Consider the following 62,266-nt stretch of genomic DNA (forward strand, 5'->3'; position numbering starts at 1 on the left):
GGGATACGAGAGAGTGCACAAAAATCTTCCACGTAGCGCTTTCGTCCGAGCGTAGCTCGCTCATTAGAAGATTGGGTGGGAGGAGCCTTACAACCACTCATTGTTTTAAGAACAACTATCCTCGCATAAATTCCCGTTTTTAACAGCCGAAATCGGATAGCGACTTCTGAGCTGGACTGTGCTCAATGTTCGACTGGGAATGAGAAGCGTTATGGGGAGAGACAATACCTCTCTTGGGAACATTCGCCGAATCGTCCTCACTTGTCCGAAGATCCATTAAGAATCTCGTTCAGCCGATAATAGAGCAAAACTCTCTTCCTCGGGGGAATCAATGAGCGCGTGACGGAATAGTCCGTCATGATAATATCGATTTGTTGTCACTGTACGGTGACGTTCTTAGGAACGCAGTCGAAGGCTTCCGGATTCCGGACGTGGCAGCCATCGAGACATCGAATAGACTCGGGGCATCGACAGCCCGCTCTCAAGAGGAGTCACGAATATGGGCTCGGAGAGCTTGTTCGTTCCGCTCGCGATGATGTACTTTTTTTCTCAATCAGGAATTCAGTATCACTTGGTACTGTCGACGCGTGGGACTCGGCGAGCAAATAGACAGAAGTCTTCCGCACGATAAACAGCCAATCGTCAACCCCTTGTACCATCGTTTGAAGGACTTGCCAGGAATTCTCAAGCAGGGAAGGAGTTTCGATCCGAAGGCTTACCTAGCCAAAGAGAACGCTAGGGATGATGTGAGTAGCGCTGCCAAGATAGATTATTTCGCTTCCCGATTCGAGCTCTCGCCGATTCTCGTGGTCGGGGGATGAACAGACATATGGTAGACGGATAATCTTCCTCGCGTCGGTCTGGAACAGGCATGAGGGCGCGAAAAAAAAACGCTGCGAAACGAATTATAAGCTTCCGGAAGTTCGTCATGAGTCATGACTGAGCTTGATCGATCAATATATTCCAGGGCGGATGTTTTGGCACCGGACCGGGCAGGATCAACATCTCGACAGGTTTCCTCGAGTGGAGCACTTTATTGTTCTTCAAGCCGAACGAAACCTACGAAGTCCTGGTCCACATCGACAAGGGGGACCGCCCTCCGTCTTGGGGCGCCATTCAAGTAGTCCTGCTGGAACAAGTACCGCCCTCGATCACTGTCAAGTAAGCAGACCTTTCCGGATACGTATACCATCGATGATGACATTCACCTAGATTCGTATATTCTCGACGTTTCGGCGAGACCGAGCCGGATGGATCGGTCGAACGAAAAGATCGATTTGCGACCATAATGGAAGCTTCTCCCATCGACATCGTTTCGTACACGAAAAGCCGGCGGAAAACCGTCGGAGGGATCGGAAGTAAACGGTCGGCATCTGTGTCGGTGTCGTTCCCTCACTCACTTCCCGCTCATAATTGAATTCAGATGTCAAACAGAGAAACTCTGCTATCCGTTCGAGCCGATCGGTCAGAAAATCAACCCGGTCCGTGTTGGTCTCACGGGAGTTTGCTCGGAGAACTGCGACGGCGAGCTCGTTTACACCTGGGAGGTGTTCGGATCTGAGAACGAAACCGAGGTTCCTCTCGAGGACGCTCCGCAATATCTTGTTGGAGCCAACGAACTAAAAATGGCCTTATCCGGTGAGTTATTCCGAATGATTGCTTCGGAATCCGAGCCACGGGATATCGGAGTTTTTGACCGAACACTTTAATCAAAATCCGGCTCTCGGGGCTTTCCCCGAGAAACTCGGACCCTGATGGATATGGAGTAATGCTTCTGGGGAGTGGCTTGTCTTCGCGGAGACGAACAACTTCGCGAGGGGAAAAAAGAACAGGACCGGGTCTCTGGTGCGGCGAAGAAAAAACTACGGGAACTCATTTCCGGTCGCCGGCTCTCCCTTCGCTGGGGTGGATCCATCATCCGCGCTCTCGGCAGAAACACATATGCTATCGCAGGGACGCTGCAGAAAATTCCGCTAATCTAAAGATCTTTGGTTAGCCGATCGATTCGATTCTTTTCGTACGATCCGCGGGGAATCTTCTAATCCATTCCGCAGGAAAACATAGAGGTTTGTCATTCGTTCAGACGTGACGATCCACTGATAGGCGTTCCTTCCAGACGATTTCTTCAAAATCTACTATCCGATGTTCGGTGATTTCATCGCCAAACTGACGGTCGCCAACGAATATGGCGTATCTGGCGTTTCGGATCTTTTCTTGCACATTAACAAACCCCCGCAAGACGGATCGTGCTCATTCAGTCCCCAAGAGGGACGAGCCCTCCTGGACAAATTCACTGCCAGCTGTTCAGGCTGGACTGACCCCGAGGGTTTCGACATCGAGTTCTTTGCCTTCTGGGGTGAGCGACTTTGATTGAAGATTGAACTACGAAGCTCTACGAATGAAAGATCACAGTCCCCGAAGAATTCGCCTTCTCAACTGGTGGTTCTCTTCTCTTTCCGACAGTGCGTAATATGGAAAACGACGTCTTGACCTTCTTGACCTACGGACCCGACCACACCGTGCACTTGATGCTACCTTACGGAGATTTCTTGGTCGGGGCCGACATCAAAGATAAGGAGGGAGCGACGACTCGCTTGAACATGACAAGGATCCAGACGCGGTTGCCCACCAAGACCGAGTTCGAAAACTACTTGAACGACAGAAGTCTGGACAATGCAGACGCAGCCGGAGATCAAGCGAAAATGAATCAGATGTCTCAAGCGATCACTTCGCTCATGAACGTTCGACTCCATGACGATTATGAGAACGAAATCGAATTGGACTACAATAACACAGGTGAGTAGTCAGCATAGAATACACTGCATGTTTTTTTTTTTGACGCGAATCTAACAATTATGCAATGCAACGCAGTCAAGAGCGAAGATGCATGTTTATATTCCGAGTCAACAAGCGGGAACCTCCCATAGAGAGGAAATCTATGACGGCGGGCCTGAGGGAGTCGTAAGAGTATCGGATCCCGTTCGCCTACCACGCCTACGTACCAAGCAGGGAATACTCCTATAATTACTTCCCCCCTCCTCCCCTTGAAAGGGAAAGAAACGGCAAGCGACGGATCGACGGAGGACGTTCGGATATTTTGTGAGTGGTGTACCAGAGTCGAAGGCGACAAAGCGAGCTTGGAACGATAACGTCAAGCGAGCTGTTTGTTCCTCAGGCGGAAAGCCACCTCGTTAGCTCGATCATTCACTTGGACCAAGCCGCGGTTTGTCCGATCGTCGAGTCTCTCGATCCGAATGGAGCTTATACGATTGGACTCTGAGTATACGCAGTCACAGCCGAACGGTGGAGCTGCTGCGCTTGCTCGTTGATCGACCGGCTGATTGTCGACTCAATAGTGTAGGAACGGGCGCCGCGGATGAGTCCTTGGATGCTTTGTGGGGCGCATCGATAAGACGGGATCCCATATATTGGTTTCCCCGTCGAAGAGTGGATGGCTCAATCACAGACGTCACTCGGAATGCGCGTTAAAACTGCGCGGAATCACTTGTTCGATCCGCCGCGCATTCCTGGGGAAATGGGAGCTCTCGAGAGTTTAATCGTCCAGCGGGGGATGTGCGGATCATGCAGGGTCGATTTTCCGAGATGGAGCTTCCGGAGGATGCTCCCGCGGGAATTCCGGGAGAGTTCCCGTGGAGACCCCGATCCAGGCGGAATCATTCGTTTTCTTGATCCGTCGACGCAATGGAGCTTCTCCGCGATACTTCGGACGATCTACGCTCGGAATCGGGGCAGCGTGGTTCGGGAGATTCATGAGATCAGGCGTATCGACGGTTTTTCCTTGAGGATACTTCGGTCGAACATCTCGTTGGCCTATGAGACTCCTGTGGAGTCCATTCTCGCTAATTGGGCCGCAGCTCGTAGAGTCGAAGCATCTCGTCTTGTAGAGCCGCAGCTTGCCGAGTGCAGGTAGGGGGGAACTCGCAGTGAGGGATGAGTATACTCAGTTGACCGGCGCGTTGCGTTCACATTCTGTTGTGAATACCTGTGCCTAATCGTTGGTGAAGTATCCTTCCTCGCATCGAAAATGTCGCCTGACTTCGAGCCCCATCCGAAATCAACGGAACATACAGACGTGTACCTTGGATTGAAGTGCACCTAAACTCACCCCCCCCCCTCCCCGCAGAATTGATGGACAAGGAAATTGAAGAACAGGCGATCCTCCGGTCCAGGATGATTCGATCAGTGTCTTCCATTATGAATGTGGACACCCTCAATTCGATTGAACAAGTCGGTTCAGCGCTGACTGCCATTGCTGGAGACGGGACGGGAGTCGACAACGAAGGAAAGGTATGCTGCGCGCAGAATTTGCATGAAACGTCACAGTCTCCTCGGAGCGTCGTTCGATGCTCTCGACTCATGCAGAGACGAGACTTACTGATAATGTTCACGTCGTCGAATCGACATGCCCAGCTGCTCTGACTGACGAGGCAGAAGGAACACGCGATGGAGTCGATTTTAAATGACTCGACTGATGTTCTCTTCAAGGAACTTATCATAAAACTGCTGAGGAAAACTGTCAAGCTTGCAAAAACCATGAAAGTGGAGGCACCTCAGCAGCTGCTCGACTTCTGTATGTACGCCGTCGGAACCATGGGGGGTATCGTGGCGGTAAGTTTTCCTGCTTTTCTCAGCTCGCCTCTGACGGCGGCTGTGGCGAGGACCCTCTTCTCGATCTGACGCATGTCGGCCGAATAATTTTGGCATTCCTGCAATCGGGGTCTCATCCAGATTCGGGAGGTTCCGTTCCGGGAGCGAGATCCCGCCTCGACCGACTCCGCGCTAATCTTCTTTCGTCGTCGCGGCGCTGAGAGTTCGATTCCGAGAAAAAAAAATTAGAAAGAGGCTCCTCATGAGGCTTCCGGGTCTATTTACAGAGAATGACTCAACAACTTCTAGAAGGAACCGTGATGCCGACGGATCGCGCAAAAGCAATAAATATTGAATATGACACTGAGATCGCTTTGGAAGGCGAAGAAGAAAAAGGTTAGATCTCTCAGTGACTTTGGAACCGTGAGGAGACGAGCGTAGTCTGCGGAGTCAATACCGATGCCGTTTCGCTCGCTCGTCTCGTCGCCGTAGAGGCTACAATCCTTCGGACGGAATGAGGAGACGAGAGAATTCTCTCTCAGAAGTCTGACGGGCTCAAGAGCACCATTCAATCATTTTTCTACTCCATTCCTTCTACTGCTCAGCCCGTCCAGAAGGTTCAGCTTTCTCTAGAGCCGGTCTAGCGACTTCCGAGGATTGGAAAACTCGATAACCCTCTGTTGGAGCGAAACAAGAATAAACAAGTGAAACAAGCTGAAAATATTCCTCCTCTCAACTCCAGAGGCGCTATTCGATGGAACGATGCCAATGGACAAAGCGCTCGAGCGCGCTGTTGTTCTCGAGGAACGCAAAGCTGCCGAAGCTCAAATTACGACCATGATCCAGCTCACTGTCGATATGGTACTCGCCATTCTCAGAAATATCATCGTGGGCGAACGCCCTCTGGAATTCTCGGCGCCATCCGGACTGGCCATGACCATCTCCATGTAAGGCCGAGGCTCATTATCATCCGAATATTCCAATAGATGGACTATATCAGGAATCGATATTTCGAAAGCCGAGTGAGGTTGACGGAGCATCGCGAAATCAAAACAGCAACACGAGTTTTTCGCCTTGAAGGTTCAGCGGCGGCGCTCTGAGCGGCAAAGCGATCCAGCACGGTGATGCCGTTTACGTCTTCCCCGGAGTTTGCGACATGCTCGCAAACCAAGCGAGCTGTGCCGGAAACGAGACACTCGGAATCATGGTGAGCGAGGCAGTGAATTTCTGAGCGCTTCCTCGGTCGGTCAGACACGGAAGATCACTCGTAATAGGATTATTATACCACGTCCCGACTGAGACCCTGTCCGCGATTCAGTTAAGCTCAAATGCGTCGAGCTTGATGTCGTCGTCGAGGGTTGCAAGTGGCTCCTGAAACGATCTCCGGTCGACCTTGAATACGGGCGATTCCCCTGAACTCTCGCTAGGAGCTCGCTCGGTGAAAGATTTAATTTCTCTTGCACCTCCGTTGAAGCTCATGGGAGAATTATTTCTTTCTGTAGGGCCCAGAGCCTCATGAAGATTTAGGGGGATCCGACAAGGGCTAGTCTAAGGGAGCTTAAGCTGCGACTTGATGTTTGTGCAACCGGGGTCGCTCACCTTTCTTATGCCGCTACGGTATGCTTACTTTTCCCGTCTGCGTGGCAAAGCTGCTACTTTCCCCGTCTGCGGAGCAGAACCGCTGCTTTGACGAGCGGCCCAAGCAGCGGTTCACAATAACCGGCCGAAGCTGACGAAAACCGCCGAGAGATGATAACGACGTGGGCGACAGGCCGACCAAACTTTACGGTTTCTATTTTCTGCAGGCTGTCTCCTGGCCGGCCATTCTCCAATCTTATGGAGGGTCCGTCGATGTTTTGTCGAAGGATTCCAAAACTCTCCAACTCATCGTTCTTGACGACTCGCTTACTCCGATCGATATTTCCAACACGACCGATCACTTCACGATCATCGTGCCGCGCAAGAGTTCTGGCGAGAATGGGACGGTAGGAACCTTCTGCCTTCGACTGTGCACATACTGAAGGTCCGAGTTTTTGCGAAGGGCCGAGACTTGTTTCTCGTCACCTGATCGAGTACTTGTCCTTCACAGGGTTTGCCCGAACCGATTCATTTCTCACCGGAGCCGAAGTGGAATGAGCAGATGGTTTACCATCAGTTCCTGGTGCCCAAACCGGATTCGGCGGTGAACATCGAGATTACTCCCGATAGTCCGGATCATTCTCGTTTGCTGGTCTACATCAAACACCGCGAGAAACCGTTGCTCCACAATTTTGACATGGTGTTCAACTTGAGCCAGGCGAGAAACGCTAACGGAACCTACGACATTTTCCTGGACAATTTCGCCATCGACAACAGGTGACAGCTAGAATCATATCCGCCGCTCGAGTAGAACAACGTGGCGCATTCTTTCTCCTTCAGGGCGTTTTCCCACAACGCACGACTCTACTGTTGCTCGCTTGAATTGCATGAGCTCCACGATAGCTCGAGAAATGTCGGCGGATTTTTTTCTCGTATAACGAGACTCGAGGATATATATTGTGGAGGAACAGACACTAGACGGGAGCCTTCCCTCAGCGAGCTGCATCGCTATTCGAAGCCGAACTGATTACGTAGCTATCTGACTGCAACGTTCGAGGTGGTCGCTCAGTCTCGCAGTCCGATTCTGGCTCAGCCGGAAAGTTTCGGAATTTCGAGTCCTTGGCGAAGAGTCACGCCGCCGGCATGGATTCCCGAGCTCACCCGGACTCCGTCAACATGCGACTGGGCAATTTATCTATGTCGGATTCGAGGGAACGCCGGCTGCTCTTCAAGAACTCTATCATGGCCCATCTCACGTTCTAAGTCGGAGACGTGCGGCTCGAAGCTCCCTCGTCGCTCGTCGTCCTGCCCTTGTCTTCATTCATCCCTCGCTCCGGAGTTCCTGGACGGCGCTTTTCAATATTCTCCTGATGGAGACTGAACTCTAATTCCAGGAGAAAATCCCCGTTTTTTGCACCAGTCTCAAAGCTGTCGAAACTTCCGACGTCACCTGCTCCCTTTTGAAATATGACGGCGCCTTGTTTGGCTCCCAGTGCAGGACTAGACTGTATGCGCATAGACGCGTGCTCCGTCGTCCCCGTATTGCGTTGAGCTTCTCGATGCTGCACCTCTTTTGTTCACCCTATGCTAAGCTACGCGTCGGGTGCCGGAGTAATTTGAATTTGCTCCACGGTCATTGCATCCCAAGTGATTGCAGAGAAGATGCCGCAGTTGAGTCAGAGAAAGGCTGGGTGGAGAAATTGAGGGGAGGGCAGGAAGCTCTGGAAGACGGGCTGAAAAATATCTGACTCGGCTTGATGGAACTGCACGGACTGGAGTTGACTTGAGGAGAGACTTGGACAGAACTTCGCATTTTCTCCCCGTCGGGACGGGAAAAGCGAAGGAAGGCGAGCAATTCAGAAGGATCCCCTCGAGTTTCCGTTCTGAGAAATAATATCGCATCCCGAAACTTGTAATTGCACGCACCCGTTCATTCGTTCAAGCTGTGCACAACTGGAATGGCCCGTTCACGCACCAGATCATTACAGTCCCGTCCTACTTTTCGGCGCAGCTGGCGAGTGGACCGATGTTTTGCGTGGCCATATCCTCTCTTCCCGAGATTGCCCTCGAGATCGACTGGACAGAGGAGCCATCCTCCCTAGGCCCATAGAACAAGCGAACTCTCTCTTTTCCCTGCTGTATTTGTGTCCCCGTCGCTCGTCCACGACGACGTCTCGGGCTTATCCGCTGCGGCTTCAACAAGTCTCGCGATCTAGATTCGCAGTTCGAAAAGGCTGAGATCATTCCGGAACGAACCCGTTACACCGTACGGGATTCCGGCCAGCATTTTATCGGGACACAATCGGATTACGTTGCTTTCCGGAAACGATTCCCGAGAAACTCCGGATCGGACGCGGGACCACTCCGATGGAGCTGTGGGAGTTCTGAGCCCGGGACTGTTGCGAGTTCTCTGTGGGGAACAGCAGGGGCGTGAGATGAGTGATCGGTGCTGTCCAAGCGAGATCGAATTGTTCCAAGTCTTCATCAATGAGCATCGCTTTTCCAGGACTGGTTTCTTCTACATCGGCATCACGGAAACTAACGTCACAGTTCCCGTCACGGAAACGACTGTGAACGGGAGCGCTTACTTCAATTTGACCGAAAGCGAAGTTGTACGTCAACTCTCTACGGATTACTCTATCCGAATCTACACTTCGGGATGTTATTTCTTCAACAAAAAATCCAAAACTTGGTCCGGCGAGGGCTGCTTCGTGAGTATTTGGAGTTCAGATCCATGTTCATCTCCTCGAGAAGGTCCCCGCTTCGAGGGTACCCGCTTGAGAATCGGAGCTTCTTCTCGGACGGCGGAAAAACTTTCCTCGCCGTCAGACACGAAGATTAGAGAACCCGTTTCGAGAGAAATGAAAAGAGTTCAGAACACTACGAGAGCGCCGAAAACTTTTATTCCGCCTTTCGGATCTTTCATGAAATGTCATGATCCGACTGTTAGGCTCAAAACACGTCGGTGTGCGCACCACTACACATGGCAGCAGCTACTAATGAACTCAGATCTGCATAAAGTTCCAACTCCGTGCAGTCAAGCACTCCGCTGATGAATTTTCGCCCCCAGGTGGACAATGCCAACTATCTGGCAACGTACTGCAAGTGTGACCATCTCACTAGTTTCGGCTCCGGATTCTTCGTAGTTCCGAACACAATTGACTTTGCGTACGTATTCGCCAACGCCGGATTCGCGGACAACGTCACCATCTACATGTGTGTCATCCTCACGATGCTCATATATCTGATGCTGCTCATCTGGGCGAGACGAGAAGATCTAAGAGACAACGAGAAGGTGAGAAAAGAAAGCGCAGCAGTCAAGTCATGGGAATCGTCGAGGTCATTGTGGGAGATGATTCCGATGAAGGGGGAAATAAGCGGCGTATGAGAGAGCGCCAAATAAATCGAGTAGTCTTCCGGCGCTTGGGTCGTGCCAGCATCCGTTTTGTCGACTGTCGATTGGTTCCGCAGGCCGAAGACACGATCATGAATCTTTTCGTTCCTCTCTGCGGATCGGGGCTCGCACGGAGCATTCGAGGGGGAGAGCCTGCGGTCTGCGAACACTACGACTCTCTGTTCTTGTCATCGCTGTTCGATGAACCCTGATTCTGAGCCCTCTGACCCGTCAGAAACGTATTTACAGCTATCCGAGCGCCCAAGCTAAAGTTTTCTCGCAGCGACAAAGAAACTCAATCAATACGAGAGTGTTTTGAGATCTGTTTGAATGCTGCGTACCTCGTCGCAGAAACATCGGATTCCCATATCCGTTTGGTGATACACAGTCCTTGCTCGATTTCCCCTATTTCGGTCGATCGACAAAGAGATCAAACGATCGAGTGAGGCGAGCTCCACGACACGAAGGCTTCGCTGCACTGAAACATGACGATGACTGTTCGAACGAGGCAACTTTACGAGCAATCTCAGCCTCACGATCCTCGCATGGGCGGTCACCCTCCTTGGGCAATAACAGTACCAAACCTCGATTTCCAGCGGGTGGTGCGGGGAAAACATGTTTTTGCGCGATGATAACTAAGTAGCGGACACGGCGGCGATCTTCGCAGCCGTTATCATGAGCTTATAATATAAAATACTTCCGGAAGGAGGGATCGTGCTTATCGTGGCCGTCCGGAGCTGGATAGAAGAAAAGCTTTCCGCTCTCCTCCTTCCTACCGAAGATTATCTCTCCATAATGTGATTCTCTTTGTCGGGGCATGACGCGTTTCCGTGTGTCCATCCGATAATTTATTTCTCCCTATATCTCATTTCAGCTTTGTGCTCATCCTCTGCCGGACAACGATCATCGCGACAACTACCTGTACGAACTGACCGTTTTCACCGGCGATAAAGACGGAGCCGCAACGGATTCGAGGATTTTCTTCATCCTCAGTGGGGATGACGACGAGACGGATGCGAGGTCTTTCGGCGACTCAAAGAGCAAACTCTTCCGAAGGGGAGGCCAAGACACATTCGTAATGGCCTGCCCGAAACCTCTCGGGAGACTGAATTATATGCGGATCTGGCACGACAATTCCGGCAAAGGGAAATTCCGGTGAGTACCACCGTCGCGGTCAGGAGAGTTTGGCCGCTCAGCTGGATGAGGGCCCTCGAGGGGACGAGTGTTCGGCAGCGAGTACCGAGGGAAACTCTTCATTCCGATCTTTTGAACTACGAGGGTGTCCCTTCTTCGACCAACAACGTTTCTGTCGGTGAACAAGAATCTCCTGCAACGAGTCATGTGCGCGCCCAATGTTGTGGAATTGATCCGAGGCTGTTTCGTTTCCATTCGAGCGTCCCTCACTTCTGCGGAACAAATCTCCCGAGCGGCGTTCTCATTCCTGGTGGTGCTCGTACCGCTGTGAAGTTGTCATAGAACTTGCCATCGCGCCGCTTTCCTCTACCCGGATTGCTTTCTTCGGAAAACCCGTTTTTTTAGAAGGTTCGAGTTCCGAGTTCCGTTGGTCTCTGCCGCGGGAAGTCCTTCAGCCGCAAAGCCCCCTTAGTTTGCTGTTTTCTCGAGCTTCTCTTGAAGCGGTTAACTGACATAGAAAACGACATGTGCACTATCCATCGGAGCTCTAACTGGGAGCCCTTTTCCACCATCGAAAAATTCTCCGGACCCGACGAGCCACTCGATGTCATTCCGAATGACGACCGCTGCCATTCCGTGAAACAAAAGTACTCCGAATCGAGAAATGCTCCTCGATATTTTATCCTTGTCGCTGAGCGCGAAAATAATCGAGCAGGTCACGCCTCTCGAAGCCGTCTCCGTCCTACAATGAAGAAGGATAGTGCACGCCGCCACGGGCTCTCCGAAGAATCTCCGGACTCGAAAATTAAACACTGCAATCGGGCTAACGTTCTATGAGGGATATTTCCCGCGGTCGACGCGGAATAATCAATTCTTTTCCCCCTTCCCAGATCGTGGTATCTGAAATTCATCTCGATACGCGACGTCCAGACGAACGCGCGCTACGACTTTATTGCGAACCGTTGGTTTGCAGTGGAGAAGGATGACGGTCAGGTCGATCGTCTACTGCCTGTTGCGGGTGAGTTCGAATACTCGAGGCGTTGGAAGCGCCGCATGCAAATGACCCGAAGTTCGACATGCAATGAAAGCTCGACAACCGACCGCGGTCCTCAGGGACTCGATATCGTCATTGTGGGGAGCGCTCCTTTTTCCATCAAGCGGTGACTTCCGGAGATAAGTCCGGGCTCATTCCGTCAGAGACTTTTGCCCTCAAAAGAGTCCGATCCGAGAGTGGTCACGACCGAGCCCTCAAGTCGCTGTCGCAAAACTTCGGCACACTTGCATCGGCAACTTCTGACGTCTGTCGGTCATTCAGTTGCGGACCTCTTTGTCGCAACTCAATTGGATTCGGGAGCGAATTCTCATTCCCGAGGGAATCTTTTCGCAGGCAAGGAAGAAGCCACCGAGTTCAATCATCTCTTCCAACTCAAAAGTCAGAAAAATCTCGCCGACGGCCATCTGTGGTTTTCGGTATTCCTCCGACCTCCGAAGAGCCGCTTCACGCGGTGTCAACGAGTATCCTGCTGTATCGCTCTTCTATACCTCTCAATGCTGGTCAATGCGATGTGGTACGGCCGGGTTCCATCGAAACCATCAGGTGAGAACATCATGAGGGAAACGCACCGGGCGGAAGAAAGATGCAGAACGACTCGCCCGACGAAATGGCGCCACAGGACCCTACAGACAGACACCATTCGCCTCACGGCTGCTCGTTCCATATCGTCCTCGCATACGTCTCTCGACCCGATTCTCGTGCCGATTCAGATCCTCGAGAGGACGCTTTCTTTTGAGGATTGTCAGCGACGTTTCCGCTATCGAAATTCTCACCTGAGTGCGTTTCCGTTCCTCAGCATCCGCTCTAAATATCGGACCTTTCGCACTCTCGCCCGAACAAGTTGGCGTTGGGGTTTTGGCCAACCTTATCGTGTTCCCTCCGACCTTCTTGATGATTACACTGTTCCGCAAGGCGCGTCTGCGCAGGAAGCGTCCGAACCGAATCGTTGAGGCGCTCAAAAAACAGCGCAAAAACTCGCTCATAGTCGGCAGGGGCTCGAGCAACAAAGCCACGGACTCGACAACTGGTGAGTGGGTCCTGGAACCCTGGGCTGTCCGCCTCGCCGCCTCAGAAAGCTGTCATGCCTCAGCTCTTTGCTGTCCCGGCTCGTGATGTATGGCGACATTTAGAATTTAGCTCCACTGTTGGAATGCTTGTGACAACAAAAACATCATCAGATCCCGTGCGAATTCCCCGGGCACAGAGCCCGTGTCGCGGATGCCGAGATTTTGCAGGCAGATTGTTTGACTTCACTTTTCACAGATCTCATGCAAGCGAAGGACGGTAGCGAGACCGATATCAACATGGTGACAATGAAAAAGGATAGAAAGAAGAAAGCTTCAAAGAAAAAGACGCTCCCATACTGGTGTCGGTGAGAAACTCAATCCTTTCTCAGGTCCCTTGTCTCGAACTCTTATTTCTCCGAGATACGATTCCCGCAGACTGTCCGGACTGGCACCGATACCTTTTTAGTGGACAATTGTCGATTCTCTCGTTTGCTCCGGCTTGATGTCGCCCCTACAATTACGATCATCGATTTTCAGATACGTCGCCTGGTCCGTGTGTCTCTTGTCGATTTTCACATCAGTGTTCTTCATCTGGGCTTACGGGGTGCAATTTGGCGACGAAAAAACTCGAAAATGGATCACTTCACTCCTTGTCTCGTTCTTCACTTCGGTGCTCATCACTCAGCCTATTAAGGTGAGCTTATGGGTGGGGCTTGCGCATATTCCGTGCAGGGGGAATCTCCCCGTGCTTTGGATCCCGCTCAGATACAAAGATGTTCTAAATCCGGCCATCAAGTTTGATGTGCAGCAGGGCAGCCCACGCGGAGAAAAAGCTACCAGGGAGAGGTTTTTCCATTTTCGATAAGACGCCCATAAGAACGCTTCTGGAATCTACATTTACAAATAGTCTCGACGCGTGTACGAATGACTGAGGAGGGTCAGTCTGCCCATCGGAATGGAAAGGCGATGACCGAGGGGTATCGCACGACGGTCGAGAGACACGTGGAGTCCGAGGGGAGGAATTCCCGGATCCACGCGTCGATTCGATAGTAGACTCTGTCCATTCCTCTTTCGCTCAGTTCCGAGCCCAGTCTGACCTCCGTCTTTCCCCACCCCTCCGCATGGTTGAGTGGAGCTCTTGTATGAATTAGAGCGCGAGGACCGGCATAAAACAGTAGAATCCGGGGAAAAGAGCCGGCTTGTCGAGATCTCTAAGGAATTTTGACTCCTGTGGTCACGAGAGGGGGAAGCGATCATATATGACAGACTGTGTACCCGGCAGCTGGCTAGCAGAATTCTCTAGCCGATCAGACCGAGAAAGCGCACCGCGAATCGCGAGTCTCTCATGAAGGCACAGCCAACCGAGGCAGCTTGTCCCAGGACAGCCTGTTGGATGTAACGGGAAGCCCCAGCAGGAAAGAGGGCTCCTCGTAATGAGGACGTCCATTCCCAAGACTCTATTCCGTAAATGAAGGAACATTTGATTTTTTAGGTGTTCATGACAGCGATAATCCTCTCAGCGCTGTTCAAATCCCCCGAGAAGGACGAAGATGACGACGACGAGGAAGAAGCCTTCAGTGGCGCAGCTGGACTCTACCACTGTAAGACACTTCCTTGAAACATTTTAGATACACTCGACGCTTCAAGGCAACATTGTCTTCCGGACCGCAGAGGTCTCGGTCGCATGGATATAACTAGCGACTTATTTCGGTCATGAACGTGTTTGTACAATCGATTATTGCAAGCATCACTGGAGCGAGCAGACCTCCAGCGTAGAGTAGTCACGATCCGAAGCGCCACGTGAAGCAAGATCAGAGAGCTCAGGCTCGAGGCACATTCGACCCTTGGGACCCGGTGAGAAGCGGCGGGTTCGCTTACGCCGAGGGTCCCTTGGCAAAACAACGGGCTTGATGCAGGACGATGTCTGTCCCGATCTCACACGTGACATGTTATGCTCCCGCGTGCGCCATGCTCGAAAAGTCTTAGGGAGTGATTGGATTTGAGGAGCTAGTCTGATACTTTCCATCTTGGACTCGCCTCTGAATTTTTTTCCGTGAATGGTCCCATCCCCATGAAATGATCGCGAACAAGATCGATAGCGGAATCTAAGTCGAGCGTGTTGCCTGCTTTGCGTGACTGCCTATTCTATCGATCTCCTGTGAAGGTTTGGAGCAGCGTGCTAGAATAGGCGCAAACGAAGTCATTAGCAAAGAGCATGCTGGAGATACGCACGTCCACTAACGAGATCCAGAATCGGTATCAGAAGAGCTTTGCGGGTGCTCGCATCGTCTCCGAACATCTTTTTGGCTGTCGCAGCGACGGTTCGTTCCCCACATAGTTCCAATTGGAACCAGAGCTCGTTACCATCCGACGGCAGAAGTCGGTGGAATCTGAGATGCTGCCCCTAGGCTGTTTCTCGTCTTACAAACAAGCACATCGGAATGATCGGAGTCCGATCGAGTAGAGGACCGTGTCGGAGCAAGTCGGGAGGGGAAGAGCGCGAAACGAATCGTTTCATTATTCCGAGAGACCGGCAAGGAAAGAGCATTGAGACCAAAAAAAATGCGGGATCAGCGCAATCCCTCTTACCCGGAGACGTTTTTCTGCGGGTTCTCCGCTTAGCCGCAAGCGTTTTACACCGTCATTATCTCGAAACCGCTTTGGATATAAAGATTCGCTCACTAATTCGAGGGCGATCCATTTTACAGCCGGGACCTCTGCCACGAGTGCTCGCCGACGGAATTATAAGCCTCCACAGAGGGGCGAGTTGGATCACGTACGCGAGGAAAGGATGAAAGAACTGAAAATGTCGGAGATACTCAGAGAGATATTCTCTTACCTGCTGTTTCTCTGGCTCCTGACGGTACTCTCGTACGGGAATCGCGATCCCAACGCCTACTATATGCAGATGAACCTCAAGAACGAATTCATCAACAATCCGAAATTTATGGAGGTGAGAGCGAAGTTTCTTGCGCGAGTCTGCTCTTACTCGCTCATCCATCCAATTTTCCCAATGACATGACGTTGAGATATCGGAGGGAGAGGACGGTGCACTCTGCAATTATGATACTGAAGGGATTTCAAAATTCTCAGATTTCATCGACCGATGGTTTCTACAATTACCTCCGGGAAACGGTGGTGCCGCAACTTAAAATCGGCGATTGGTATAATGGACAACAGCCTTTCGGTCTGCGCGGTTTCATCAACGACAGAGTGAATCGAATCATGGGCTACGGAGTTCTGCGACAGATCCGAGCCAGACCTAGTGAGTTCTAATTTCTCCCGGACCCCTCGGACCTGTTGAATTATTCAGGAACGCTCGCTCCATCCTCCCGAATTTATTTCGAGATGAGCGATTGGATGTCGAGCTCCTCTCGAATGTTCCCCATTCCCTCCCCAGACTCCTGCAAGGTTGAGAAACTGATGCGCAACGTTGTGAGCCAGTGTCGTGGACAATCGTCTCTTATCAAGGAAGATAAGAAACTTTACGAGCCTAAATGGGTGGCGCTGCCCAAAAACAAAACCGTACTTCTGGACCCTAAAAACCTCACTGATGAAGAATGGAGACATAAGAAAGCCAAGGAGCTGCATGGACTTCCTTTCTGGGGGAAACTAGACGTCTACGGAGGTGAGTCCGAAGGAGCAGATCACTCTGAGGTGACGTGAGTCGACTATCGTCGTGTACGAAGCGGCAAGGAGAGGTAGTTTATTCGAGTCTCTCGCGCACAGGCGGTGGATACGTCATGCGTTTGCGAGGAACCCGGGAGAACATTATCAAGCGAATAAATGAGCTGGAGGTTTCCGATTGGATCGACGGCGGAACTCGTGCAGTTTTCGTCGAGTTCTCGGTCTACAACGCTCAAGTAAGTGCCAGAATGTGGGAGAGAGGACTTCTGGGACTTATTCGAATCATCCCAGGAATGGATCCTTCCAGCGCTGACCAATAAAACGGCTGACATCCCTGCTGTTGACAATGCTCTGGTGTGAGAGCAATATCCCCCGTTCCCCGAGACTGGGAGGGAAGGCGTCGGATGCTAGTTCGGAATCGGAAGTCTACAACGATCGTTGACGGCGGTTTCTCGATTCAGGTGAACTTGTTCGGTGTGGTTACAATCATCGCCGAATACCATCCGGGAGGAGGCGTCGTTCCGAACTACCGCATCGACGCCATACGTCTGATGCGGTACCATCAAGGTTTCGGATTGTTCGTGCTCCTGTGCGAGATCTCATTCATTGGATTCATCGTCTACTTCACCGTGCGCGAAGTAAAAAGTTTCCGAGCTCTCCGACTCGATTACATGCGAAGCTACTGGAACATCGCGGAACTCGTTGTTCTCGGTCTAAGCTATTCGTGCATGTTCTTCTACATCTCGCGTATGGCGATGACACGAAAGATATTGAAGGTGTTCGAACGCTCGTCCGGCAACGCCTACGTAAAACTTCAACGTGTGGCTGCCGTCGACGAAGTGTTCAGCTATCTGATGAGTTTCTTGATTTTCATCTCGATTCTCAAGTTCACGAAATTGTTGCGCTTCAACAAACGCATCGGAGTGCTCTATTCGACATTGTCCCAATGCTCCAAAGACCTATCGTCGTTCTTCGTTGTGTTCTGGGTGATATTCCTCGCGTTCACCCAAGTGTTCTACGTAATCCTGGGAACGAAAATGAAGGAATTCTCCAGCTTCGTCACTTCGGCGGAGACCTGTTTCGATATGGCGCGAGGTCATTTCAAGTTTGACGAAATCTCCATGGCGTCTCCAGTCATAGGACCGATGGTGTTCTTCGTGTTCGCCTTCATAACATCTGTGATTCTGCTCAATCTTTTCGTCACTCTAATCATCAGCTCGTTCCAATCAGTGAAAGCTGATATCGAGAAACAGTGCAACGACTACGAGATCATCAGTTTCATGGGCCGGAAAGTCAAAGGCTTCTTCGGCATGGGCAAAGGAGACGCTATTCCATCCGCGAAGCCACTGACGGTCGATTCTCAAATCCACGCCTTCCCTGAAAAGGTTCGTAGCTTTCCTTCCGCACCCATTTCCTATACTTCATGCTCTCCCGTCGAATCCTCCTGAAGGTATTCCCTCTTCCCCCGGGGCATGGTAGAGCGTCTGGTGAGCTGCTAATGAGAGCAAGTCGCTAATTCGGTTCTAATCTTCCAAACACAGGTCGATCGACTCTTGGGATTCATCAACGAGGTATATTTAGATGGTGAAATCGTTCTAGACAATAAGAATCGTTTAAAAGTCCTGTACAAAGCCCCGGAGACCCGCTCTGCGAGCGGTGCCCAGCCCTCAATGTTCGAGTGGGTGGAAGTGAATAAATCTGCGAACAGCTCCTCGAAATCAAGCCGCAAGGGTACCGGCAGATCCTCAACGGGACAGCGGCGTCGCTATTGAAATGCATTGAAAGTTCAAGCAAGGACAATGCGAAAAAAAACTTCGAAGCCATCGAGCATTTTGTCCATGCGGGGCGCTCGTGACTGAGCGTCGAGGAACGGCGCGGCGCTTACCCAGCGTTCGAGCTTGGAACAATATCCTAGTCATTAGTAGACAATGTGTTCCCCGTAGAATAACCGGATCATGAGAATTGAGGGAGTGGCTGGACCGTCAATCGACGACCTTATCGAAATCGATTTCCATAAGCAGTTCGTCAAAAACAAGAAAAGCGAATCCAGAAGAATTCTCGATGCGGTCTAGTTTCTTGTCAGAGCGAAAGCAAACAGCCCAAGAATGAGGCTTAGAGTTTATTTCGAGTATAAGCCTCGCCAGTCGTGCGAGCACGTCTTTGTTTGGAAATCCATTCTCAAAAGCAATCTCAGACTCGTCAATCATGAAACCACCACTCGCTCGGTTCTCCGTTCGGTACGTTATGTAAATGCAGCGTATAGGAACACGTTCGTAGAACGATCGTTTAAGAGCGGATGCTCGAAGCTCGAACAACATCCGGGCATTCGGCTTTGGAATAAATAATTCGCAAAGCAATTTTTATCACTCACATTCCTCGTCATGGATCGTTTATTGCTCGATGCCTCCCGCCTGGCCTCTTTATTCCATCCTCCGGGAGTCTCAATTCGCACCGGAAGTGTGTGAAAGTACGCTTCCGACTGGCAGGCCCGCAGAGAAAGCGAAGACCTCGGTTGGAAGGGCCTCAAGCCACGGGTCAACGTTTGAATCGATGTCTGGGGAGGAATTTTACTCCCATCAGAGGTCCGCTTTCGATGGGATTCTCTCACGTTTGCAATAATGTGACTCAAGTGACGGACCGAACTCCATACAATTCCAGAGGAAGCGGGCGAAGGATCATGCGAGTCCGTTAGTTCTCTTCCAGCTCCGCTTTGTCTTGAGTAACGAGAGATAAATACGCTTCAATTGTAATAAATACGCTCTGGTGTTTCGCGTTCTAGACTCCAGAGCGATGCTCGCTGATCACATTGCTCTGTCGGGAGTCGGGAGGAAACTCATATCGGAAACATTCGTGCAGTCGTTTACGGCGACATCCTCAATGCGACCGCCAGGCCGGTCGATTCGTCAATAAGCAACCCGGAATAAGACGAGTCGACTCGGTACCCGACGAATGCTTGAGCGTATCACAATGAGGTCTTTTCTCCGCTCAGCGGCTTGAGTCATGGGTCATCCTCGAGCAAGCAGATGCTTTGAGCTCAACACAGCACTCTCGACTGTCAAGAAGTATACTTTGCGACGTGGGATCGTTGTTGTATTTCATGTAGATGGCTTGGAGTCGGGACGCGGCTTAGCGCGGATTTGCCTTTCTGAGCGTCAGAGCCCCCGACTCAACGCGGACTCGAGCCCACAAAGTCAGCCAGAGAGAAAACAAAGTCAAGGACGCCGCGTCAAGATTCATTTCTCGTTCAACGCTCCTCGCAAGGGACACGAATAAAGACCACGGAGTGATTCTGCTCCCAGGGTAAATGTCCTAGAGGGAGCGCGGACCTCGGGACGGTTTGGAGCAGGGAACTTTCTTCGACGATTCGCGATCGGAATTCCCGTCGGTCTGTCCGAGAATGTCGCGTTTGCATTCTGTTCGAATAGGCCCTCATCATCAGCGCTCCCGACACATTTTAAACTGGATATCGTTCAGAGCGATACATCCAGGGCGCAACTTCGAGTAAAGTAAGTTGGTGCGTCCTATAACACGGGGGTCCCACAGCCGGAGCGAATAGGAGGAGCTCCGTCCTCGAGGATCGTAGCACGAAGCTCTGCTGGCTGACTAAGTCACCGAATCAGCGGCGCTGCCGAAGGACTCGGAAGCGGTGAGAAGAACGCAGCCCGAAGCCTGTCGTATCCATGCACGTCTGCCCCCCTCCCCTGGCGCTGCGCTCCGGTCCCAAAGCCTCAATAGAGTCCGATTATTTGGTTAAGCACAGGATGGACTTGTAGCGATCGAGTCGGAGCTGTCTCTCGATTCACCCGAGACCAGCAGACGCGCCAATCACCTCAGCAAACAGTGATCGTACTGTTCAGCAGATATGCAGAAGCGAACAACCGGAAATACACCACGATGCAAGTCGGGCACAGACTGCATAATAATCTCGATGGCTCCCATTGTGATAGACACGTAACTTTGCCCTCAAATCAATTCGCTTTCGCGAACGACAGACCGTGAGAAAGTCAAGGTTCCTGGAACCTCTGATCCGAATAAGTCTGCGTCCATCGGCGCGGAATATTTCCGGTGGGCGTGAAGAGAAAGCTTCCCGCGAAGAAAGTCATTTATGGACCGGTACATGTCCGAGTTCCGTCGCGAAGCAGTCCTCCAGCAGGTACTATTGTACGGAGGCGCAGCTCGAGTTTCGCTCCGGCTCCGAGTCGCTCTCATCAGCTGACCGTCATCTGACGGACAATGAAGTCCGTTTCCCCCGCGCCCCCGCATCGCTAATGAATCATGGATAGAGAATCTTTTCACCTCGCGGATTTGGGAAGAAATGAGCAGCTCTCCGACACGAAATCCAGATTGGCGGTCAGTGGCGGAATAGAACCGTTCTAGTCGAGCGTGAAAATCTCATTTTCCTGGTACGCACTCCGGAGCTAGACTGATTGTTTTGTTCTTCTCCCGAGTGAATTCGTTGCGCCGCTCGGGGAAATCGTGTCCAGCGATCTTGTTCGCTGTGAGATGCGGAAGTTGCTGAAGCTGAGCCCTCTCTGACGTCTCGAATGTCGAAAGCTTCCTCCTGATATACCAGCTGATCTCACTAGTGAGTTCTCGGAAGGCATCGGACACTCGCCTGATTATCGAGGAAGCGTCACGCCGTGTCATCTGACGGAACTAAAAAACTTTCGGGAGAGGACGCCGTCACCGAAATCTTCAGCTCTGGTCGAGGCAGGCTAATTAGGTCTGCTTACTGTACGCGCTTATCTCTTGTATGGATGTACCCCATGTCGTCGACGCTTCGGTGCCGACGAGCTCCATTCGAGCTGCTACATGCAGGCAAAATCAAAACCGACCACTTCCGAATCGATATACATACATACATTCGCACACCGAAGTCATATGCGGTCGTTCCGCCTATGCGATGTCGAACTTCGCTTCGAGAAGGATCTTTCGAATTTCGCTCGGTAGAATGCCCATCGGCTCGTGGAGCTCTGTTCTCTGGCTTCAGCTCAGGTTCGAAGAAAGTTTCCCGCGCGGTCCCATCGACCGCGAGAGCCGATCTTTCTTTTGGAAGCATTACTCACAGTGGCGGCCGAGAAAATAGAGCCCCTTAGGAGTTTCATTCGCCTCTCTGGAAGGTCTGTAACTCCTCGAAAAAGCTCCGATCCGAACATTTCATTTTTCCCAAATCCATGGACGGAAAGATATTTATACGATGAGCACCTCGCATCGGATATTCGGAGCTGCGGATGGGGGATCTTAGGAAGTAGGAGAAGCGAGCCAAGTTGTCGAATTTCATGAAGTCTCTCCGAGTTCCTCAAGTTCTTGACAGGTCATTGAATGATTCTGTCGGGTAATGCATTATGTAGCTCGGCTAAGGAGCTTTCGATTGACCTATCACACTTGGGGGTTCAGGCCTGGAATACTGGAATGTCGATTCTACGACCGCGATTTCAAAAAGTGTCCGTTGATGAAACTCGAACATCAGCAGCTCTTTCGTGTGACCGGGACACCGATGTGAAACAATGTCGTTTGAATTTTAGAAAAAGTCAACCTCAGGCCTTTCAAACTCGATCCCATGTGCGAAACCTCGTCCATTGACAGCGAAGAGAGGACAACGTTCAAGGAACCTGTGCTGTGTTCTTAGGAATTCCGGGAATGATGCGAGGAAAAAACACCACGGATAGTGAACGTCATTTCATGATTCGTTTTAAAGAAGAAGGTTCTCCCATGAATGCTATAAGTGGGATCAGGCAAACGAGGAAATAAGTCCAGAACGTTTTCGAAGACGGGGCTGCGGCGAACTCGAAGCCTAGAGCAGAGGTCCCCAAACAGGGTTCCGCGGGACCCTTGGGTTCCGTGGCGAATTGCGCGGAATCCCAAAGTCTACCTGCGGAACCCCTGCGGAACCCCTGCGGAACCCCTACGGAATCCCTGCGAAGAATAAGTTTGGAAACCACTGGCCTCGAGGACCAGGAAAGAGAGGAAGGCCGAGGGCGACGACTGCGAGAACCGATCGGGGGATCGAACGCGATTGCCGCATAGATCCGTTCCTTACGGCAACCCGCATGACAGAAATGCTGAGGCGAGAGGGCGTTGAGGTCTCGGTCACGACTATGAAACGTCGGCTGGCTCCAGCGAACTTACACGTTCGCGTGGCCTGGAAGAAGCCCCTCATGAACCTCAGGAATTGCAAGAGGAGGTTGGAATTCGCTCGAAGTCATTCCTCTTGGTCAAGTTCTGATTGGGAGAGAGTCCTCTTCTCCGATGAATCGAAATCCAATCGCCTGAGCCCAGATGGCCGTGTGTATGTTCGCCGGCCAGCGAACGCTCAGGATGATCCTCGTTATACGGTCAAAACCGTAAAACATGGACGGGGCAGCATTCTCGTCTGGGGTTGTTTCTCGAGTCAAGGCATGGGCCCCAGTCATCGGATTTCAGGGATCATGACGGCCATATGCCAGAGAAAACAAGCCCACGGGCTGGATATAACAGCAAGACAACGACCCGACACATACCGCCAAATTGGTGAAAATTTTCCTCGCCTATGAGGACATCCGTGTTCTCGATTGGCCGGCACAATCCCTCGACCTGAATCCGATCGAGAAACTCTGGGATGACGTGTATCGCAGGATCGATAGAAGCCTGTACAAACGTGGAAAAACTGTGGTTAGCTGTCGAGAAAGTGTGGGCGGAAACTCCGGAAGAAGTCTGCCGGAAATTACTGGAGTTTATGGGTCGGAGATGTGAGGCCGTGATCAAGGCACGCGGGTTCGCGACCAAATATTGGAACATCGATTTCTATACCAGAAAGAAATAGAGTTTGACTGTCATACCAAGATAGAAGGGGCTGATTCTTTGTTTGTTCATCCGGGAACGGTTCCCGGTCGGAAGAATGCCGTTATCAGGCGCGAAGGTCCTCCTTTCCAAGTTCCGGGTCGCCCGTAGAATCCATATCCTGAGCCCGAACCCCCAGCTGTAACAGCCAATCAAAAATCTCTCCAGCCAAGCTGAACCATGCATCACTCCACAGAATTATGCGACAGAATCACGGGGCTCGGAGAGAGTTCATTTAAATCGACAACTTGCCTCACTTCTTCTCATCATCCCCCCCCATCCGCAGCTCCGAATATCCGATGCGAGGCGCTCATCGCATGAACATCTTCCCGTCCATGGATTTGGAAAAATGAATTGTTTGAATCGGAGCTTTTTTCGAGGAGTTGAAGACCTTCCAGGAATGGCAGTGAAATTCCTAAAGGGGCTCTGTTTTCTTTCGGCCGCCAGTCTCTCCGATCGAGCCGATCTCTCCTATGGAAGCATTACTTATTTGCTGTGGGATGACAAATGGCGACTCCGAGTGAGTTATCGCGGAGGGAAACTTGAATAATTGAGACGAGTGTTCTTGAGAAGTGCCGTCAATATTCTGGCGTCCACTCTCGCTGAAACAACGGGAATCATTCAGGATAGTGTTGGGCCCTCCTCCGTAACAGCAACTTTCTCGGTATGTCCTCTCCGCATGACGTCCTGCCCTCTCCGCAGCTCCTCCGCCGCCAACAGGCTCGGCACTTCCGCAGCGTATCCATTCGTGCCGCGCGGACTGTGCACCTGCTCCATTCCATGAGTGCGACTCGTTTTGTTCACATGAAATGTGTCCGCTGGTCTAATGTGGCTTTCAACAAAGCATCGTTTAATGTTCCGCGAGGATCCAGGGAGAACACAAGGTCATGAAAGAATCACCGAGTGAAAGCAAAAGTTCCGACTGAAGAAACGGAATACCTAAGCCATAAATTCATCCCGCGCATTGCATTGTTGTGCTGCTCGAGTGCTCGTTGGGAAGTGGCTCATGATTGGAGGGAGCCGAGAACAACTCGGAATGCCTTCCGTCGACAGTGGAAGCGTCAGACAACGGTGAGTTACGGGCGCTCGCGCACTCCACAAGTTTTCGACAAACTCAGAAACTTCTTCTCAGAACTCCGCAGAGCGAAATGGATAGCCTCCATCGATCGCTGATACTTTCGTTTTTCGAGATCAATCGCTCCGCAGAGATGAGTGGCGATCTTCCGGCACCGAAAAAGAAAGCACGCGACGCTCCAATCAACGAAACATGAGATAACGATTTGTCGAGTCCTCGAGAGCCACTGCGTGATAATCGATTTTCTCGGAATCTCCATAGCGCATTAGAGGCATTGTCTTCCTAAAGAGAGAGGGAAGCAGCGGGACGTCATCTCGTTGAGACTCGTGAGGGTTTCTCCGAGATGAATGTTTTCAATGATGAGCTGATGGCAACGACGGACTTCCTAGTAAACAGAATATTCGGAGGAAAACCTCGCTCCGCTCTACGGCGGTGCTGCATTACGTTTTTTCCTCAAATCGTAATCTTCACGACGCGTTTCTTCTTGTTTCTTTTTCCCCGATGACGCGCGAATCTACGGCAGATACGATGGTCGTTCGCTCGGTCAAAGCTGTCAGTGTTTTCTGCCAGACTTCCTCTGCGATTCTCCGGTCGAGGCCCTGTGTTGCCGAAACAATTAAACGATGCGCGAAGTGTTGCGTGAAATCGCCCTGAAGTAGCCAGGGCCGCCCATGGCGCCAAGCCCACCGAGGAGCAATTCGAGCCGCTTCTGCGCTGATCTTCGATGTTTGCTAAACCATTGTGCTCGCAAGTATGCTGAATGGCGAGGTATGGCGGAATCTGGGGACAAATCACATTAAAACTTCTCGAGACGGTTGAAAAAACGGAGACGGGAAAGTTAAACGACTCTGTCGAGGAAAGGTTGAATCGAGACCGAAAGAAAAAATCCGAACACGCGTGCCGCTCGCCCGGCGAAGAGATTTTCTCAGGAAAACAAGACACTCGCGATCAGGAGGGGAGGGCGTCACGTGAAGATGGACATCTCTCCCAATCTCACGGAGAATCGTTCTCACTCACGGAAAATTGGCTGTAGAGTTCAAATGAAGGTTTCTCGCTCAGTCCGCGCAGGAGTCTTGCGAAATTTCGTCGAGGAGCGCCTGTCCGCGCGTCACATTGGAGCGATGCCCCTGCTCGCTAGCAAACATCGTACTCCTGATTGCGCAAGCAGGTCTCCCACAGGAAAGTCATTTCGGAATTCAGTTCCATCCGTCTGATGGCATGGAAACAATAATAAATTCCCCCTCCCGTTAATATGTCTTCTGCTACGAAGGGATTACAGAGTGGAATCCAAACATCTCTGGGGGGAAGTCCGTGAGCTTCTGCTCAGCTCGGCCAGAACTCCTAGGGATGGAGCATACCGAAGTTTCATTGGGGAGACCACGCGGAGAGAGCGGAATGGATCGCCGTAGTGACGCCGCGCCGCTCGATGACCGAGTCGAGATGCTGATCGACTCATAAAGTCTCAGTCCCACTCCTCCCGCGGAAGATCATGCGAGGCGAACGACGTCAGGGCATTCCCCGATTCTCATACGAGACGCCGCGCCGGCGCCGTCCGGAATGGATCGTGGAATCCGGGAGTGCAAAGTCAGAAGTTTCCAGCGCTCGCTCCGAGTGGATTGTCTAGACAGGTGTCAGTCGGACTCCTCTTTCCGGATCTTTTCTTTTGCAACCGTTTTCAAATGTCTCTGGTCGGCGTTGAGGATCACGATGTGAATCACGGATAACCCTCTCAACCGACACCGTTTTCGGGCGCTGTTCCCATCGAAAGATGGGGAGGATGGGGAATGTGGTTCCTCAGATACGTCCAAAAAACCAAGTTCGCCCAATCATCCCGCTCGACGAGGAGGACAGCGCATTCCCGGGGTTTTCAGTTTCTCCCATATTCTCTCTCTCGCGCGGTATCACCAAAGATTGTCCCTGCATGCTGAAGCCGCGGTTTCTTCGGACAGTCGAGATCGGAGCTCCCGCGATCGAGAATGGGGTAGCCGAAGTGACTTCCGTAATAGAGTCCATGGAAGCCCTGCTTATCTTCATTTGGAAAGATTATCTACTCGTGCCTTTGATGAGCTCTTCTAAGTTTGCTTGAGCGAGCCCACGTGAGATACATGGAGACGAATGCTATGAGTAATTTAGTGCGGAGAGACAACATCTTCAATTGGCGGTAAAAATGGTTCGCTGCTGTTGATGATGGTGGTGGCATCCGATAAGCATGGGTTCTAGTACGAGAAGATGGATGCTGTCTGGGAGGGCTATCGAGAACATCGTGGCATTTGTCATGTAAGTGAACACTTGCCGGTGAGCAGTCTTGCGTCAGCACTACTCACTCAGACTCTCGTCGGCTAATTTGCTCAGCAGGATCGATTTAATGAGTGCCTACGGAGACAAGCAACATCGATCAGCGGTTGTGCACTCTCGAGAGACGCTCTCAATTGCGTCGGATCTAGAGAAAGGAGCTTCACGATCCTCTATCGGACTTCGGCGTCGCGTCATCCCTTTCACTAATTAGACTTCGTGGTATGCTTCGTTGGAAATCCTTTCCGAATTGATGTACCTGCGACCAATTACAGGGCACGTCGGAGCTCGTCTCTCTACAGTGTTATGAGAACGCAACTCAAGACTGCGAAAAAAGTCGTCTTTCGGAGGCATTGATCCATGACTTGCGACGGACTCCATCGGCTCGAGGGGACAATTCAACAATCGAGCCGCTGCACTTCATCTAATATTAGTCTTGATTGGGGAAATGCAAGGGAACCCGGAGCTCACCGAAGATGTGATTACCGCTGCGGGCGGGGCTCGTTCTAAATCGCCGTTCTGAAGCCGATAGTGTCGCCATTTTGCAGTTGTGCTCATGGTCAGTTCGCCGGACTCGAATCGGTTATGATGAATTACTGATTGTAAGGCTGGGAATCAATCACGGCATCCTCTTCAGAAATTCACGGCCCCCCTGGGCCCCATAGGAAGTAGATGGAATCGACCGGAAATGCTGTGGTAATCCACGGCTCCCCTGCCCTGAGCGTGGTACACGAACGCTATCAACATGAATATATTGAGTTCCACCACCTCGTCAGTTCTGACTGAGAGCCCCGACCCGGACCTCCGCGGTACGATGATGACGGACTCCGTAATCTCGATTCTCCCTGCATTATCGGCTCGGAGCTTATTGAAATATCATCCCTTGGCGTCGACTTCATGTTTCAATTGCTTGAAGCAGTCCTTGACCACAGCCCCGATCGTTCCGCAAGTTTGAGGGGAGGCTCGACCAAGAGGATGGATCCGGCGATACGATATAAGCTTCAATTACTGAAAAGGGGTTTTCTTTTGCCTTTCGCGAAGTCTCTGTGCTGCATGTCACAATCTCAGGATATTTAAAATTGATGATGTATCTTCAGGTCAGAGTACAGAAAATGGAGCCGCTTCGAGGGAGAAGACAAAGAGATGTAACAAATACTCAAATGGTCATTGCTTGTCTCTCGTGAGCCGCCATCGATCAAGTCGATCACTGTGTCTGAAAAATGCTGATAGGTGCATGAGCGACTCTGACCTCGTCGATCTCGCAGTACGTCCTTAGAGGAGGAAGCAACCACGTAGAATCATTCCCCATCCCCTCGGCTGGACTTGGTCTTGCGGATGATTGATATCGCAGCGGAGTCGAGTGTCCCGACCGCGATAATTCGATCCAATTCTGCGTTGGCGACTTTGGACCTTCCATTCTCGGATCCCTCGTCGCGGCTTTCGAGAGGTGTTTTGAAACTTGGCGGTTATGACCTATCAATGAGCGCCTTCATCGGCTCAAGACATGAATTTCCGCATACGCGATTTCGGCTTCTGGGTGTGCCTAGAAAACGTGCTAGAATTGTAGCAATGCTCCATCCCGAAATGCCTGGTATCCGCATGATCCGAGCAGTCTCAGAGCGACGAAGGCTGATTTCGATTCTTGTGACGATGGAAAGATGGTTGATTTCCGAGCTGGATCACAGAAATCTGGCTTCCGGCTTGCGAGCGCAGAGGGAAAAATTTCGCTTGAGTCACTCTTGTTATGCGGTTGGGTCGGCACGCGCTGTCCGACCGAACGTCACTTTCGGACAAGACGAGAAGACAATTTTGTGGCCATCCGAGAAACCTCTGGTGGAAAATTCGAATCTAATCTAGATGAGGGCTGGGAACTGTCTTGCTTCACGGCGTTCAGATCTGCGCTCACTCGGGGCTGCAGTTATGGTGCGATCTGATCCAGGATTCCCACGCTGTGCGGCAAAGGGATTCTCGGGTCGATCTTCGAGATCCTTCAGCAAACAGGACAATGATTCCTTAATCGAATTTCCTTCGAAGCTACAGAGTCTTCATGTTCCGGAAATTGAGAATGACCGGATCTTCCCTCGAGCCGGGGGAGAACCGTGCAGAATAGTCGGAATTCATTCGGTCCGGGCTGCTTCTCGGAACGTACAATGGATATTCTAAACCATCGTCAATTCAAGCGATGAATTTCTCCTACCTAGCTCGACAGAGCGAGAAAAGGCTGTGGTGTCTTATGCATGCGTAATGCCCACAAAGACATCGGAGCGATTTACCATCTCCGTAGACCACTTCAACAAATCAGACCTCGGGTAGAGAGGCAATCGTAGAACACATACATATGTGACCGCGAGTCCATCTGACTATGCTCCCCGCATACAGCGCTTCAAAATACGCCCGATCGTATGAAATGAAAGGTGTTCCGCGTTGACATTGAACAGAGCACAGGCCAGCGGAACACCTGGAGGACGGCCCTATGATGAGCCGCTCCCAGACAATGGTTTTTGCATGGACTTGGAGGGATGATTTTGTTGTACGAAGCCTTTCTTGATCATTATTCCTGAGTGATTGCCTCGGTGAAAACTCATCCACACATGTGGAAAACAATAATTGTAATAATTAATTTGTACTGTGAGTGCCCTATTCGCTATTTGTTACGTCACGGCAGCCCAGAAAATGCACAGGCTGTCAAACAACAGCAGCGAAAGCATGTGTCGTCGCGCGAGAAACAGACGGTCTGTGCGTCCGTCGTGTGGGAAACCCCACGCTCCGTCACAGGACACAACACCACTCTGATGACCGCGGAATAAAGCTTCAGATGAATTCAATAACTACATGATGAGTCGATTCCTCCGCCGGGCCATATTAAGAGGGTAAAGAATTCCTCACTCCCGTTTCCGTAAATTGTGGAGACGATTTTCGGCTACGGAATAGTTTTCCGCTCCTAGCAAGTTCGGGGCAAACGTATCTCAGGGAGCGGCCGACGTTCATCGGTCGATAGTCTACTTTCCGGAGCTTGGGCTATGGCTCCATCTACTGGCTTGACTCTCCGCTGGGTTCTAAGATTGGAGTTCGTCAATTCGGGCTTAGGCCAGTAAACCCACGCAATCACTGTATATACCTACGTCGACTGCGGTCCATTTGTGGAAAGTATATGCGTGACTTTACCTGACCGAGAGTCACGATCTCCGAATCGATTTCACAAACCCCCCAAAGAGGCCTGGATATCGTCCTTGGCAATTGGAAGAAGTCAATGCTTGTGCGTTGCTTGTATCAAACTATCAAATAAAAAATACTGCATCCACTGAGAGGAATCACGATTGCTATCGCTCGAAAGATTCGTGAGAAGGACTCAATCGCTCAGCCTTCGCCGTTGTTCTGTTTCTCGCTGACTGGAATCAGGCGGGAAATTCATACACATACTCCGGACTCCTCGCGGAATCGCCAATCGGGGGAGCCGTTGCCGTGAAATTCGATCACGATCGCGTAACGTCCCGGTGTGTCATTTCCTGGGGCACATCGGCTGAACTATTGCTTTGTGACGATCCCCTGGACAGTATCGAGAAATCGATACATCCGCCGAAGAATCTTCGGGCACCACCCACGCTGTCCAACCGGACGCGTTGAGCATCAGAAATGAATCGGATCTCGATCAAGTTCGAGATTTCCCCAGCTTCCGGCGCCGAATCCTTCCTTGAGACCGGGGTGATCTTTCGCACTCGATGCATGCCGGGAACTTTGAGAGGCCTTGCTTCTCCAATCGTTCCCACGTACATCCATTCGGTAAATACTCCCGTACGTTTATACGTCCGCCAAAATCACACCGATAGAAATCGTGCGCTTCTCAAGCCCTGTCGGGAAACGGGCCGACGTGAGTGCATCCCGGCGTAAGGTGGCAAGATACTACGATGCTCCCGACGGCTATTTGATGAATATCTCCGTCGATGCTGTGATGTGAGTCGCGAATGACACAGACAACGTCCTGAAGAGGAATCGTAAACCCGGAGGTAGAACATGTCGGACGACAAAGCTCGGGAATAGAGAACAGAAGCCTCTGACTCTTCCGTGAGGGGGCAGAGTTCCACATTTCGGCTGATTCGTGGCTCCGATGAACAAGCATTGCCTCGAGGGAGCGAACTTTGACTGAGAGCTCGACGGTTTCCCGCTGGCTCCATAAGAGCTCATTGATGCAAGAGGAGAACCTGAGAAGCATACTCCGGAAGTCTGTTGTCGAAGCTCGCTGACACGAAAACATTGTCCCGCTCATCTTTAAAACAGAGAGATCTGGACAGAATGTCCGAGCTCCCGCAGCGCCCGATCTTATCGCACAAAAGTATGTATGGCTTTCATTGTCAGCAGTGTGGCTCCTCCTCGGGAGGATCGGCATCGCGTCCGTAGAGACTCGCATCGCGTCGGCTTCGGGGAAACCTGCGAGGGAGAAATGCACCGCTATCAGGTATCAGAGTACTATACGGTAGGCGCTCGCGAATCGCACGAATTTCCTTGGGATTCATCCACTGTGAGGGGTTTGCAGAGCTGCTGCGGAGAGCTGCCGACTCAGATTTTTTCCGCGTTTACTGGAACCCGATGGCTTTTCGACTCCGCTTGTCGACTTCCGAAACGATAAATCTCTCGAAGAATGACAGCGGAAGACGATTGTTGCCGCATCAGAATGAACTTGTTGGAGTCCCGTTCGGGAGGTCAACTCGGTATGCATACATACATAGTAGCAGGCGCCGAGCGGGGCGAGCGAGCGAGTGAGTAGGCGAAGGGTCGAACGACGAACAAGTTGCGTCGAGACTTGCGCAGATCGACAAGGACGCCAGCAGCCACCCAGCCAGACGAGCACTTGCGACCTCGAACCGAAAGGTTTGCCTTGGGTGGCCACCTGTCTGTCACGACGAACTGTTACGACGCCCTTCGCTGCCATAGTGCGCACTAAGTCGCATTGTCCGCATTATCTTCCATTTATCGTGCCACAGCCTTTGCAGAGCACCGAACTAGCTGATTTTCCGCACGGTGTTTTCGGTTGCGGAACAGCAATAGTATCAACTACCGTTGAGCTGATTGCATTACGATCTGGATGACACGAGTTCGCGCTATGCAGGGACCTGACATTGCGGAGCGACGACGACAGGAAGCCTGACAATCAGACCACACGCAGACAGACGAAGGTAGCCAGGAGCAACAAGCTGTTAGAAGCATTCGTTACGCCTGACCAACTCGTCTTTTATTTCCCTAGCCCTTCTCATGGATTTGTTTCTGGGAGACCGGTCCACTGGTCTTTCAACTTGAAATTATATCACGATCATCCAGCAGTGGATTCGATGAAAATGATCGCACGCTTCCATCGTCATCAGTTCAATAAATAACTCATCACGATGATGATCAGCCGGAGAGTTTTCTGATTGCGCGGTCAGCTGTTCCATAGATATCGAGAAAGCGCTCTGATGACGGTATCTGACTCCGATGTCAACCGACAAGGAAAGATGGACGCTACACGTTCCTTGGCATCCCCAGGCAAATTAGACGGTGGTCATGCCTCCCGATTCCTTTGCCAGCGAACGTATCAAGAAGACAATTCTGTGTCGAGTGGCGGTGATAGATCTCGGGACTCCCACATCGATTGAGGGGAGACTGGCTCTCGTCTATCTCTAACACGTTTCCTTTCCTCTTGCAGGATTCCGGCGGTATCTGCCTGGAGGCTGCCGACTGACGCCAGTTTCATTAGGGACTGATAGGACTGATCGGTGCCACCGCCGCCGATGATTCTTCGGCTCGTCCCTAGTCTGCTATTGATAAATCTCGGGGCCGCGCAAATGCTGCCTCCAAGCCTGAACACGCGGACACCCCACGTCCAGCAGGACGCGGTCCTCACGGAGCGCGTGGACGTGGGACAACTCGTCGGAGATGTGGGCGCAACGGCAGATTATTCTGATTCGTTCAATTTGAGCGACCCGTGTACGAACGAGAGCTACACCGCAAGCGGAAATTTCGAGCAGAATTGCTCGCAAATCGCCGTAACCTCGACCGAAGATTATGAACTCCTGGCGTTCCGGATCGTCTGCTACCAGTGGCTCATAGTGTTCATGTCGATAGCGATGGTCGCGTCGATCGTAACAAATTTGATGGTGCTATTTTCTGCGCGGTACATACGGAAAGTGACCCCGACGGTATTTTTCTCATTGAGTTTGGTCGCGGCCAACGCTTACGCGACCATAATTTTCACGCTATCGATGACAATAAACTCCTTCCTGACAACTTTCATCCGTTGGTCACCGAACGTGTGCTGGGCACTTCTACTGGAAGTCTTCCGCATGACGGGACTGTCAGCTTCGGCACTCCACCTCCTCGCGCTCGCCATCAATCACTACGTCGGCATCCTCCGACCGCTCCATTACGCGTCGACGGTCACACGGCGACGATTGACGCTGGTCATCATCGCGTTGTGGGTGGTTCCCTTCATAATCTACCTGTTCCTGTTCCTCGATCGGCCCGAAAACGATTTCTACCGAATGGACTGCAACTTCCAATTCATGAAGAAGTTGCCCTTCCGCCTAACGGTATCGTCTCTCTTCTGCGTGCCATTAATCATCATGACGGTTTTGTACATACATATTTTCATAACAGTCAAACGTAACCACAGCGGCTTTCTGATGGGCCAGAAGAACCAAGCCGGGAATCAGCACATCAAACGTAATGTAAAAGCGGTCATAACAACGTTGCTGATTCTCGGTACTTATCTAATAGGCTACATGCCGGCGGTCGTTTTCTACGTACTTACCTGCGATGAGTGTCTTTGTCCGCTTTCGAAGCTCTCCGGTCGCACTGTGACAGTTTTTGGAGTGCTCACCAATTGTCTGATTTTCGTGAAATGCCTGTCGGATCCCATCATTTACACGATCCGCATGCCGGAGGTTCGCAACGGACTCCGAAGGATGTGGCTCACTCGCTGCTGCACGAAGTATCTACCGGGAACTCAGGGTGGAAGCGACAGGAAGCGAACCATGACTTCAACGCGTAGCGATATGATTCCATTGAATCGTCGGAGCGCTCATGATAGGATCGTCGCCGGGAACTACGATGAGTCTCCCGCGCATAATGGCACCGGCTACAAGCATTTGCGCGCAAAGACAAGCCTCAACTCGGCCGCGAAGACCGAAACCGCGCTGGCGTGACGCAACTCGTATGCGACAGAAGAAGACGCAACGAGGAAATTGACGGAGAACCTCTTCGACGATTCATCGACGGAAGTCGAACGACTCGTATGAGCGCTAACGAGTCTTCTCGGCTGTTCACAAGGAGTTCACAGTCAGCATCACGGAAAATGGTGGATCGAATGATCGTGCTTCTTGCCCGTAACCATAAGTATGAATCGTCTCGTGAGCGTAAAGAGAAAATTATCGTTCGGATTTTTGAAAGCGATATGTGATGCTTTCATGGGCGATGAAGTGGAAATATATATGAATTTGTATTTATGTACATGTTTGGATAAAATGGCGTGTATCCGCGCCGTAATATGCGCGGGTCGATAAGGCGCATCCACATTGTGATATCTCATCCAGCGCAGTCAAAATGAGAGCTGACTGCCCGCTCTCATGCAGTGCTACTAATGAATTCGACATGCTGTCGGGTGGTTTAAGGAGAAAAGTAGTTTAAAAAGACCATCTTGAAAAAGAAAGCAGTAGTACCCCGAGGAAGATGGGCATCGTCTGATTTCCTAGAGAAAATAATAAAGAGAATGTTCATGCCCGTACATGAGCGGTACATCGAACGACGCCTATTTCATCTGAGCCGGAGGTCTGCGCAAGAGTCAGATATTTTTCCATGCGCCACCCGATTTATGGTCAATAATATGCCACGCTGAAGCGGCCGTGGTGGAAGAAGCAGATCGTTGGTTGGCTTAGAAAAAAAAGCCGGAAGGAAGGAGCGAACTACTACCGGATATTTGCGTGAAAACGTCTCACGCTATTGCGTGTTGCATGAGGCATGAGCCTGGCGCTTGGTGATCTGAGCCTTCGTGTTCATAGAAAATGAGGTGAGCATAGTCGTCATTTAGGGACCGTGGCAATGACAGTACCATGGTACTCACGTCGACGGGTTCCTTTTGACTTGCCCAACTATGGAATATATCGAATCCCGCCGACGCGCATCGCCATCTTCAGGTTTTAAACTCAGCGAACCGAGATTTCCGGTGTTGGCCCCTCGTGAGTGGGCTATTTGCTTCTCGACGATCTTCTCGGCCGTATCGCAGTTGTTTTAGACTGCCCTACATCCTCATCTGCCCTTGCTCTCCGCTTTTGTCGCATGATGGTGCTTGTCTTCGGTCTCATGCCTAACCCTAAGGAATCAGGTGAAACCCTTCGAAGACTATGCTACACACTTCGTAGTAATCTATCGAATCTCGCCGAGACCTCCATTCCAAATTTCGCATGGACGGGACAAGCTCAACCCGGAGCCTCGTACGATTCAAGAGAGACCTCAGTGCAGGAAACTTATTTGATGCGCGGTCTGGAAGTAGACCGGGATGGAACCCGCATCGCCGGAGCGCGTCTCTCCACAGAGGCGGGGGATGGGTATAACTACGAGCTAAATTAATCCGCGAATGAGGAGTCCTCAGTCAATTAAAGTGCATGTCCTCACCAAAATACATCAGGGTCTCATAACCTTCCAACTGCTTGAGCCAACCGTTCTCCCCTCATTCTAGAGAATGGTTATTCATGCGGTTTGATAGGGGTTTTCGAGAGATGACAGATATCATCCAATTGACCCTCCTTCTAAGCTAAGTTCCGGACGAAAATTGGTCGGGACAATGTCCCGCAAATTCGCAATCTCCCGACCCGATCCTCGTGATGATCCGATGCCTATCAAGGGAAATCCAGTCATCCGAGAACACTCCCAATAGGAAGCCTAGAATCCTCCTGGGAGAAGCGTCATTCCGGTCCGACGGTTCCCAGAAGATTTTTCGATTTCATTTTTTCTGTCAAAGATCCCGGAGGATTTTCGGCCTGATTTTTCTATAGTACAAGGAGTAGGACAAAAACATTATGAACCATGTGCCTCATATCGGCCTCGCGAGGAGCGACACTGGGCGGCCGTTTCCTGGTGTTTGAAGGAGCTCGAGAATCTTGGTTTATGGACGCCGATTCCGTAAACCGATTTGTGAGCGCTCTACGATCGCGACCAAAACGCTTGGGTCTCAAATTTCGCCAGATTCTCCCTTCCGCAGACTCAAGGCAGTCCTGCTCATGCCATATGTCTTGGCCAGGGGCCAGATAGCGTTTGCTGATGTCGTGTATGAGCTTTGAGGGGAGACGACCTTGAGACTACAGTATATTCGAAGGCTAAGTAAGGCGCCTGTTTCAGGACTGCGGTCTCCCCAAGATTCGAGCGAAGAGATGTCACGCGTTCCTATCGACGCGGGTTAGACAGCCCGCGGAGACTCCCTGAATTAGTAGGGGAAGGGACCTCATGGATAGCTAGCGGGGTACGGCTCAGAGATGGATCGAGCTCGAAAGGTACACAGGAGAATTTTTCATCGAGGATCCTCCGCAATACCGATGTACATGAATGGCAATGACTATGGATATCCCGCAATGTGAAATGAACAACATGGATTGGGTAGTGCAGCTTGTAGCCTCTCCAGCGGAAGAGTTCTCCTCCCGTTCGCCCGGGCTAGATGGACCAATTAGGCTTCTCCCCGATAATTTAAGCGGCAGGGCTAACTCGTGAATTAGCGATCTGTCTCCTGCACTCTCTTCACCATAGAATTCCGAAAACCGACGACAGAAGAATAATCTCACCATCGAGCCTCTTGGATCCAACCAGCCGGCCGGAGGGTGCCCCCATGTTCGATGCTTAGGGGCACGGCGTAGCCCGATGTCCTCAAAGCTTCCAAACGACCCCTTATTGTAATTGTCTGCTAGCGATCGTGAACTCGAATTCAACCTCCGAGCCGCGAGGTCGAAAACTTCATCAAGAGAGATTATGTCTGATCTCTATCTCTGTATGAACTTCCGCCGACTGCAGTGCAAAGCTCCACCAGTGCGTAGATTCGAATTCCGTTCTGTCTTCTCTGCGGATGTCATTATCACATCGCTCACGACATCATGCGATCCAGACACTAAGCTCCGCGATTTCAATTCAGATGAACAGTTCTACCCCACTCGCTTTCGGAATCCGTCTGTGTACATGGCCACCCGGAACGCCGGAAACACGCGGGGCGGTGACCGAGAGATAAGGGATCGCTTCGAGGTCGAACTCGCATCTCTGGTGCCGTCGAACCACCCAGTGAAATTTTTCCATTTTGAGAGCTTCCATCTACATGGGAATAGGATCTGAAGGACTCCGTCAACCATGATTCTCAACCTTCGATCGCGCTCGAGGAATCCTCTGATTTCAATATGATGACTCGGAGAAGCTCTTCCGGACCCGGTGACGGTAAATCCAGAATATCCGAAAAAAGCGGGAGGGAGACATTTGAAGACATGCCCGTGCTCTCCGGAGCAATAATCACTGGATAGTGACGATTGTGCTCGATTTCTCCGGAATACCTCCCGAGTTTGAGGCTTCGCTCCGGCTCGAAACTGGATCACTTCTCCAAAGAGTATGTGTAGGAAACTTTCCTACTCGCCGTGCCGGTATGAAACGAAGAAGATTCTGCGTGACGGTCGCGTGTAGTCAACACGCATGGCTAGGGAGCCCGGATGAGCCTCAAACATCGAGCTAGAGTGAATTCTGCCGGCACGCATGAAAGTGGATTCCTCGAATTCTCCGCCACAGAATTAGAATGCTTATCGTGTCCCGTGATAAGAATAATGTTACGGGAGGCAAGCTTCTTCGCAAGAAAATGTGAATGGGAAGAACGTGGGTTCATGTCGCGGTTTCACCGGGTAAAACATCTAATTCGGGGAAATTTCGAGTTTTGCCCTGGCTCATGGCTAAGCCCTCGGGCCGGACCCGATTTCCCGGAGGCGGTCGGAACGAAGCCGGAGAATGTTCCCTCATGACTTATGAGCGATCGATAAATTAGTAATTTCCTAGTTACCAGAATCGTTTCCGGTCGGAGAGCCAGCGAAATCGGTAGAACCAATGTCCGAGACTTGGTCTCTATTCACAATGATTTTTCTCTCCAGAAACAGCCTGGATTATCGAAATGCGCGTGCCTAAGAGTTTTATCCTGCGAAAACCCGTCGCTCATGTCAAACAATCAGCATTCGTCTCGGGCGAAGAGAAAAATGTTCCTCGATCGAGGCTTGCTTCCATGTCCCAGAGTTCTTCCAAATGGCCCCGCGAAAGTCCTCACCCATCAGAGTGAGCGCCTTGTAGCCAACTCGGGCCTCGGAATCGACATGCGGAGCTATTTGGAGGGCACCGGAGGTTATCGAGCAGCGAATGTCAGAATTATCGGCCGACCGATCCGGACGAGAAGCGGGACCGCCGGAATGCATTCAGTGTTATACATAGGATCCGATTATTTCCTTACCACGGATCATCCTCGAGAATTCCCCATATGCCATGCGATACTGACTGAACTTGAGCAGGATGATCCTGGGGCCCAGATAACCCCCGAACTCAGAAAATCAGGCGAGAGTATCCAGGAGTTTTGCGACCATTAATTCCCTAGCGAACGACGCCGGACCCAGACAACTTGCGATCCCCGAGCTCAGCTGCAGAAAAGCTACGGTCAAATTACTGTTTAACTATTCGCTCGTCCGGCCAGAGCATACGTGAATTCGATCGAGGTAATAGGAGAGCTGTAATCCTACGATGTCAACAAGTGGTAGCTGTCTCCGGACAAGCTCAGGCAGAACGAAGTCTCCCACTGCGATAGGGAGGAGCCATCAGTATTGGAAAATCCGAAGCGAGTAAATTCCCTTTCAGCGATGCGATGATGGAGAGTCTTGCTTCGACCACATGGGACACCGAATTAGCGGGAACTCAAAAGACGGAGCACGCTACAACGCCATAGGCTCCAGCAAGACCTATCGGTTGTTCGGCTACCGAAGTCACAATCAACGTCACGCTCCCGATAATTATACCCCAGGTCGTCCGGCATTTCCAGCTCCCCGACCCGAGACAAAGTTCTATGATTTATTGCGATTTCCGGCTTTATCAAAGCGCCGACGACGCATAGTCGAGGTCAGATTCCCTGCGACCATCCGATCGGCAGGGAAGCACGCACCAATCGGGACAACGCGAAAATGACCTCGGGAAGTCTTTCGAGTCTACGCGGTCCGTTTTGAGGTGCATAGCCGGAACCTCGAGTCGATTCCCTCTATACTCTGGAGTGCTATGATTTGAACGCATGCCGTCGATACACAGGAGGATGCTAGCTAAAAGCGGAGGCTCTCGATCGATGCTCGCGGTGCCTTACAATTGAGAGCCCCCTTGTGACTACGCGGCAGCTTTCTTCGTCGTGGTCAGGCGAATGTTCGAGGGAAGCTCTCCTGAGGTGCGCTCCCGCGGTTCAGCGAAGTGATCCGGACATTGTTCCTGATTCCTTCCGCAGCTCCCCTCGCCTCTGCCAATTGCCTTCCTTCTGCTTCCTTCAGAGTCTGGCATACCGAGCATAGGTTCCATGATGCTATACACTCTACGGGCCCGCCCCACAATCTGGAACACCGAATCGCTGAATCATCATGGCTGAGAATCGTAATCGTGAGCTCCGGGAATGCCCGCGCCGAGACAACGCAGGGCGCGGTCGAATCGAGCTCTCACAGCAGAGCGAACGAACCGTGAGCGTCCTCGCGACATCGATCTTCGGAAGTTCCGAATCTGTATATTAGACATCCAGTTCCAAATCTGTTCCGAATAATTTCTGTATGTGCAGTATTCAGACTGGTCTCGCTGTGCAGATGAGGTAGGGAAAACTGCTCGGAGCGGCCACCAGCACTCATCGTGAGCATCTTGTCCTCTCGAACGACCAGAACATTGTATTTTCTCTGCCACCACCTCATCGGCAGACGAAATCATCAGCTGACGGCGCCGGCGCGGCGCTGATCGATCGAGTGTCTCCTGCAACCCAAAGGAGATACTCGATCTCGTTCTCCGAGACTCCAACAAGAAAATCAAGGAGGAGCTCCACAGAAGCCTCAGTCAGAGTCATCCGGAGGCCACATAGGTACTCTTTGCCATTGTAGCTTTGATCAGGGAGTCTTTCGAGATTCGACAATCTTGGAGAGCTGTTAGCTCATTCGGTATCGACACGGGAAGTTTTCCGAGCACCTCTCAAGCCTCAAACGCTCAGACCTATCAAACGCTCCTCAATTTTTTCCCTCCGCAATCTATCGCTGATCCGAATCAAGAGACGACTGGTCGCAGCGTCGTATCAATCCGGGGGCTGCAGCTCGATGTCCTATGCCGCACCCGGGTGCCCCTCATCCACTCTTCCGCCGCTTGGTCGCCGAAATTGATGTCTCGAGCCAGAGCCCTTGTCTAGGAGATCGATAACTCCGCAGCCGAGGTAACTGTGGACATAGCGCAGGTTTTTCCATTCGATCCCACTCTGAAGTGACACAGATCTGCAATACGGATCGAGCCAGGCAATACTATGATAGACAATACTGTTTTTCGGTACCAAGGTAGTGAGACTCCGTGGATTGTATTGCTCATGGGTTGAGTTCAGCTGCTCTGTCGACGGGCACCATGAAAATAGCTCTCGATATCGGAGGTAAATTAAGAATTTCTCTTCATCCATCTCGAGACCGGAACGCGGCGCGGGGAGACGGAGAACGTTCAGTCTGCCAGCGACGGAATCGCTAGGTCGGGGATTTGCCGTCGTCGGATACACTGCGCTTCTGTGATCTGCGCAAAAATCAGGAAATATTTTTCCAATACGGCCTAATCACTGTTGGATCAAGCTCTGGTCCCAACACCAAGGTCGAACGAATTGCGTCGGTCTGCTGCTTCATTATGCTAGACGCTATCCTGATTGAATACGAATCATCCTCAGGCTAGGATCCTCAAAGCTGGACGGGGCCATGCACACGGATATCTCACCGTAATTTGTTAATTAAAATCGCAAGACCTTCTGGGAGAACATCGAGACTGTCCAACCAGTCTGCTATTCCCTCATGAGTAGTGATCTCGATCTCGACTCGCTAGAATGAGGGGGAGCTTCTCTGTGAGGCTATCTCGGCTCGAGAGTTGAGGCATGAGCAAATATACGCTTGCTCATGTTTCGACGATCCGGAACGAAGAGCCGATACAATCTATCTTCTGTAGGAGCATCCTCGCTGACAGTTCATCGAAGATCGGCGATCTGGAAAACCTAACAAAGCGAGAGCACCAGGCAAGAAGATCGAAAGATTCCACGATCATATCATCGCGACGCCATGGCGTGGTTGATGACTGTCGCCGGGAACGACTGTTGTAAGACTGCCTCATCGCACGGCCAAGGACGTCAGAAGCGAATCAACTTACAGTCGACCCCGCTTATAAGAGACTTCCCGGGAAATTGAACATGGTCTCTTATGTCCGGTTTCTCTGATATCCGAGATACGAGTCTTCCATGGATAAACCTGAGAAGTTCCGTCCTCGTATGACTCGGATGCCCATTCCATTATTCAGCGCAGAGACGATCGTTTCCAAAGCGAATTCTGATTTATTACGGAAGTTCATCAGAACCCTGTCTTATTTGGGCAGCTTCTGAGAGGAAGAGAAGTCATTGAATGGAAAACCAGAATTCAGCTTGAGATGGTTCTCTCTTATATAAGAGGTCTCCGACATGGGACTCTATGGAGCCGGGGTTTCAGAATGGTCGCTTATATCCGCTTCTCTCTAATATCCGAGATCCTTATAAGCGAGGTTTTCAACATGAAGCCCTATGGAGAAAAAAATGGGGAACCGGGTTTGGTCTCTTAGATCCGGCTTCCTATTTTAAGCGGTTTTCTTAAGAGCGGATTCGACTGTACCTACTCTCGAACATCTTAACGGACGCAGAGCTATACTGGGGAGGATATCGATTCTTATCTGCGGAGCCCCGGGATTCGGTGCGAGTCAATCAGCTGCCGTTGAGTTTCTCAAAGCAGGGAGGTCCGCGATAACTTCGACGATGCTGGAATGTTCGGCTCCGGAGCCTAAATTGTCGCTGAGTCTCTTCGATTCATCGCCCGAGTGAGCGCATGACGAGGAGCACGGCCGAAGGCCGCGTTCCCCAGGCCTGGTAGTATACTCTACAGAACATCCGGACTCCGATGCCCCTGGAAATCTAATTTCGTGATGCTGCCCTGACGAGACATTTCCGAGGGAGCAGGGGCAGATCCTTATCGCATCGAGAACAGACAAATTTCCCGAGTGCTCGAAATCCCTTGTTATACACCTGATAAGGTCAACCCGAGAAAAAGCGTAGAAGCTCAACCAATCATATCAGCATGGAGCGGGAATCGGAGGAAGAGATCGTCCAGAACTCCGTGCACAGAATGAACATAGACAGGACCTGCTCCATATGTTGGTCGAGTGGACGACATACGTATTTTGCCTCATCCGAGAAGCGCATCAGCTCCGCGGAGGCTCCTCCGTTGAAGGATTCGAGATATTCAAGAGGAACTCGGGGAGCGTTCCCGAAATTTTGATCAGGTGAGCTCAAGGTCTCTCACGAGGAACCCTCGCCTCAGAACGCAGATTTGCATGGGGTCCTGTGCGGTCAAGGTGATGTCGATTCGAAATCTGTCGACCTTCAACAAGCTCAGAAGTCTGCTGAATTGCGATTCGATGATATGGCACCAGGCCGAGACGCCAGACGTGTGCAGCTTGCAAGGTACCATAGACAAGCCATCTAGAACTGCCTTCAATCACTCACTCCCATGAATGAGTTCCCCTCATCGCCGAAATGGAGACCCGTCAGGAATTTCCGCTCTCCTTCGAGCGTCATGGTCCGGTGGAGGATATACTGCACCAGGTTTTCTCCGCGCTCCGAGATCTGCAATCTCGATCGGCTAAGATCTTGTAGCCTACAAGAAGATGATTCTTTTTCGTGGCCGGTCCCCCTGAGCTACCCTCCGCGAGAGTGAGATAGTAGCCCAGAACTTGCCTCCGTCTAAGATTCGGAGAAGATTGTATAGGGCTACGAATGGACTCTTCCAGGGCATGTCAACCTCCGGAGCTCCGTACCAGAACAAATACGAACAAACGATTGATTTCGCGTATCGGGATCGACGAAGCTAGAAAGCTTGGAGATTTCAAGATACTTTAAGCTTCCAAACTCAAAGCGACTTGCATCGACTCTTTTAGCATAGTACGGGCGGGCGTAGGGCCAGACTACGTGAATCCGACCTCCGAATGCGGGGAATCCCGTCGGGCGTCCGAAGCGAACCGCGCGATTGAGGTAGCGTTCCCTTCGCTGCGTCCCGTGGTCGCTTGTTGAAATAATCGAGCCCGCTGCGGCGTTTTGCCTTCGAGCGAACGCAGAGCCCTGCGCATGCGAATTCACGTCGAGGCTAACGAGACTCTAATCCTCAGAGCACACCACACCGGGAAAAAATCACAGTGGTAATGTCTAAGACAGTACCGTAGAGTTGGCGTGAAAACGTCTTCCTAATCCTCCCCAGAGGGGCCCATGAATCTCCGAAGCGAGAACCATCGCGAAGAGAACATTAGGTACGGGAACCTTCATCTAGCTTCCGTGGCTACCGATGGATCTCTATATGGATGACAGATTGTGCCGGGAGCCACCCTTGGCGTTCCTTGGATATAGCCAACTCTTCAACAAACGAAAACCCAGTGTACCGATTTCTGGGAAATATTTCGAGCTATAAGGGGTCTCCGAAGAGGAGTATTAAACGAATTGGGCCCCGAGCCCCGAGATCAATAGTTTATTTGAATAATTCGTTCATTCTTCTGTCACAAGGGCTTGGATCTAGGCGATGCACGTTGGTCTTCAATCTGGAGGGAGAAGGACGAAAGCGACATCCCTTGTTCCTTCACAGCGCGCTCCTTGCTCAGCAAGTTGGCATTAGTGTTCGCTTCCTTAGCCGGGCCGTTCGTGTTTCTATGCGCCGTTCGTTTCCAACTTTCGAGCTCCAGCCTCATCTTAAGGACTGCGGATGAGACAACATGAACAAGAAGAGAATACTCCCTCAAGCTTAGGGACACTCCGCCGCCGCCGTGGAAATTGCCATTCGCCGGACGTGATATATTTGGTACATCGTCGTCGGAAACCAAATGAGGGAATGAGGCTTGAAGCTAGATCTGTACAGAAAAGCAGACACTATGTCGGGTTGGGTCGAGAAGGTGTGACTTCTGCCCAGCTTGGCACCCTCCTCGGTGTCCTGTATTCGAATCCATACTCTATCGGGTGCGCTCCATCTTGCCCTATCTTTTTGCCTGTGACAAGTCATTGGGTTCTAATTCACCGACCAGGAAAACTGTTATTTATGCGTATTTTCGAGCTTCTGAGGGGTCCTTCCAAAGCTATGGAGGATGTGCAGAACGACGACCTAACTCCGCCAGAATCAAATCGGAGAAACCTCTGTTAATTTACTACCAGTAGTGACGAACGAGAACTTAATCCGTGCCGCATAAGCGACGTTATACGCCTCCTTAGCTGGACAAATTTCGTTACACCGAGGACGAAGTACATTCGACCGACCCCTTAGAGCCATACCAAAGACATCTTCACGTCAGAAGTGATTGTAGTGCTTGTCCCGAAGCTCCCGACAAGACTCCTGATATCATTCGACCCTTCCATTTTCCAGCCGAACCCAAGAGGGCGAACCAGGCCAAGTCACAAAGCCAGGGGGGTCAAGCAAAAAAAGGAGAATCGGTGGAAGATTCCATAGAGAAAGTTGTGAAGATCGTGGGCTCGGGAGGGATCGTTCGTTCTTAACGCTCTTTCTCCCATCCTCTGGTGATCGGGTTCTGTTCGGAAGTATTCATTCCGACGTCTCTATGGCTTTTTACAAATAATCGTCGATCGAGTGAATTTATGCGGCTCTCCACAAATGTCACAGGCTCGATTAGCTAACTCCTCGCCGCGCAGAATATTTCATAATCGAATTTACGAATCAGGAGGAAAATTCATACTTTACCAGAAAAGGAAAATAATCTCTGGAAAACTCCCAATGATCATATCCCCGCGAAGAATCCATGTATGGAGAGAGGAAATCTTCAGCGAACCGAGCACCGCATCGCCATGATTCTGGGCTCGTACACCGCTAATAGAGGTCGATTATCCAATTTAAACCAGTATGGATTCCAACACGCCCGCCCAAGGAAATCCGAGATAAGCTGCTGCATTGTCTGCATCGATCCTCCACTTTGCCTTCCGCCTTCGCCGGCAACTTCCTCCTCCAGCTCCCCCCGCTAGTCTTTCGCCATAAATGAATGGAGTCGAGGAAAATCATCGATCTCTGAAGATAAAGCGGCGGTGCGCGATCTGTGGAAATTCTTGTCTTGGCCGGAGAATTCAGTTTCCTCCGAACCAATGAACGCTCTCCCGAGAAATTCCTATGGTATGTCCGGCGTACGTCGCGTCGGTGTAACCGGCCTGCAAGGGACAGGTAACCGAGCGGGAAAAAAGCGCGCCGCATCTCTCGGTATGAAAAACCTTCATCCCTGTCTCGACTTTCCCGATGACTCTTCTCCGACCAGCAGCTCGAACGATTGTACGGCTTCAGCAAGATACGCAAGATTTCGCGAAACATGCGCGATGATAGAGTCGGCTCAGGATATGGCGCGGCCCTACCCGAGGGATAAATCGCAGACGGGATTTCCCCGTCAGGTTGACTCCGAATCACGGCTCGAAGTGGACCCAGAGTGTCCTCAATAAATAGAGACGGGGAGTTTGGCTAGGCTCCGTCTGCGTCCGATAAATGCCCACCAGCAGTTCAAGTCTGGTACAGATGGAGGACCAGCTTAAGCGATCCACTCATCACTTCATCAGTCAGGAAAAAGCTCATGTCAGAAAACATGCCGGAGCTCTCGCTCGCTCCCCGACGCCAATTCAAATGCCCTTGATAACGGCTGTAATTATCAAAATGACTTTGTAAGTAATTGTTCACGGTTCTCCGATTGACGGTTCTGGTAAAATCATTACGCGGAGGAAGATTCGCGCCAAGTTCGATAGGCCTTGATGAAACTCCGTAGGTGGAGAAAATCGAGTTTCAGTCGTGGTGGAAGCGGATACGAATGCCTTCCTGGTATCTGCGTTTCAGGTGTTTCCCCCGAGGCCAGATGCAGGCAGGTGCAGTCGAGTTCCTTGCGGGAGAAAAATTTCGACGCCTCCGGGCAGGATTTGAGATTTTTCGCGGTAAGTTACGGAAGAAGTCACGGAGATCCGAGGTCTCCATTTGATGGTCCATGGGAAAAAGCCGCGACACTGCGCGAGAAGTTGCGGGAAATCGCGGCATCGATACGCGAATAGATCTGGCTCTACCTCACAGGTATACATAACATATTTCGGTTGAAGTATCACCTGAGATTGGAATTTCGGGCAGAATGCCATGGGCGCTTCAGAATGCCTATTCTTAAGGTGTCGTCAGCATTCTGCTGATGTCCTGAGGAATTTCGGGAATATTGCTTCTTTCACAACTTTCGCCCATGAGTTTGCTTGGATTCTCCATCGGGAAAGCTCCCGGACTGGAACTCCTCGTTGATTCAATCGCGAAGTTCACAGAGAAGCTTCACGACTCGGGTATTCATTCCCAGCATCAGATGATGTCAAAGACTCGGGCCCGACCCCGTCCGATTGAATTCGTTCCATTTCGTCGATTACGTGTCTTGATTTCTTCGCGTGAAATTGTCCTCCTGGAGGAGTCGAACGATGCTGCTCCCTCTTCCAAATCGAGCTGTAGCGTTGGCCGATTCTCGGAGCGGTTCCCCTCGCCGATCCCAATAGCTTTATACCTGATTCCCGAGGGAAGAAATTCCTATCTTCGTCGTAGAGGCGCCCCTCACCCGAAAGACGTGCGGTTCCGGAAACTATGAAGCCAGAAGTCCATCCCGATTTCAGCGTAGAACTACGCTTTAGCCCCCGGTAGGTGGACAAGATAGGGTGCGAATCGTGAAAATTGGTCACAAACTTGATCGTCGAAATCCTCTGAAACAAAGCACTTCATGAGGAAAATTGTCATGGTCAAATATGTGGGACTGCTCGTAAGGCATCGTCAGAAGGTCATCCCGAACTTGGAAATCCTTTCTTCAGGTTGAAATACACCACAACATAGGCTCGGGTCCAAAATACTCGAGAACCACGCATCCTAGCACAAATATCATGATGGCGAGGAATGTTCAGCTTCGACAGTTTCGACCGGCTAGACGATAGCGGCTCAACTCCGTCAACTACCTAAGAAAAAGGAGGCGGCCTCACTCTCCAAAATCCAATCGTGTCTTCTTAGACACCATTTGCGTTCACAGAAACATTTGAGCGAAGTATTCCCATTCCCTGATGGGAAAAACTTGGATTGCACGCATGGAAGCATGATTTTCGTTATGGTCAAGCGTGAAAATTCAAGGACATCCGTGATGGCTCCCAATGGCGTCTCTTATTCATACGAAGTTATCTCATCATTTTAAGGTAAAAACGACTTCTATTTTGAGCAGATATAGCAGTCAACGAACCTCATGGTATGATAATTTTCTCGCGCGGAGATGTCACTCAATTATCTTAAGCGTACCGATTGCCTTCTCAGAAACCCTTGATCGATGTACTCCATTTATGAAATCGAAGTGAGGGGCCGGTGCAGCAGAGCTGATGTCGATGATTTGGTAACCCTATTCCTCCTCTGGGAGATAAGAGAGAGCAGAGCACTCAGAAAACGTCTCCTAATCTTATCCCGGGATGAAGTCGACTGGAATTATGATGGCAATGGTTAACCCCTAGCCTACGATACATTCCATGAGTACTTCAGTCTACGTACTCCAGTTCCGCCAACCTTCTGGTTGCTACGTTTTGTGGAACAAATATAGGGACCCGTGAGGCACTTGGAGGAGGAAGCCGATCGGGAAAAAGCGTAGTTCCACGACCACTACCCGACTGAGTTAGAGACTCGGCCAGTAGCCTGCGCTTCCTTTGTCCTTGGACGGCGTATTTCTTGCATCCTTCTCGATCGCTTCCCGTGCTTTATTTCGCTTTTTTCAATTTTTCACAGCCTGAGCTCCCAATCTCTGATTCACAGAGACTTATGCTTGGTTGAGAGCGTATACATGGATCGTGAACTTCATTTTTCCCTCATTCATCTTTCATCCCGGGAATAGACTCGGGAAGACTTCCTCAGAAGGTACCCTAGCGCAGAGGTTCCCAAACTTTTTCTTCCGCGGAACCCTTCGCGGAACCCCTAGTGTTCCGTGGAGCCCTTCCTCATTTTTCAAAAAATTCAAAGTCCTGTCAATTGCTCTTTCCTTTCAGCTATTAGAGGAAAAACCACTCGTTTGTTCCGGACCAGACTTGAATGTTTATTGCTTGAGTCAATTCTTGCGTTTAGGAATGCTCATCTAGTGGGAACGTGCCTTGTGCAACGACCTTCGCAGTGTGCATTCGTTGCCGATCGATGCGCCAATTAGAACGATCCCCTTCGGGATTGAGGAAGACATTTGGAATCAGGAAAAGAAGTTCCCCACAGGGCTACGACACATAGGGCCCGTATATGACCGTACATATGGAAGCAAAACCTCGTCGCGGAACCCCGAGTTGCGCAAAGAGCAGCCCACGGAACACTGGGGTTCCGCAGAGATTTTTTCACGGAGCCCCCGGAAATGAGCGACGGAACCCCAAGGGTTTCCGCGGAACCCAGTTTGGGAACCTCTGCCCTAGCGAATTCTCGAGCCGGAATTTCCATCCGAATGAGTCAGAGTCAGCACCGTCCTCGTCGGCCGAACGGGAGACTGACTCGTGCCGTCCTCGTCAGTGGCGGATCCTGAGGGGGGAGGCAAATTGCCATGGCCCTCTTCTAGATGTATGCGTCATAATAGTTAAGTAAGGGCCTCGAGAAGGCGCCTCATCACTCAGGTTCCTAATTACCCCCCTCAAAGAAACTACGGGGTCCGCCCTCGGTCCTCGTGGACATCGGAGAACGTGGATCACGTAAGGGTATGCGTAGGTCCATCAAGAGTGGCAGGAATTTAATTTCGGTCCTCTCATCCGGATTGAATATTCGAGAATTTTTCGGTATCACGATCTCCGCCCAAATGTTGAAGAGCTCGGATTACGGTACTGGGAAATCAAACACGGAACTGGCTGTATCGAATAAGATAGATTTTTCGGCGGAGGTCCAGCGAGCTGAGATTCGACCGAATCCAACATCTCGCTCAGCAGGTCCGGATTTCGCTCGTCGTCCATCGCGGGTAGACACATTCCAAGACAGCTATATAAACGCATGCGAAAAGAGCTTTTGATATGGTCCTCCCTGGTCGTCTCTTCATTCATTATCGGAATAAGGTTCTAAACCCTTCTTGAAACATCGTTTTCAGGAGTTATCTGGTAAATATCAGGAGTGTCATAAATATAACCATAAGATTGAGAATCCCTACTGTCTGGGCTCCTATGCCTGAAGCATTAGATGAAATGAACTTCGGAAGTTCGATGTCCCTCCTCACTTCACGTTGTCCCATCAAGCACGAGGAGCCGATTCTCCGAGGGAGGCCGCGGCGCTTCTGTCCGATATTTCCTCGCGAAGAGCCTCGGCCACGTTCTAAGGACCGCCGCAGCGGCGAACTTCGCCTTGGAGCCACTTAACCACCGAGATGGAGTGGAATCAAAGAATCTCGTTCCGGCGAGATGTCATCAATCGACATCGCAAGTCCACGCCTAGATGAGAACTTTCACTCTCGGTGCAGTCTCAAAAGATCTCGTGTGGAAAGATCTCCCGCGTTTCATACTCTTTCCGCCTGAAGGATCGTATCCCTCGGCTGCACGAAGAATCTTGCATCGAAACATGCACTCCTCTCCCCCAGCGAGCGGATGGAAAGAAAAACGCGAAGACTTGCGGATAATCTCGCTAAGAATCGGCAGCGCGTAGACTCGCCATAGATATCACTCCCTGAGACCGATCGACTCGCGTTGGATCTTCCTCGCAATGCCCGGGAATGATCGATTCCGGAGAATTCTCCCCTCAGGAATGATTCCCTCGACGAATCAGCAGGAGCGCCGGCCCGCGTGATCGAGGGATCACCGCGTGGAAAGATTCTCTATTGATCGACACCGAAAGGAAACTCAAACTCGATCATCAGGCAGATCGCTCATGCTTCTTGTGTCTAGAGAAAATGCAATGTCGGACCCAGTTGCTGCCTTCTAGAAACCTGAAACCGCTCTGCGGCGTTGTCTTGAGCTTATCGATGTGGTTCGAGCCACGACGACCCGCCGAGAGGATCAAGCCAGCGCTGTCGAACCAGCAATGGTTGACGACTCTATACGCTCTGTGAAGGGTTTCGCGAGTGGCTCTATTCGCACGGTGAGTGCTCGATAGAGTTCGGAATGCGTCTTCTCGGAGCAGCTTGATCGAACGATCCAGAGAATCGAACATCAACATGAGAGAGATCATCGTTCGTGAAGATTTAATCTGCACATGAAGTTTTCCGACTTTACGTTCACGGGCATTATTGCTCTAGATCTTTTGTGGATTCTCGGACGCCGCCAGCGTGAGGAGCTTCAGTGATGGCCAGCAGCCTTCTCGAGGTCGAGGTGAGTTTCTCATCGTCCTCCACAAGGAGTTGCTCGGGAGAAGGGGCGATCGCTCACCTCATGGCGTCGGCGTCCCAGGCTCTTCTCTTAATGAGAACGAATTTCGCTTCAAGTTATCAACCTCAAAGGTGCGCACTCGACGTGAGCACCACTTTCTCTAGAACTCTTGACGGGAACGTGTTCTACCGCGAAGGTAGTCGAGCCTCAGCGTCCCGGACATCGCCCTGGTAGACAGACTCGCGATCTGAGGTCCAAACTGACCGTTCCGACGAGGAGGCGTATCTGCGTGAGTCGCCGGCTCTTGAGGACGAACTCGCATAAAGGGAGTTTCGGCGGGGAACCACCGCGAAGGCCGAAGTGAAGTTGAGAAGGAAAACTGCGAAGCGCCGAGAAGGCCATTTTCAGCTGGAGCGGCTGACTTCCGCCACGGAAGGCTGCTGTTGAATGAAAGCTTCGAACGCGTAACGCTAGCTTGGCTGATTGACTTTCTCGCGGAAGCGGTATTTACTCTATGAAATGACTCATGACGAATCTCATAACAGCCAATCTATTTCATCGGGAGATTTGTTGCCGGCTGAGTTCCATGGGGGGATCGCGTAAATGAAGCGCTGGACGCCGTCCCTGGTCCATTCTTCGGGGAACTCTTCAGAGTTGATACTAGGGCTGTCAAAAACCCGTACTCCTCGAGAACAGTGGTTCACGGGTACCCGAGAACCGAGACGGTAGAACCGCGGGTCGGATCCAAAAAGAACCGTGATTTTTCCTCACTCCCGCGTGTGTCCCCGGAATACTTGATTCTCGAACGCCATCTTATACGAGCGAACTGGGGCTCTTTAATTTATTTCCGGCGGGAGCGATTGAGTTTCGGCCTCGAAGGTCTTGCATAAGATGAAAATGTCGTCGAGAGCTTCAGGACGTGAGCTCGCTCTATTTTCCCCCAATAGCAGCCGGAGTACGTCGAAATCTGTCTCCGGTGAAACGGAGGTGGGTGGGACGGCTTCGAGGATTCCTTTGCACACTTCGAGAGAAAGCGTGCATCAGCGACGTTTTGTCGTCATTGATCCCCGAGAATGGCTCTCACGATTCATCATCCGCTCCTGAGTTTCGGCGAAAGACGTCGCGCCGGCTCTATCCGGTTCCAGAACCCGCGGGTGAAACCGAGAGATATTGCGCGATTCGGATCTACTGTTAGCCCTAGCAGATACGCAGTCGAGGACAACCAGGACAGCGGGCTTGGACTGCCTGGCTTGCTCCATCTGGGAGGTGGTCGTCCTCTGAGCTTTTCGCAGAATGATTTACAGGATGAACTCGATTATATCACCTAATCCCTCTTCGGAGACGGTGATAATCGAGTATGTGCCAGAATCGAGTTCTGATGTATTCCTACGGAAATCGATCATTTCGAATTTCCGACGTGATGATATAAGCCATCGTATTTCAATCCAATCGAAACTCACTGAAACTCGGATTGTACATATCAACATCTCGCCTGCCTCTCGACTATATGACCCTCATGAGAATATCCATGATCACAGAGTTTTCAGTCTGATTCTCCGATCGTTTGAGACTGATGCCCTTCAGACCCGATTCCGAGTCTCACAGCGCATTGATTCACTCTTTAAACGCTCTCCGAGCGATATCCCAGTCAGTCGGTTCACTCACGTCTGCGTCATATGAGATCTGGCCCCGTGAAACTGAGCTGACTTTCCGTGCCGATTCCTATAGACGCTATCGACACGAGGCTCCGCAAGAAGAAAAAGTCGAGACGAGCAGTGAATGTGGTCGAAAAGAAAGTCAGCTCGCTTCGCTGATTGGGAAGACTATCATCGATGTGATCAATCGAGTTTCGGCGCTCTCCGGGCGATAGGATCGAGCTTGAGAACTTTACGGATGATATAATCGAGAACCCCGAATTTTGGAGTGAAATCGACGAATTTTCCAGCGTCGAAGATCTGAAATCCGAGAGGGTGACATGATCGAGTGGAGAAGAGTTAAGGGTCATGTAATCGAGTTTATACTGTACAAACAATAATAATAATAATAATAATTCTATTCGACGTTTCGTGATCAGTTATCGGTTCTTAAGGAACTGATTTTCTAAAAGGTTGTGATTAGCCATGAGCGTTCAAGATCGGCTCAGCGGTTGAGATTCTAAGGAGTGAAAAGCCGTCGCGTGGAGCGCTCATAGGGTCTGTCACGAGTGAGAGAGGGGGAAAGCCCCCCTCAGCAGTCGGGAGCGAGAATTTGATTCTGAAAACCGTTTTTTCGCCTCAGGTTCGACCGATCGATCTGCGAGATACGTACCCTCTGAGGCAGGCGGCGCTACGGCCCGATCTAGATGTGGTGGAATATGAGGATGACCTCGTCGAGTCAACAATTCACCTCGGAGCGTTCGTCTCCACCGACTTGGTCGGAGTAATTTCCGTCTTCCGGGTACGGAAAGGAAAGTCTGTGGACGTTAGAAAAAAATGGTATTCGCCTAGCTCTCGATAGTCAATAGGACATCTCCTTGCACGAGTGGATTTTTTCTCTCCACGAGGATCCCAGCTGTACGTCGACGAGCCGATCCGACGCTGATGAGTATCATCCTGTCAGGAAAATCTGGACGACATTGAGGACGAGACGAACAGCCGTGAAAAGGTACAATGGCGGATTAGAGGTTTCGCAGTCGCCGAAAAAATGCGGAAGAGAGGATTGGGAGCGAAGCTCTTGAATGAAAGCATTCGCCACATTCGACAGCGTGGAGGTGAGGGGAAAAAAAATTCTGTCGAAGTGTCTGTCGATTGGCTCTCGCGCGCATCACGTCATGATAATGGTCACCTTTCCATTCTGGTATCCGCATGACGTCATATTGGATTTCGAACGCGAGTTGTCCCCGAAAAACGGTCTCTTCGCGCGTGAGCCGCCTCAAAAAGCGCCTCGATTCATTCCAGGTCGGATACTGTGGTGCAAAGCCAGGTGTACTGCGGAAATGCTCTACAGAAAACAAGGTTTCAGCTCGATTGGAGACACATTCTTGATGGAGGGGGCGGGTCGAATGCTCCATATGTTCAAGCGTGTGTGAGTCAGGACGGAAGGAAAAACGGGTCCCTTGACCGCGAGCGCGGCGCCTCAAGTGGCTCGCAGTGGGACGAGCGGCCTCTCGACCTTCATACGGGAGTAATATACCTCTATATATATTGTATGAATGAGTAATACACCTCTATACACGATCGAGAGCTTGAGATGATTCCCCTGTGCATACCGCATTGGGCCCGTCGCTGCAGATGCACCGAAAGTACTGGGGCTGGTAATGTTTAGCAGGCATCCAGGCAGAGCAGGCCGTCCCAGCTGGCACCGTTCCCCGTGAAGTTTTTGCTTTGAGGGAGAGCGAAGGAGCCTCTACGTCCCTCACCTCGTTTGTCGGCTTGCGAGTCAATGCGGGTTAAGGAACTGTTTTTCGGATCCGCGAAGTCGCGAGCGAAGACTGTTCCGTGGTATTCGTTCTGGGGTTATGAAGCCCTTTGAAATTGTTTGTGGTGCGCTCGCAGTTCATGACGCGTCTCAATGGTGATTGATATCATCGCGAGAAACTCAGCGGACGCGAGTGCTCTACGGAAGCCCGAGCTCTGCTTCCTTGCGACTCTCACCCATGCTTCGTATCTGGTCCTCTGTGTCTTTCAGGAGCCGGATGGAAAGAAATCACGTCTTCGTGTAAAATTGAGACAGAACGAGAAAAGAATCCAAAACCGAATCTGTCTTCGAGAGGTATCTGTGATAGAAATAGAGCATGATTTGTTCTTTGCTTCAATCCGCTCCTCGGCCATCTCCAAGAGAATCCGGATGCTAGGATTTGGCGGACATTCCGAAGGAGCGAAAAGCCCAAGGAAAAAGATTCCTGTTTCTGTCTCTGAGGAGGCCAGCTGCGCTTACGAGAGCGGTCTCCGCAATCATCGCTTCTCTCACCAGCTCTGCGAACGGTGTATCTTGTCGAGAAGGACGTTCTTCAAACTCGATTTCACCGATGACGTCGATTCCTGCAGGAAACAGGAATCAACAGCACCGATGAGACTGAACAACTTATCGCGTTGGACGGAGGTCGCCTCGTGACTCTCCCCAGACTCGTACCGTCACAACTTCCTCTGTGTTTCTCTGATCAAAACACAGCTCATATCAATCCATGAATATCTGTAATTCGAGGTGAACATGTCGATATTCTGCTTGCCAATCCAGCTCGATCGTTCCCCGGCGTTGCTCCGGCAACTTGTACACGCAGGGAAACGGAATTTCCCAGGGGAAGAGCTTGGTGATAATCGTTTAAACAAGGCTCCCTCAATGTTTTTTTTTGAAAATTCTCGGATGTGGGCATCAAACGGCATGACATCTTCCCAAAGTTTCGAATCGAACTGATCAATCGGAGGGTCAGAGAGTAATAATTATAGCCGAGGAGAGCGGTTGAGGAAGGAGGCTCAGAGAAGTGCGCCTCTCTCGGTTCGAGATTCGGAGATATCGAGGATTCCTCTCCGTTTCTTCCGGGGCCTTTCTCTCCGATCGTCCTTCGCGCCCCAATACGACTCGAAATCAATGGTCATTCCAGCTGGGAAGAGCACCGTGATCGCCGAGCCATCGAAATATCTCTCCTAGAAGGAAGCCGCGCAGAAGCATCGGAAGGTTGTTGTGTATGACACGTTGGACTGTTCGACATATCAAGTTCGGAGATCGAGTTCGCCTGAGGACCACGCGAAACGCTTCCAAGCGAACTGTCCCTGGCTCGAGGCCCAGCGGCTTCACGTCATGATGGACCCAAAACAGCGGGACTTGAAGGACAGCGTGACTCTGTTCGAACTTTGAATCTCGGAATAATGGAGAAGGATCTGTAACGTGGGCTCTTCTGAAACGAAACTTTCCCCAGTCTGACCAGTCCGGCAGTCATTCAGCCACTTACTCAGATACCGAGACACAGCTGCACAAAACGAACGGTGTTCATGTGGGAGTCCTTCCAATCGGTCATCTGGAACCGATGACACGGGGAGTTTTAGGGGCCCGGACAAGCAACAATGATGCCTGCTCTCTTCTGGCCCTTCTTCTGTCATTCTCAAATGAATTGTTCTCTCGCTCTTCGCAAGCACCAGTTCCAGTACGGTGAGAGAACCCGGGGGAACTTCTGCTCCGACCACATAAGAAATTCACAGGATATATTCCGGTACACTGCTCAAAACGGGAACAACTTTCATTTCCAGATACTCATCCCGAGCGATGGCTGTTACTGTCGCTGCCCCCGCTCGTTTCATTCTTGATCCATACACATCATGGGTAAGCTCCAGAATTTACCCACTAGAATCTCTATTCGCTGATCGAATCAATCATAGCAGTCATCCTTTCGACAATCATTCCACTCTCCTATTTTGTTTCGACAATTCGCTAATCGTTCAAGCGTTTTTTCGACTATCTACAAGAAGTCTCTGTCCGCCCGCTTCCTCGCCTGGTGTCATTTTGATCGTCCTGCAGGCTGCGGGGGAAGAACAGTATTTTTCGATGTAGAAGTTAATAAATAGTGTGAGGCCGAGCAAGCCTTGAGCGACAGCCAGAAATATGAGCGGACGCGGGTATCCACAGTCGTAGAAGAGCGGGATCAGGATGTGACCGTTCAGGAAGAGGAACTGGAAGATCTGGAGTTTGGTGAGATATTTCTTCCACCAGAGATACTTCCGGGTCCAGGGTCCGAGGGCTGCGAAACCATAGTACGAATACATGATGACATGGATGAAAGCGTTGAAGCAGATTCCCAGGAGAACTTGTCCATCGGAGCCGAAGTTCAGCCAGAGCCAGCCCGAGAAGACGACAAGCGTGTGATGGACGACGTGTAGCGTCGAGATGTGTTCGTACTTCTTTCGCAGGAGGAAGAAAATCGTGTCGATGAAATCCGCGATCCGAACCAGCACGTACCACCATGTCAGTTCCAAGATCTCCATCGAATTCTTGTCCGTCGAGTAGGAAATTCCCTGGAATTTCGGCCAGGAGTGAGATCAGCCGTACTATTCCGCAGCGCCGCGTCCCCTCGATCCAGACTCGCGACGAACGGATCTCCATCGAACAAATTTGAGAAAGTCGACGCGCTAAGAATTCCTCACCTGACAGAAGAGATTGTAGCCACCCCCTCCGTAGGATCTCTTCCAGTAGTTCCAGAAGAAGAACGCATTCGTTATGACCATGGCGGCATTATAGGTGAGTATGTATGGCTTCAGATTATAGGCTGGACGGCTTTTCATAAGCTCGGGGCCCTTGATCTTCACCACGTACAGGTAGAGGGCGATGAGCGGAAAGATAAATTTGTAGTCCGCGGACAAACTCCATCCCTCTGTCCGAGGGTCTCGCAGAGACCAAATGTAGTCGCTGAACTCTGTCAAGCGCATGTCGGAGGGAATCGGATCGCTCGGAGCTCTTCTCGATCACAAACAGTCCTGCAAGTATTGAACAACACTGAAAATCGATGTCTCCGATGCACTTGGACACTTCCTGCCCGATGTCGTGATTGGCTCCCGCAGTTCACTGGATAGAGGTAACACTATGCCGTAGTTTCCGCCGCCGCCGCCGCCGCCAGAAACACGACGGATAACTGTGTTGTGCGTAACGGTCTATTAGTCTGGCTCACGGGCAGAGCTTCACAGCTTCAGAAGAAAGTGAAGCTTTCTCGCAAGAAAGTCGTGGGAGAGGGAAGCATGTGCGATGTCATTGTTTACCTGAGACTCCGGCTGGAATATCATGCCTATCATTGCTTGCGGAAAACATTGCTCTTTGCGGTCTTTGTCAGTTTTTAGGGTCGAGGAGCCAATTGTCACTAGGCTCAGTCAATTGATTTGACGAATCACGAGCGGTCAGACGCTCGGGGATCTCCCCCGCGAATTTTTTCCTCGATCGTAAAGAGGCTTTGTCGCACCCGTGGCAGCGGGGGGAGAGACGCGCCCTCGATTATGAGCTCAACCTACGAGAAACTCGAACTTGCCTGAGATGTGTGCCCACCAGCAAGGAACGCCCCGTGGAGCTCGACAAACTGTCCGGCTCCGACGTCGAACTGTCGGCCAGAAACCGAAGTATCAAGCTCAGAGTAGACAGCGCTGCGCTGAGGACGACGTCGCTGCCTCGCGTTCCTTCCTCGGGCCCCTGAGGGCGTTTTAAAGGGTGACGGCGATAAGAGAGCGTCTTCGCTCTTGCCCCGGTGGCCTATCCAATGAGAGCAGAGGTCGTGAGCCGGCGTCTGCCTGAGAAATCGAGCCGCCGCGGTCAAACCCTCGAACCCGATACAAGGAAGCGCCATCACTCGGGAGGGGCGGAGATTCCCGAGCAGGAGGTCGGAGCGACTCAAACTCGGGAGGAAACGGGAAAGTGACAGAACAGTGAGAGCCTAGAGCGCGACCATAAAAAATTTGATTCGAAATGTACACCCATTTCGCGGATCTTTTGAAAAAAGCTTTCCGAATGCTCATCGAAGGATGAATCCTCCAAAAAAATCGCGGAGGGTGTCGCTGTATCGGCTTTGTACGTTTTCTATTCTACAGAGACGCAACAGAAATATGAAGATTATGGATCGGAAACCGGGAACGACCCAACTCCAATGGCCAATCCCCGATCGCGTAACTCTGCTCCGGAAAGGATAATATCGTACATCTCTCGGGCGTGGAACGCCAGGCCGTGACAGAACTATTGAAGATGGCATCGAAATTTCTCTTTGGTTTCACCAGAGCGGACGGCCATCGCGATATCCGTCATCCGCGCCAGCCGACCCGGACCAGCCGCTATGGCATGGAGGATCCATTCAAAATCACCGAGATCGACTTACTCAGAGGATGTGGGGGAGAACTGCTCGAATATTGAGTCTTCGACAGATTCCGGATAAAACATTCCGGGTACACACAAAAGGTCGTCCGACGATTGCGTTAGCTTCCTGATCCAGAAAGCTCCGGCTCGACCCTGAACTTCGCAAGGTCTGCAGCCCGCCGCCGGATTCTGTTCAGTAACGAACGGGATTCGATGGTGAGCCAAAGAACGCGCTCCGTAACGACTTCTGTTGACGGTTGATTCATCAATACTTTGCGGCGTCCCAGTCCCTCTAATCGGGGATTTGAGTCCCTCTGAAAATTTATCCCGCCTCGCGTATGACGTTCGGATGAATGCCGGCGCAACGCGGGGCTGGGCGCATCAAATGCCTTCGATAGCCGTGGGGTGGGCTGGACTAGACGGAGCTGCGGGTCGGAATCGTTCAGCCAGAATATCAGTCGCCTCTCCGAGAAGAAGCAGAAACACTGAAGGCCACAAGGTGAAGGTGAGAACTGGTGACTTTGACCAACTGACGGACCGCTTGTTCTTCTAATCACCATGTAGAGTGCGACACGTTTGCCTGCGGTCTTGATATGATTATGAGAGAACACTGCTTCATCTTGAACTCATTTGCTTTCGGAAACGAATGATAAGGGGCTCTGAACAACTTGACGAATTCTTTCCCAGAGGAAAGTCACAGCGATGGCTGCTGCCCCGACGTGAAGATTTACACGCGACTCCGGTATTCTGGGTTGACGGAAATCGGGATCATCGGGATGAGTCTTATCCGTTCTAGTCGCGGATCGTCTGCCGGCTCACAATTGATCGGTCTGGTTGAGTTCCTAGTCTGCTTCAATTCGATTAGAATCCCTTTAATTCGTAGTTCCTAGTTCCCGTTGATGTTTCCCGGTTGCCCAATCCGTCACGACGTGTCTTCGCTATCTACAATTATCTCAAGCCTGATGTGTTCATGAAGAATGAATCGGGACCCAAGTGTGGCGAAGGGATTATCGATCCGGTAATGACTGACTGGCGATATCTCTTCCGAGCAAGATATAGGATCCATGAAGGAATTGGAGCCATCTCTTTCCCGATCATAGAGCTCGTAGACTCAAGGGAATGCCGCCACTCACTATGGACGCAGCCTCGAAATGAGCTCCCGCTTCGTCCGCTGTGTTGCTCATTTCTCTCGGCACCCGATCGTCCACAAAAACGGTGACGCCGCATTTCCGTTCAGATGACTATGACTCGCCCGCGGAGTCCGTGACCAAGTGGACAATGATGGGCTTAGAATAATCAACGGGATGATGAAAATGTTGATTACTAGCTACAGGAATTTACATAATTTCTGTCAGCGTCGCAGCAGAATTCAAGCGACAGACCTCGCAGAGCTCCATTCTGTCGTGTCCGTGACGAAAAGTCGCACTGTAATACTGCGGCTTTGGGTGGTTTTCTGGTGATAATGTAAGCTGTTTTCCCCGAGCTTGACTGTGTGTGGAATGCGTTCACACGATATAACTGCATCGATGCTCCGGAAGCGCGAGCTTCGGTCGGGGATTATAATCTGAATGAATGTATCGTAACTCTCGACGGAAGCTCGTTTGTAGATTCCTCAAGTCGCCGCCCTCACTCCTGAGGAGTTCGTTCAGGAGCTGGAACGTTGCTAAATTCCCTGATTATCATGTTCCAACTCCAAGGCTGGCAAATCGAGAAGTTGAGGCCGGCGGATAGATGATTCGATCGGGATCTCAGAACTCGTGATCTGGCATCAAAATGGCATAACAAACACAGGAGGGTTCTAGCTCTGGCGGGCATGAATCAGGCGCTCGCGGTCAACAGATCCGTATCTAGCCCGCAGGCGTCAGAAATCTCTGAGCGAAACTCGTCAATGCCGAATCGAACCGCCAATGGGTTGAGGAGCGGGGCGCCCATCGCGAGTTCTCTGAAACCACAGACAGGAACGATGAATTTATTTTGGAGTTCTCATTTCTAGCTTAATCGACCTTTGATGATCTGTGACTCGCTAGGCCCATCGGACTCGAGCGGAGCTGAAAGCATCTGTTTCTCTGCGGCGAAACGTCCGCGAAAACAAATACTCTGAGCCGTGCAGAAACATCGCAGGCGTGTAGTTCGGCCTCAGAGAGCGGCATCTTGATTCGGATTTCGCTGCTTCTCGAGGGATATCCGACGGAGATCGACCGCACGATTGATGCGGTTCCATGTAAAATTCGATTCGCAGACGGATCAGAGCTCTTCCCCTCCGCGTGGTCTATGGGCAAGGGGATTCCCCGAGGAAGCGTTCTTTGTATTACCGGCGAGTCGGTCAGAGCAGACACGCCGCCGGTCGAGGCTCGATTCTGTGAAGCTTTAGCGGTCGCCGTGGAGAAGTTACGTTCTAATCTGCTCCAGATCATCACGGAACCGCTTCAGAAGGTTCCACGGCTCGTGTTCCCTGCTAGCTTTCGCTTGGTCTCATGCTTCACAATCTTCAGAGATCCGAGCGTTTTTTCCCATCGAGATTAAGCTCCGAAAGTGCGAGAAGCTCGATGATTCTCTCGTAGATGCTCATAGACACCAGGATCTTCTCTCCCCAAACACAGCCCCAAGAGAAAGTTTTGGAAGGTTGAGACAGCTTCGGCTCGGCATGTTGTGAATCTCGGGGATGATCTGCGGTGTAAGTTTGATCCTATGGCACGCGTCTCAGGTCTTGATGAGAAAATGTGAGGGAAGAATGGATTCTAGACTCTCTCAGGTCCAAAAGTTCGGCGGGGTAAACAGCGCTCGAGAAACAAGAATGGAGCGATAGCTACACCCGGGGAGGCGCCGACAGTAGGGCTTGATATCGGAGATTGAAACCAAAGATTAGAAACGACGATCCGCTAAAATCAGCTATCGGAGGCGAAGAGATACCTCATGCTCGCCGCGTCTTCTTTCGTCAGAGCGATGAGAATGTAGGGAACCTATCCGTGAATAATTCACGGCATTTACTGAGGATGGAAGGGAAAAGAGTGGCCTGGAGTAACACTGTTCTCCCTGTGACCTACCTCCTCAATTCCCGCGAATCAGATTCCTGGAGCTTGTCCAAACCCCCTGTTTCCGGCGCGATCTACCCCCCATCCCCCAGATTGGAGGAAAATATCCGTTGAATAATAATTGGTCGAGGAAGCCGACCCGACCATTCGAGACAATCCGTAAGGGGAACTCTCGCTGAGGGAGACGCCGCTCAGACGGGTCCGCTAATGGGGAGCGAGAAACGTTTAAGGATGGAGACTCCTCGAGCAGAATCTCGTGCTCGTCGCGAGACACATTCAGATTGGTCGTGATCCCTGCGCGATGTCTCCTCTCACGCCGCGTAGTCTGGAATGTGTTTCCCGCCTTCAACTGAGGGACTCTCTTGACCATTATTATGGACGATAAACATTTCCAGGAATTCTTCGAAGCGGTGAAAGCTCCACCAGGTGATGACTTTCCCTACCCGGCTTCGGTCGGTAAACCAGCTTCCGTAGCCCCATTATTCTATTCGATGTCAAATCTCGATCGGCGACTGTGGATTCGGATGATAGATAAAGGGAGTCTCGGGGCTAGGAGGAGCGATCTGCTCAGGCGACATCGAGGAGTCGAAATCCAGTCACGGGAAATATTGGCCATTCAGTAAGTCGCTTTCCTTTCCATATAGGAATGCGAATCTCATCCCGATGCATGAAGGCCCTTCCATTGGAAATCGTCTCGCATTGAGCCGCGTGTCCCTACGGAGAGTCGAGAGTGATGGACCGAAAACCCAGGCATCTCGAGTGAGACTCGCGACAAGCTCGCATTAGGCCTAAGAATCGTTCCTAGACCATCGATCTCTCGAACTTGAGGGTATTTCCTCCCAAGCGATCTGAATTATCGCTGAGGAACTTCAGGCAGGCTCCGGCACTCGCATTCCCTGTTTGAGCCTCCATTTAGAGCCTTTACTCAGTTTCCTTCAAAAAAAGGTTGGTCATGAGTCTCGCATAGTCATTATCGCTAGCGTTCGGGAAACAAGCACTTATGTAGCGGAAGCAGCGAGATTGATCTCGGTATCAATAATTCGCCCCGGGAGGTCAGAGGGTCAAGCGGAAAAGCGGAGAAAATCTCGGGATGGGCGATCTCGAAACTTATTCGGATGACGAATCGGAGCTTGAATTATTCGCTCTTCAGATTCCCGGTCTCTGGTGGAATGCTCAAGTCAAACCTCAATTACTCTGCTCATGGAATATTTCACGAGGGAGGAATGTCCATCTTCCGG

General features: G+C 51.2%; 3 protein-coding genes across 4 annotated transcripts in view; 2 read left to right on the top strand and 1 right to left on the bottom strand.

The window, feature by feature from the left end:
• Nucleotides 1–18,327, top strand: part of LOC100905472 (uncharacterized) — a 28,570-nt gene extending 10,243 nt beyond the window's left edge. Inside the window, exons 22-48 of the mRNA XM_029110930.1 lie at nt 558–746; nt 968–1,161; nt 1,424–1,638; nt 2,117–2,356; nt 2,464–2,796; nt 4,145–4,308; nt 4,507–4,629; nt 4,896–5,004; nt 5,351–5,555; nt 5,689–5,815; nt 6,414–6,593; nt 6,698–6,963; nt 8,693–8,897; nt 9,257–9,481; nt 10,455–10,735; nt 11,605–11,732; nt 12,102–12,311; nt 12,565–12,795; nt 13,032–13,140; nt 13,313–13,469; nt 14,268–14,376; nt 15,484–15,728; nt 15,869–16,040; nt 16,176–16,403; nt 16,505–16,638; nt 16,864–17,787; nt 17,944–18,327. Coding sequence (XP_028966763.1) covers nt 558–746; nt 968–1,161; nt 1,424–1,638; nt 2,117–2,356; nt 2,464–2,796; nt 4,145–4,308; nt 4,507–4,629; nt 4,896–5,004; nt 5,351–5,555; nt 5,689–5,815; nt 6,414–6,593; nt 6,698–6,963; nt 8,693–8,897; nt 9,257–9,481; nt 10,455–10,735; nt 11,605–11,732; nt 12,102–12,311; nt 12,565–12,795; nt 13,032–13,140; nt 13,313–13,469; nt 14,268–14,376; nt 15,484–15,728; nt 15,869–16,040; nt 16,176–16,403; nt 16,505–16,638; nt 16,864–17,787; nt 17,944–18,174 — 5,934 coding nt within the window. The 3' untranslated portion in view covers nt 18,175–18,327. The remainder of the gene's footprint in view (nt 1–557; nt 747–967; nt 1,162–1,423; nt 1,639–2,116; nt 2,357–2,463; nt 2,797–4,144; nt 4,309–4,506; nt 4,630–4,895; nt 5,005–5,350; nt 5,556–5,688; nt 5,816–6,413; nt 6,594–6,697; nt 6,964–8,692; nt 8,898–9,256; nt 9,482–10,454; nt 10,736–11,604; nt 11,733–12,101; nt 12,312–12,564; nt 12,796–13,031; nt 13,141–13,312; nt 13,470–14,267; nt 14,377–15,483; nt 15,729–15,868; nt 16,041–16,175; nt 16,404–16,504; nt 16,639–16,863; nt 17,788–17,943) is intronic.
• A 14,023-nt stretch (nt 18,328–32,350) lies between these two features.
• On the top strand, nt 32,351–34,068 carry LOC100905618 (adrenocorticotropic hormone receptor). The gene has a single exon (XM_003741405.2). It carries the CDS (start codon nt 32,351–32,353, stop codon nt 33,761–33,763), a length of 1,413 nt encoding a protein of 470 aa, XP_003741453.1. The 3' UTR covers nt 33,764–34,068.
• Nucleotides 34,069–55,381: 21,313 nt separating this feature from the next.
• On the bottom strand, nt 55,382–57,329 carry LOC100901630 (elongation of very long chain fatty acids protein 4). 2 transcript variants are annotated; one of them, XM_018638763.1, is made up of 3 exons: nt 57,185–57,329; nt 56,313–56,642; nt 55,382–56,183 (listed from the first exon to the last, which is right to left on the bottom strand). In XM_018638763.1, the coding sequence occupies exons 2-3, from the start codon at nt 56,592–56,594 to the stop codon at nt 55,611–55,613; spliced, it is 855 nt and encodes a 284-aa protein (XP_018494279.1). In that variant the 5' UTR covers nt 56,595–56,642; nt 57,185–57,329; the 3' UTR covers nt 55,382–55,610. The 2 variants fall into 2 exon arrangements, with proteins under 2 accessions (XP_018494279.1, XP_018494280.1); XM_018638764.1 differs by lacking the exon at nt 57,185–57,329 and having other exon boundaries at nt 56,313–56,812.
• Nucleotides 57,330–62,266: the final 4,937 nt, after the last annotated feature.

The sequence above is a fragment of the Galendromus occidentalis genome, unplaced genomic scaffold (assembly GCF_000255335.2).
Source record: "Galendromus occidentalis unplaced genomic scaffold, Mocc_1.1 scf7180000077170, whole genome shotgun sequence".
Lineage (NCBI taxonomy): Eukaryota > Metazoa > Arthropoda > Arachnida > Mesostigmata > Phytoseiidae > Galendromus > Galendromus occidentalis.

Coding starts and splice junctions, on each gene's coding strand:
- LOC100905618 (XM_003741405.2), top strand. CDS start 32,351: ATGATTCTTCGGCTCGTCCCTAGTCTGCTATTGATAAATCTCGGGGCC.
- LOC100901630 (XM_018638763.1), bottom strand. CDS start 56,594: ATGCGCTTGACAGAGTTCAGCGACTACATTTGGTCTCTGCGAGACCCT. Junction 56,184..56,312: donor GCTACAATCTCTTCTGTCAG/GTGAGGAATTCT, acceptor CCGAAATTCCAG/GGAATTTCCTACTCGACGGA.